The sequence below is a fragment of the Mastigoproctus giganteus genome, chromosome 2 (genome assembly GCF_048544385.1).
Source record: "Mastigoproctus giganteus isolate SK-2022 chromosome 2, ASM4854438v1, whole genome shotgun sequence".
NCBI classification, from domain to species: domain Eukaryota; kingdom Metazoa; phylum Arthropoda; class Arachnida; order Uropygi; family Thelyphonidae; genus Mastigoproctus; species Mastigoproctus giganteus.
In genome coordinates this window covers 219,921,161-219,993,249 of record NC_143576.1, presented here as the reverse complement: position 1 = coordinate 219,993,249, position 72,089 = coordinate 219,921,161, and the positions used below count along the sequence as shown (strand labels likewise).

Below are 72,089 nucleotides of genomic sequence, written 5' to 3'. Positions count from 1 at the left end.
TTGTGGATTTATTGGATGATTGTTTTCTACATCAGCATGTTTGGGAGGCAACTGGAGGGAGTAATACTATTGATTTGATTTTCAGTAGTGATTCTTCATGCATTAAAAATCTGCAGATAAAGGAACCACTAGGTGGCAGTGATCACAGTGTTCTGAAGTGGGATTTACTCAAAGAGGTAACTACCATCATGGGTAAAGGGAAGGGTTATTACTTTCGTAAAGGCGACTACGATGGGCTGAGACAGTATTTAAATTCTATACAGTGGGACCAACTGAAGATGTTACCAACAGCAAATTCAAAATGGGAAGCATTCATAGAACTTATCTTGGAAGCTACTAGGCTTTACATACCAACTAAGAAATATTGTTCAAGGTTTAGGCCTAAATGGATGTCAGATGAACTAATGAGACATATGGCAGAGAAGAAAAATGCATGGAATACATATAAATTAACACGTGACACAGAAGCCTATGATAGATACAAGTTCATCTGTAACCAAGTTACAAAGGAGGTTATAGGCAGGCGAAGGCAGATTACGAGAAATCTTTGGCAAGGGATGCAAAGAAAAACAGCAAAGAGTTCTTTACTTATGTAAACTCTAGAAGGAAGGGGATGAATCAGATTGGTCCACTTGATATCAATGGATCAACTGTTGATGATCCTGCTCAGGTAGCTAACAAACTAAATGAATATTTTGCATCGACATTCACACATGAGGAGTTATTCATTGAGGGGAATGCCAGAAGTGTATTCAACTCTGGCAGTAAGCTAGAGAATCTTGTAATAACTGAGAGTAAATTGGAGGAGAAATTGTTGAAGATAAACACAAGAAAGGCACCTGGGTTGGATGAGATCTATCCAGTTATATTAAAGGAGGTAGCAAAGGAAGTAAACAAACCCTTAGCCATAATTATGAGAGCTTCCTTGGACTCAGGGGAGGTATCCACACAGTGGAGATGTGTAAATGTGACTCCAATTCACAAAGGAGGATCAAATGCCGACACGAGTAATCATAGACCTGTGAGTTTAACTTCTGTTCCAGGAAAATTAATGGAGGCACTGGTTAAAGAAGCACTGCAGGATCATCTAGAGAAGACTTCAGTTATAGCTTGGGCACAGCATAGTTTTGTTAAGGGGAAGTCTTGCTTGACCAATTTGATTGGATACTATGATGCAGTCACAAAGGAACTGGATGCAGGGAATAACTTTGATATTATATACTTGGATCTTAGAAAGGCTTTTTGATACTGTTGCACATGGAAGACTGCTGCACAAATTGGAGCAGTGTGACACTGGAGGCAAATTGCTGCTGTGGATAAAGGGGTGGTTGAGGAGGAGAAGACAGAGAGTGGTAAACAATGGACACTGCTCATCACGGACTAATGTTATTAGTGGGGTCCCTCAGGGTTCAGTGTTGGGTCCATTATTGTTTTCTGTATTTATAAATGATATTGATGATGGTATATCAAGCTTAATGTCCAAGTATGCAGACGATACAAAGGTTGGCAGGGTTGTCAAGGACACTACTGACACTATGCTGCTGCAACAGGATCTGGAAAGGTTGAGCAGAAGGGCTGAGAGAAGGCAAATGAAGTTTAACATTGACAAATGTAAAGTACTACATATGGGAAACAGCAACCCTAGAGCAACGTATCAACTCTGTGGTACTACACTGACAGTGGTAGAGAATGAAAAGGACCTGAGGGTAATTGTGCAGGCAGATATGAATTTCTCTGAGCAGTGCAGATGGGCTGCAAGAGTGGCTTATGGTGTCTTGTCAATGATATACAGGAATTTTTCTAGCAGGGATAAGGAGGTGATTATTCCCTTGTATAAGGCAATGGTCAGGCCACACCTAGAGTACTGTATACAGGTCTGGAGGCCTCATTTCAAGAAGGATGTAGAGCTGCTGGAATGAGGTCAGAGAAGGAAGGGCAACAAGATTAGTGAAAGGAACAAAGGGGTACTCTTACGAAGAAAGGCTTAAGTTCTGCAAATTACAGTGTCTGGAGACTAGGCACCAGCGAGGTGATCTGATAGAGGTGTATAAAGCCTTAAATGGTTTGAGCATGCTCAATGCTGATGGGATTCTTCCTCTTGCTCAGAATAATCATCTGAGAGGGCATAAATTCAAATTGAGGAAGGACAGATGTAGGATATTTGTGTGGAAATTTTCCTTTAGCCAGCGGGTAATTGGTTGGTGGAACAGACTTCCATCCCTTGTCGTGGAAGTTGATAGCCTAAATAAATTTAAGGCTCAACTAGACAGGTATTTCGGACGAACGGAGGGGTGAAGTGGTTTTTTTTTTTTTTTTTTTTTGGCTGATGCTGCGTAAGCTTGCTTTCTTGCATCATATGCCTCTACTAATGCTAATGCTAATGACAACTGTTATGTCTTTAATTCATTAAAGGTAAAGGGAAGGACTTTTGCTTTTGTCAGATGACTTCGGTGGTCACAGACAGTTTTTAAATTCTGTGCAGTGATGATGTTACCAAAAGTAAATTCTAAATGGGAAGCATTCAGGGAAATAATCGTAGAAGCTACTAGGCTTTTCATACTAATGAAGAAATACTGTTCAAAGCTTAGACCTAAATGGATATGAAGAAAAGTGCATGGGATGCATATTAATTATCAGGTGATAATATGGTAATCATAAATTAGTCTGTAATCAAGTCACAAAGGAGGTTAGGCAAGCAAACAAGATCATGAGACATCTCTGACAGAGAATGAAAAGAAAAGTAGTAAGCACTTCTTTACTTATATTAACAGTGAAAGAAGGAGTTGAATCACATTGATCCATTTTGATGATTTAACTGTTGATGATTCAGCTCAAGTTGCTATCAAACTGAATAGGTATTTTACATGAGGAATTCTTTAGGGAAGGAATGCCAGAAGTTTATCAAATTCTAACAGAAAGATAGACGATTTTATGATAACTGAGAGGAAAGTGGAAAAGAAATTGTTGAAGTTAAACATAAAATGGCACCTGGGGTGGATGGAATCTATCTAATTATATTAAGGGTGACAGCAAAGGAAATAAGCAAACCGTTACCATGATCAGAGCATCCTTGGACTCAGGGGAGGTCACCACAGACTGAAGATGTGAAAATGTATCCCCAATTCACAAAGTGGGGGGATCAAAGGGTGACATGAGTAATTACAGAACTGTTAGCTTAACTTCTGTTCCAGGGAAAATGATAGAGTCATTGATTAAAGAAGTAATGTATGACTTTTTTTTTTCCTCACAAAAAAAAAAAAAAAAAAAGAAGTCCATTGGTTGCATGTCCATCTTCATAACACTGATTTCTAGACAAGATCACAGGTCTCTGTGGATCACCCTGACTTATAATCTCTTTTGGTATAAGCACATCCAAATTTAGTTTCCTCTTCATCAAAAAAATTTTTTTTTTAAACAGCGTTAATTTTTCTAAATAGTTGTTCAAATTTATTTTAAAATTATGAAATGTCAGGTTCATTGTGAAACTGAAATTTCACAGAGTGAAATTCACCTCAGAACACATAATTTTACAACATTGTCTCAGTTTTACCTCTCTCAGTACACCCATAAAATAACTATGATAATGAACTTAACAACTATGCTTGATGATATCTCAAATGTAGAGGACCTTCTAAAATAAAACTGTATTAAATTTAGAATGTTTTATTGTCAACAAAATAAATGAAAACAATGAAATGTTAGAACAATCACAAAAGTTGTGTTGTACTTCTCTGGTGTCATGAACAGAGTAAGTTAATCCTATTTAAACAAGTGTCACAGCAAGAGATTTTGTTGTAATTTGAGTGAGATCAGCAGATATATATCCACGACCATTCCGGTATACTTTTCAGACTATACCATTTATATGACACTATCCAACATTTCTTAACACAAGGGGTTGCAACATTTTTTTACTGCTTATTTTTCTGAAAATAAAAATAAAAATCTTATTAAAAAATACAATTTTTATTGCTGTCAATTTCAAGACAATATTTGTTCAATGGATTTGTAAGATTTTCTATGGAAATATGTTTAAATTTCATATTTTAACTTAGACATCATCAGTTAATCACACTATGTTTAATTTATACTTTGAATTAACTTTAACATGGATAGTACACAGTCCCCTCATTATTATTTTGAATTTTTTCATTTCCTCCCTATTCAATTTTTACATTCTTCAATATGGTTATACCATGCTTATTTAGTTTATTAATTTAGTTTTTCTCTGTTTTTAGTATCTTTGGTCATTTAAATAGTGTTATAATTTGTTATTTTAATTTTTGTCTTGCTTTTTATTCTGAATTAATAGAGTTTATTTTGCATTACATTCAGATCCACTGAGTTGTAATCAACAGTAAAATTTACATTTTGTCTTTTAGTTTGTCAAGTTGTTTCCTGGTTACAGGGTGTCAATACAAAGTACATATTTAGGCTTGTGTTTTAGTTAAATTTGCCTTTATCACTCACATCGAGACATCCATGGTTGCTTTGATCATAATAGCACACCATGACAGAAATGCAGGCTTTGGGAATTTTCGCAGTAGCAGATCAAGTTGTTACTGTAGTTCCCTGAAACCCTTTTTTTCCATGCAGCTATTTCTCTTAGTGTCAGTTTGCATATGGGTGTGGGGGAGTTCCTAGTGTTACTTCAGGTAGCAGTTGTACCTTACCTATAAGAACCAATGTTGCTGAGTATCCTTGTTGAGTCAAAGTTCTTGCTTGCTTGTTCATTTGATTTTCACTTTTATTTTATTTTGAAGTTTCATAGTTTGCTTAAATTTTGTTTATTTGATGGTTTGGTAGCATCTTTAGAGTTAGAGTTTAAATATTTATAATCTAACTCTAAAAGGTCCTACCAAACCATCTATAAATAATAAAGTATATTTTCTTACTGAATTCAGCAGCAATTTTAATTTAGATATCATATATTCATATACAGTTGTGTTAATTTAGTTAAAAAAAAAAAAATCAGTAAGAAATATTCAAAAGTGCCCATGCTAGAGTTAGGGAAGCCTTAGTATTAGTAGAGCGGCAATTGATGAAGAAAACAAGCTTAAACAGCATCAACAAGAAAAGACCCACATCACCTGTCCACGCCTCAAATAATTTGTGTAATTCCTCCTAAAATTTATTAAAACTACTCAATTTCACTGCAGCAAGTGGCAGTTTGTTCCCACAGTCACCAATGAACTGCCTGCTGGCTGAATGCAAATTTCTGTATCCTTAAACTTTCCATACTGAATTTAAATTTATGCTTCATGAGTCTCAGCAAGTGAAAGGATGTGATCATAATTTAGCTTACTCAATCTATTCAAAGCTTAAAAACACCTCAATCAGATCGCCTCACAGGTGCCAAGGTTCTAAATCCTGTGATTTGCAGAATTGAAGACTTTCCTGGTAAGAGCACCCTTTTTTTGTTCCCTGCACTAATCTTGTTGACCATTTCAGTATGCATTGCAACAGATCAACATCCTTCCTAAAATGAGACTTTTGGACCTGTACACAGTGTTCAAGGTGTGGCCTAATGATTGCCTTACAGAACAGCATAATCACAGATGGCAAAATTCCTGTATATCACTGACATCTGGTTACAGCATCTGCTATATCGATATCAGTTTCCCACTGATGTGATAAACATCCTACACATAGTAGACTACCTCCTTCATTCATCTGTTCAGAGATATAGTATTAATATTGATACTGGCAAATGATACAAAAAAGCAATCTTATACAGATCACCATAAAAAAAAAAAAAAAACCCTTCCCATTTTGCCTATCCAACCTTCCCACAATAGTTTGTCTAGTTTTTCTTTGAATTTATTCAAGCTATCCATTTACACCGCAATGGATGGAAACTTGTTCCAGCAATCAACACCTGTTGCCTTAAGGCAAACTTCTGCACATCGCTTCTGCAACCATCTTTCTTCGATTTCAAATTATGCCCTTCATGTGCAGAGTCCGAGCAAGAGGAAGAATCCCATGAATACTGAGTTTGCTGAAGCCACTCAAAGTCTTAAATACCTCAATCAGATCACCTCGCAAATACATAGTCTTCAGATGCTGCGATTTGCAGAACTGAGCCTTTCTTGGTAAGAGCACTACTCTGTTACACTAACCAATTTCTCACTGGAGATCTCAGTATCTGCAGATCTCCCATTCCAGGAGCTCTGCATACTTCCTAAAATGAGGTCTTTTGACCTGTATGCAGTACTCAAGATGTGGCCTGACCATTTCCTTATACAACGGGATAATCGCCTCCTTATCAATGCTAACAAAATTCCTGTATATTATTGACAAAACCTCATGAACTGTCCTGGTACCCTATCTGCACTGCTCAGAGAACTTCATATCTGATTGCATAATTATTCCCAGGTCCTTTTCCTTTACCACTTCCCTGAGTGTAGTACCACACAGTTGATACATTACTCTGGGATTACTGCTACCCACATGTAGTACTTTGCATTTTTCATGTTAAACTGTAATTGCCATTCCTCAGCCCATTTGCTTAATTTTTCTAGATCTTGTTGGAGTAGCATACTGTCATTATTGTAATTAACCACCCTTTGTATCATCTGCAGACTTAGATATTAAGTCTGATATAACTTCATCAATATCATTAATAAATACAGAAAACAACAAGAGGCCCAGCACTGAACCCTAGTGGTTGCCTCCACTAATAATAGTTCACAAAGAGTATTGTCCATTGATAATCACTCTCTGTCTTCTCCTACTCAACCATCCTTTTATCCATAGAAGTAACTTGCCATTAATATTACATTACTCTAATTTGTACAGCAGTCATTTATGTGCAACAGTATCAAAAGCTTTCCAGAAATCCAAGTATATGATATCAAAATCATTCTTTGCATCCAGTTCCTTTGTCACTGCATCACATTATCCAATCAAATTGGTCAGAAAAAATTTCCTCTTAACAAACCCATGCTGTGACTGAAGTATAACTGCACTCCTGTCTAGATGGTCCTGAATTACTTACTTAACCAGTGACTCCATTATTTTCCATGGAACAGAAGTTAAAATAACAGGTCTGTAATTACTTATGTCACCCTTTGATCCCCTCCTTTGTAAATTCGGAATACATCACACATCTCCAGTCCACAGGAACCTCCCATGAATTTCAAAGATGCTTCTCATAATTATGACTAAGGATTTGCTTACTTTCTTTGTTGCCTTACGTGATATAACTGGATAGATACCATCCACCCCAGGTGTCTTTTTTTATGCTTAACTTCAACAATTTCTCTTCCACTCTCCTCTCAGTTATCAGAAAATCATTTAACTCCCTGTCAGATTTTGATAAATTTCTGGCATCCCCCTCCCTACAGAACTCCTTGTGTGAATGTAGGTGCAAAATACTTATTCAATCTGAGCAGGATCATCAATAATTAAGCCATCAACATAAAGTGGATAAATGTTATTTAATCCCTTCCTTCTACTGTTAATATAAGTAAAGAAAGAAGTCTTTGCTGCTTTTCTTGGCATTCTTTGCCAGAGACATCTCGTAATCTGCCTTGGCTTGTCTAACCTCCTTTGTGACTTGATTGCAGAATAGTTTATATTTATCATAGGCTTCTGTATCACCTGATAATTTATATGCATCCCATGCCTTTTTCTTCTCAGCCATGTTTCTTATTAGTTCACCTGATATCCATTTAGGATGAAACCTTGAACAGTATTTCTTTTATGTATGAAAAGCCTAGTAGCTTCTATGATTATTTCCCAATATGCTTCTCATTTAGAATGTGTTGTTGGAAATATCATTTGCTGGTCTCATTGTACAGAATTTAAAAACTGTCTGAGACAAGTGTAGTCTCCTTTACAAAAGCAAAAACTCTTCTCTTTACCCTTGATGGTAGTTATATCTTTAAGTAAATCCAACACCAATACACTGTGATCACTCCTACCTAATGGTTCTTTTATCTGTAGATTCTTAATGCATGAATAATCATCGCTGATAACTAGATCAGGAGTACTGTTCTCTCTTATTGCCTCTCTAACATGCTGCTGACTCACTCATCCAATATATCCACAAAAGTCTTGCTGTGTGAGTGACTAACCCACAAGTTCTAGTCAATTATCTGGAAAGTTAATATCCCCTGTTATAAAATATTCTAATTTAATGCCCACTCAATTTCTATGTACAGTTGTACTCATCAGTCATTATGCCTATAGCACACTCCTACTCTCATTTTTGTTTTCCCAGTGCTTATGTTACACAAAACTGACTGAACACTGCACTGGCCACCCATGTCAACTGGATGCACTGCCTTAGATTTTGTGCTTCTTAACTAAGAGCCTAACCCCCCCCCCCAGGTCCTGTCTGTTTTTTTCTATATACATTGCACTCCCCATATTCAAATTTTGCATCCCTTATATTTGAGTGACATCACGTCTCTGATATCCCCATAATGTCTGCATTAATAAATTCATCAAATTTATTTACTATTCTCTTTGCATTGGTGTATTTGCAAGTATACATGCACTGTTCTTACTCTTAGTTACCCTAGCACAGCCCACATATTTCCTAGTTCCATGATGAACTACAGCAGGCCTTGAAATAACCTATACTTTGCCTTCCTGGGGTGTTGCATGTCCAATAAAAGCAATACAAGAATCAGTTTCACTTTAACTTTTGCCTGTGGCTATCTTTAATCTATTATCCTGTGTATTGCACCAAGCTAGAAGTTTTCTGACCCACTTAACACTGCCTTGATAGTATCAGCAAATATGTTTGCACTAATTTTTAAGGATATTATATCTTTAGGATAAGCTCTTATCTTTAAGAGAATAAACTATTCCCTCAAAGAATGCTTCAAAAGTATCTGTTATTTAAATATAGATGTAACCATATGGTAATCATATAGACCAGTATAAACAAAATTCATCAAATCAACTTAAGAAAAATTAATTTAAAACTATTAAACTTACCCTTGATGCACAAAAATCCAAATCAAATATCATACTGGCAAATTAACTCTTCAAGGTTTAACTGATCTGCAAAAGAAAGTTTACTCAAGCATTCTCATGTTGTTCTCAATAAACAAGGGATGATCATTTAATTTGCAGACTGGGTCAAGATGTTAATTTAATTAATTGTCCTCAGCTGAATCTTCAGTGGATTTCTCCTTCTCAAAATACTCTCCCTTGAACTTTATATGCTTTCACCACCATTGTACTGATGCACTAAATGCTTCTTGCAAGCCATTTTTCAAAAGACTGCAAAGAGCTTCTGTTGTGGCTCTGCAAGCAATGTTGTGCCGGATTCGAAATGCTTGCCTTTCCGAGCTTTCTTCAGACATGGAAACAGGAAGAAATCACATGGGGCTAAGTCCGGTCATTAAGGGGTATGTGGCAGAACCTCAGCACCTATGACAGTGATTACTGCCTGCACAATATTAGCCATACTGGGCGTGGCATTGTCTTGATGGGGAAACGACTTCACACTGGAATACGGCCATCCTACCAAGACACTCATTACTATATGCTTCATTCATCTCTTTAACTGTTTCCGATGCATTTAAGCCCCATCTGACACAATAACGAATCACATATTGCTGTTCAATCTGTATGTCTGACATGATACTTACTTCAAAACAATTGTCAGTGACACATGGCTAAAATACTCCCTTCAAGCAAAACTAGCTTGACAAGTACTGGGATGCAGACACAAAGTCTGCTCAGTAGAGATCAGGAAGAGTGCCTCTAGCAGCAGTTAAGAAATGTTTGTGTGGTAAACATAAAATCTTGTACCAGTCCATGAATTAAATGACCACTCCTCATATGAAGTTACTTTTGCTTAAAATTGATGTAATTATTTTTTCAAATTGAGTTCAATAATTAACTTAATCTTCTTGATTTTGATAACAAATTTTATACTAGAACAGTTTTAATTCTTGTAAGTTACAAAAAGAATTATTAATAAACCTGAATTATCAACTTAAAGCCCATATTTTCCTCAGTTTGTTTATCTAACTTTATTGAAAGCAAGCAGCTTTGAATAAGGGAAGTAATATAATGGTAGATAATATTAAAGTAATACAACAATGAATAAGTAAAATAATATAGTATTATGAGAAATAATATTAAAGTAATACAGGGCACACTGCTTATTGTGATCATGGATAATGTTATCATTCAAGTAATGTTATCAATTTTTTCAATTACACATACATGAATGCATAAAAGAAAACACCATTTATTGTAGTCAGCACTTTATTTTATATTATTGCTCTTTTGTTTTATTGCAGTTGATGCTTTGTGCAGTGGAAGCGATTATGTAACATCTCACTTTGTTCGCCTTGTAGTAGTAGTGGCATGTGATGCAAGAAAGCAAGTGTATTATGAGCTTATGCAGCATCAGCCAAAAAAAAAAAAAATCACACCATTCCCTCCAAATGCCTGTCCAGTTCCTCCTTAAATTTATTTAACCTGTAAACTTCCACAAAGACAGACGGAAGTTTGTTCCAGCAATTAACCACCCGCTGGCTAAAGGCAAATTTTCGCACATCTATCTTTTTTAATTTGAATTTATGCCCCCTTAGGTTCGTAATCTGAACAAGTGGAAGGATCCCATCAGAATTCAGAGTGCTCAATCCATTCAAGGCCTTATACACCTCAATCAGATGGCCGCGCAGGTACCTAGTCTCCAGCCACTGCAATTTGCAGAACTTAAGCCTCTCTTGGTAAAAGGATCCCTTCATTCCCCTCACCAATCTTGTTGCCCTTCTCTGTACACGCTCAAGTAAATCTACATCCTTCCTAAAATGAGGCCTCCAGACCTGTACGCAGTACTCAAGGCGTGGCCTGACCATTGCCTTATACAGAGGGACAATCACCTCCTTCTCCCTGCTAGCAAAATTCCTATATATCATTGACAAAACCCCATGATCTGCCCTGGCAGCCTGTCTGCATTGCTCAGGAAATTTCATATCTGACTGCACAATTACTCCCAGGTCTTTTTCATTTTCGACCTCCTTACGTGTAATACCACACAGTTGGTACATTTCTCTGGGGTTACTTCTACCCATATGCAGTACTTTGCATTTGTCAATGTTAAACTTCAGTTGCCACTTCTCAGCCCATCTGCCCAAATTTTCTAGATCCTGTTGCAGTAGCACACTGCCATTACTGTCATTAACAACCCTGCCAACCTTTGTATCATCTGCAAACTTCGACATTAAGCCTGATATACCTTCATCAATATCATTGATAAATATACAAAACAACAGTGGACCTAACACCAAACCCTGTGGGACTCCACTAATAACATTAGTCCACAAAGAGCAGCACCCATTGATTACCACCTTCTGTCTTCTCCCACTTAACCATCCTTTTATCCATTGTAGCAACTTACCCTTAATACCATACTCTCCAATTTGTACAATAGTCTTCCATGCGCAACAGTGTCAAAAGCTTTCCTGAAATCCAAATATATGATATCAAAATTATATTTTGCATCCAGTTCCTTTGTAACCACATCATAATATCCTATCAAATTTGTCAGGCAAGACTTTCCCTTAACAAACCCATGCTGTGTGTGAATTATTGCTGCAGTCTTGTCTAGATGATCCTGCAATGCATCTTTAACCAGTGACTCCATTATTTTCCCCGGAACAGAAATTAAACTAACTGGTCTGTAATTACTCGTGTCACCCTTCGATTCCCCTTTGTGAATTGGGGGATACATTTGCACATCTCCAGTCCATGGGGACCTCCCCTGAATCCATGGATGCTCTCATAATTATGGCTAAGGGTTTGCTTAGTTGCTTTGCCGCCTCCTTTAATATAACTGGATAGATCCCATCCACCCAAGGTGCTTTTCTTATGTTTAACTTCAACAATTTCTCCTCCACTTTGCTCTCAGTTATTACAAAATCATTAAGTATCCTGGTATAATTTGATAACCTTCTGCCATTTTCAAACCTTAATAATTCCTCATGTGTGAATGTAGAGGCAAAATACTCATTCAGTTTGTTTGCTATCTGAGCAGGATCATCAACAGTCGAACCGTCGATGTCAAGTGGACCAATCAGATTGATCCCCTTCCTTTTAGAGTTTATATAAGTAAAGAAATCCTTGCTGTTTTTCTTAGCATCTTTTGCCAAGGATTTCTTGTAATCTGCCTGCGCCTGCCTAATCTCCTTTGTGACCTGATTACAGACTAGCTTATATCTGAGATAGGCTTCTGAGTCGCTTGATAATTTATGTGCATCCCATGCATTTTTCTTCTCTCTTACGAGTCTCATTAGTTCATTAGATAACCATTTAGGCCTAAACCTTGAACAATATTTCTTAATAGGTATGAAACTTTTAGTAGCATCCACGATTAATTCCTTGAATGCTTCCCACTTAGAATTTACTGTTGGTAACATCGTCAGTTGATCCCACTGTACAGAATTTAAAAACTGTCGGAGACCACTGTACTCACCTTTATGGAAGCAAAATCCCTTTCCTTTACCAATGATGGTAATTAAATCTTTAAGTAAATCCCACATCAGTACACTGTGATCACTGCCACCGAGTGGTTCCTTTATCTGCAAATTCTTAATACACGAAAGATCACTTCTGATAACCAGATCAAGAGTATTACTTCCTCTGGTTGCCTCTCGAACATGCTGCTGCTGCAGAAAACAATCATCCAATAAATCCACAAAAGTCTGACTAGTGTGTGATTGACCAACCCACAAGTTACAGTCAATATCTGGGAAGTTAAAATCTCGAATTATAAGACATTCCGATTTAGTAGCCCACTCTATTTCTCTGTACAATTGTTCATTGTACTCATTCGAGTCATTAGGCCTATAACACACTCCTACTCTTATTTTTGCTTTCGCAGTGCTTATGTCACACCAAACTGACTCGACACTGCACAGTCCAGCAATGTCGACTGGCTTCACTTTCTTGGATTTTATGTGTTTCTTAACTAATAGCATAACCCCCTCCTCCCTTTCTATCCTGTCTATCCTTTCTGTACACATTGTCCTCCCCAAATTCCAGTTCAGCATTCCTTATATCTGTGTGACACCACGTCTCTGCTATCCCAACAATATCCGCCTTTGATGTCTTGACCAACACTTCAAATTCATCAAATTTATTTACTATACTTCTAGCATTGGTATACATGCAAGCATACATGCTCCAACTCCTATTCCTAGTTACCCTAACACATCCCATATACCCACCTATTTCAGGATGACTGCCATCCTTCCCTGAAACCCCCAACACCCCACGCTCCAGGTCGCTACTTATTCTAATAGAAGTTGTGCAAGAATCACCTTCAATTCTGTCTTGAGTATACAAATACAGTACTTTATTTTTATATACAGATATAGTACAATAGTATACAGATACAGCACTTTATTTATTACAGTACAAGGCTCAAGGGGTAGAATTTTTTTCACCCTGGTTTGTACTTGTTAACAGGAGAGACTGCTTCTACAGGGATGGGATATACTTAAATAGAAAGGGTGCAAGAATATTTGCTGCTGCTATCGAGGCAGTGTTAGGTGGGTCAAAAAACTGCTAGCTTGGGGAGATACAAGGACTAATAGATTAACAGTAGCCACTGCCAGAGGTGAAAGTGATTCTTGCACTGCTTCTATTGGAATGAGCGGCAGTCTGGAAAACAAGATGCAGGTTATTTCAGAGACTGCTGGGAGTTATTGCGGTACAAGTAAACACATGGGTTGTGTTAGGGTAGTTAAGAATAGGAACAGGTGCATGTTGTTATTGTTGTTGTTATTTGGTTTTTAGGAGCATTAGCAACTAAGGGCATATTGCTCCGGAGATATGCGGTGGTCGTTCCCTGACCTTTCCGCATCCTCCATATTTGGTGGCTCACGGGCTCGAACCCCGGTCTAATCAAGAAGCATGTGCTATGCACTGCTGCTCCTGCCCACCTGGCTACGGAGGCGCCCAGGTGCATGTATACTTGCATGTATAACAATGCTAGGAGTTTGGTAAATAAATTTGAGGTATTGCTCAAAACATCAAAGGCAGATATTGTTGGGATATCAGAGGCATTGTGTCACACAGATATAAGGAATGCAGAACTGGAATTTGGGGAGTACAATGTGTATAGGAAGGATAGACAGGATAGAAAGGGAGGAGGGGTTATGCTATTAGTTAAGAAACACATAAAATCCAAAGAAGTGAAGCCAGTCGCCATCATTGGAGTGCAGTGTCTAGTCAGTTTGGTGTGACATAAGCATTGGGAGATCAAAATTGAGAGCAGGAGTGTGTTATAGGCCTAATGACTCCGATGAATATAATAAGAAACTGTACAGGGAAATAGAGTGGGCCAGTAAATCAGACTCTTATAATGGGGGATTTTAATTTCCCAGATATTAACTGGAATTTGTGGGTTGGTCACTGACACACTAGCAAGGCTTTTGTGAATTTATTGGATGATTGTTTCTATATCAGCATGTTCGGGAGGCAACCAGAGGGAGTAATACTCTTGATCTGATTATCAGTAGTGATTCTTCATGCATTAAGAATCTGAAGATATAGGAAACACTAGGTGGCAGTGATCACAGTGTGCTCAAGTGGGATTTACTCAAAGCAGTAACTACTATCAGAGGTAAAGGGAAGGGTTTTTGCTTTCATAAAGGCGACTACTGTAATCTGAGACAGTATTTAAATTCTAGATGATGTTACCAACAGCAAATTCAAAATGGGAAGCATTCAAAGAATTTATCTTGGAAGCTACTAGGCTTTACATACCAACTAAGAAATATTGTTCAAGGTTTAGGCCTAAATGGATGTAATAGTAGTAGTGGCACATGATGCAAGAAAGCAAGTGTAGGAGCTTATGCAGCATCAGCCAAAAAAAAAAAAAAAAAAATCACACCATTCCCTCCAAATGCCTGTCCAGTTCCTCCTTAAATTTATTTAACCTATCAACTTCCACAACGACAGATGGAAGTTTGTTCCAGCAATTAACCACCCGCTGGCTAAAGGCAAATTTCCACACATCTATTCTACATCTGTCCTTTCTTAATTTGAACTTATGTCCCCGTAGGTTCGTAATCTGAACAAGTGGAAGGATCCCATCAGAATTCAGCGTGCTCAACCCATTCAAGGCCTTATAGACCTCAATCAGATCACCGCGCAGGTGCCTAGTCTCCAGCCACTGCAATTTGCAGAACTTAAGCCTCTCTTGGTAAGAGAATCCCTTCATTCCCCTCACCAATCGTGTTGCTCTTCTCTGTACACGCTCAAGCAAATCTACATCCTTCCTAAAATGAGGCCTCCAGACCTGTACGCAGTACTCAAGGCGTGGCCTGACCATTGCCTTATACAGAGGGACAATCACCTCCTTTTCCCTGCTAGCAAAATTCCTATATATCATTGACAAAACCCCATGACCCGCCCTAGCAGCCTGTCTGCACTGCTCAGAAAACTTCATATCTGACTGCACAATTACTCCCAGGTCTTTTTCATTTTCTACCACCTTAAGTGTAGTACCGCACAGTTGGTACGTTTCTCTGGGGTTACTTCTACCCATATGCAGTACTTTGCATTTGTCAAGGTTGAACTTCAGTTGCCACTTCTTAGCCCATCTGCCCAAATTATCTAGATCCTGTTGCAGTAGCACACTGCCATTACTGTCATTAACAACCATGCCAACCTTTGTGTCATCTGCAAACTTCGACATTAAGCCTGATATACCTTCATCAATATCATTGATAAATACACAAAACAACAGTGGACCCAACACCGAACCCTGTGGGACTCCACTAATAACATTAGTCCACGAAGAGCAGCAAACATTGATTACCACCCTCTGTCTTCTCCCACTTAACCATCCTTTTATCCATTGTAGCAACTTACCCATAATACCATTCTTCTCCAATTTGTACAGTAGTCTTCCATGTGCAACAGTGTCAAAAGCTTTCCTGAAATCCAAGTATATGATATCAAAATTATTTTTTGCATCCAGTTCCTTTGTGACCACATCATAATAACCAATCAAATTTGTCAGACAAGACTTTCCCTTAACAAACCCATGCTGTGTTTGAATTATTGCTGCAGTCTTGTCTAGATGATCCTGCAATGCATCTTTAACCGGTGACTCCATTATTTTACCCGGAACAGAAGTTAAACTAACTGGTCTGTAATTACTCGTGTCACCCTTCGATCCACCTTTGTGAATTGGGGACACATTTGCACATCTCCAGTCCGTGGGAACCTCCCCTGAGTCCAAGGATGCTCTCATAATTATGGCTAAGGGTTTGCTTAGTTGCTTTGCCGCCTCCTTTAAAATAACTGGATAGATCCCATCCACCCCAGGTGCCTTTCTTATGTTTAACTTCAACAATTTCTCCTCCACTTTGCTCTCAGTTATTACAAAATCATTAAGCACACTGCTACAATTTGATAACCTTCTTCCATTTTCAAACTGTAATAATTCCTCACGTGTGAATGTAGATGCAAAATACTCATTCAGTTTGTTTGCTATCTGAGCAGGATCATCAACAGTCGAACCATCGATGTCAAGTGGACCAATCATATTCATCCCCTTCCTTTTAGAGTTTATATAAGTAAAGAAATCCTTGCTGTTTTTCTTAGCATCTTTTGCCAAAGATTTCTCGTAATCCGCCTTCGCCTGCCGAACCTCCTTTGTGACCCGATTACAGACTAGCTTATATCTGCCACAGGCTTCTGCATCACCTGATAATTTATATGCATCCCATGCATTTTTCTTCTCTGTCACGAGTCTCATTAGTTCATTTGATAACCATTTAGGCCTAAACCTTGAACGATATTTCTTAATTGGTATATAAAGTCTAGTAGCTTCCACGATTAATTCCTTGAATGCTTCCTACTTAGAATTTACTGTTTGTAACATCGTCAGTTGATCCCACTGTACAGAATTTAAAAACTGTGTGAGACCACTGTTCTCCCCTTTACGGAAGCAAAAACCCTTTCCTTTACCCCTGACGGTAGTTACCTCTTTGAGTAAATCCCACTTCAGCACACTGTGATCACTGCCACCTAGTGGTTCCTTTATCTGCAAATTCTTAATACACGAATGATCACTGCTGATAACCAGATCAAGAGTGTTACTTTCTCTGGTTGCCTCTCGAACATGCTGCTGCAGAAAACAATCATCCAATAAATCCACAAAAGTCTGACTAGTGTGTGAGTGACCAACCCACAAGTTCCAGTCAATATGTGGGAAGTTAAAATCCCCCATTATAAGACATTCTGATTTACTGGCCCACTCTATTTCTCTGTACAATTGTTCATTGTACTCATTCAAGTCATTAGGCCTATAACACACTCCTACTCTTATTTTTCCTTTCGCAGTGCTTATCTCACACCAAACTGACTGAACAGAGCACTGTTCATCTATATTAACTGGGTGCACTTCCTTTGATTTTATGTTTTTCTTAATTAACAGCATAACACCCCCTCCCTTTCTGTCCTGTCTATCCTTTCTGTACACATTGTACTCCCCAAATTCCAGTTCTGCATTCCTTATATCTTTGTGACACCACGTCTCTGCTATCCCAACAATATCCGCCTTTGATGTCTTGACCAACACTTCAAATTCATCAAATTTATTTACTATACTTCTAGCATTGGTATACATGCAAGCATACATGCTCCTATGCCTATTCCTTGTTACCCTAACACATCCCATATACCCAACTATTCCATGATGACTGCCATCCGTCCCTGAAACCCCCAACACCCCTCGCTCCAGGTCGCTTCTTATTCTAATAGAAGTTGTGCAAGAATCACCTTCACCTCTGCCTGCGGTTACTGTTAAACTATTAGTCTTTGTATCCCCCCAAACTAGCAGTTTTCCAACCCACCTAACACTGCCTCGATAGCATCAGCAAATATTCTTGCACCCTTTCTATTTAAGTGTATCCCATCCCTGTAGTAGCAATCTCTCCTGTTAACAAGTACAGTCCAGGCTGAAAAAAATTCTACCCCTTGAGCCTTGCACAATCTTTCCAGGGCCGAATTGATCGACAAGGCTCTCATCATGTACTCCCTCCTATCGTGTCTGGGCAGAATTGCAGACACTTTCAAATTCAACCCTATTTCACGGCTTTTTTTCAACAGTGACCTGTACTTGTTGAGTAATTCCGCCGGTCTCCTACTCTTAATATCATTAGTGCCAACGTGTACAACTATATCACCTTTTGTGCCCTTGAAAGATGATATCCGCTCTACAACGTCATCAACCTTTGCCCCTGGCAGACATACCCTGGTCCTGTTCCACCTATCCTTTTTACAAAGGATGTTCCCCGTTTCCCTGACAATAGAGTCACCAACAACTACTAGTTCCTGTGGGACCAGTGCATTCTGCCTTAGGGGTTGCCGCTGTGTTGCGTGATTACCAAGTGCAAGCTCTGGCGTTGATGTGGGCAGCTGAGAGCCCGATGGGCCCCTCAATTTAGATCTTTCGAGGGCATCCACCCTGTCCTTCAAACTCTCATATAGGCCCATAACAATGCTGAGTTGTCGCCTGATTTCCTTACACTCCTTACATCGTGCACACACAAAGACATCCCCCATGGCAATATCATGTTCCGTTCCAGAGAGTTCGGCAAACATTTAACAAGTTGCACATTTTTTTAGGCTGTGATGCGTTGGAGAATTGCCCCCCTCAGTTCTCCCCCGAGTCACAGCACTCCTGCCACTTTGTGCCCGTTGCTTTGCTGCTCTAGTTTGGGGCATGGTAGTTTAAACTAATAAAATCAATAAATTAAATGTCAATAGTATTTGAATAGAAACTATTAAATAGAAACAGTGAAGCACATTACTATATAATTATGCGTTAGAGCTACCTAGCTACCTCAATTAAAAAATTTGAATTCCCTACCACTATATCCAAAAACAATGGCTACAAAAATGGAACGAAATAACGGTTTTACCTATCGTAAGTAAAATCCACAAAAACTCTTTATCTAAATTAAAAATAAAAAATAACCAGCGTAACTATAACTATATGACTACGTATTAAGTACAATATAAAATAACAATCATGTAAATAAAAGGCAAACACTTATCGTTTTTGCGGAGCCTGTAACTGACAGCTGTAACTTTTAAAGAGATTCAGAGCCCTCTTCTGATGGCAGATGAACTAATGAGACATATGGCAGAGAAGAAAAATGCATGGGATACATATAAATTAATGGGTGACATGGAAGCCTATGATAGATATAAGCTGGTCTGTAACCAAGTCACAAAGGAGATTAGGCAGGCAAAGGCAGATTATGAGAAATCCTTGGCAAAGGATGCAAAGAAAAACAACCAAGAGTTCTATACCTATGTAAACTCTAGAAGGAAAGGGATGAATCAGATTGGTCCACTGGATATTGATGGTTCAACTGTGGATGATCCTGCTCAGGGAGCTAACAAACTAAATGAGCATTTTGCATCTACATTCACCCATAAGGAGTTGTTCAGGGAGAGGAATGCCAGAGGTGAGTTAAACTCTGGCAGTGAGGTAGATGATTTTGCAATAACTGAGAGGAAAGTGGAGGAGAAATTGTTTAAGTTAAACATAAGAGAGGCACCTCAGGTGGATGGGATCTATCCAGTTATATTAAAGGAGGTGGCAAAGGAAGTAAGCAAACCCTTATCCATAATTATGAGAGCTTCTTTGGACTCAGGGGAGGTACCCATGGACTTGAGATGTGCAAATGTGACCCCAATTCACAAAGGAGGATCAAAGGGCAACACAAGTAATTATAGACCTGTTAGTTTTTCTTTTGTTCCAGGAAAATGAATGGAGCACTGGTTAAAGAAGCGCTGCAGAATCATCTAGACAAGACTTCAGTTATAGCTTGGACACATGGACACATTTGTCTGAGAACGGGGTCAAAAATGTTGTCAATAACCTATAGCTTTTTATACACCATTGGAAACGACATCAACTGCTACCCTACAGGTACTAACAGGCTGCCTCCCCTTGGACCTCGATGTCACTTTTATCGGACTCTCTTGTGCTATTAAGAAGAATAAGGTAGCTGAATTCCTCAATATTCAAATCCGTACTGATACCGATATCAAACAGGAACATAAACGTGTGTGGCTTGAATTGATAAACCTATGGCAAACCCACTGGAATAACTCCAGAACTGGTGCAATAACCTACATCAACAAACAACATTTCACTCTGTTCTTCCCTAACGTCTATGCTTCCTTCCTATTAACCTACATCAACAAACAACATTTCACTCTGTTCTTCCTTAACATCTATGCTTCCTTCCTATTAACTGGCCATGGGTCCTTCAAGAGACACCTTCTAGAGTTCGGCCTAGTCAAGGATGCCTTCTGTACCTGCAGAGAACCTGAAGACTGGGACCACGTGATGCACTCATGCAATGTATACTTAGACCTAAGAATGCAACTACTTCTAGACTTCCACACTACATCACTTCGGCCAGAGACCAAGTTATTGGAATCTAACGATGCCTTCCATGCACTGACCAGTTATGCCAACGAGGTCCTTCGTTGTCGCTGGCATCACCTGCAACTCTCTAACACTACTCCTGAATAACCTCCTCTACACAGCAACTGATACCCAGCACCAAAATCTTCCAGACATGAAACTGCAAATTGTGGCCAGCTCTGTCGAAGCCGCTCCATGATTCTCCATTGTGACGATCCTGGACTCTTTAATTTGAACTATACCTGTTCTCTTCTCCCTACCCACAGTCCTTCTCCAGGACTCACACAACTGCACCTAGCACTCTTCCTGCTCCTTCTCACCTGGGGGGATGCCTATGCTCTGTCATCCCCCAGTGTCTTCCCTGTCTCTTCTCTGCTCTTTCCTTGACCCTCCCCACTCTCGCTCCTGCAGGAGTGTGGACGGCCCGTCAGATGTCTCTTAACTCCCTGGTCCGGCTCCTCGTACCAGTGGATGGATGCTGGGAGGTTCCTTCCAGCTCAGACAGAGAGTAGTAATCAATGAACACTGCTCTTCGTGGACAAAGATTATTAGTGGAGTCCCTCAGGGTTCAGTGTTGAGCCCATTGTTGTTTTCTGTATTTATAAATGATATTGATGATGGTATATCAGGCTTAATGTCCAAGTTTGCAGACGATATGAAGGTTGGCAGGGTTGTTAATGACACTACACTGCTGCAACAGGATATAGAAGAAAGTTGAGCAGATGGGCTGAGAAGTGGCAAATGAAGTTTAACATTGAAAAATGTAAAGTACTACATATGGGAAGCAATAATTCCAGAGTAATGTATCAACTCTTGGTACCACACTGACAGTGGTAGAGAATGAAAAGGACCTGGGGGTAATTGTGCAGGCAGATATGAAGTTTTCTGAGCAATGCAGACAGTCTGCAAGAGTAGCTCATGGTGTCTTGTCAATGATACACAGGAATTTTTCTAGCAGGAATAAGGAGGTGATGATCCCCTTGTATAAGGCAATGGTCAGGCCACACCTTGAGTACTGTATACAGGTCTGGAGGCCTCATTTTAAGAAGAATGTAGAGCTGTTGGAACGAGTACAGAGCAGGACAACAAGATTAGTGAAGAGAACAAAGGGTTGCTCTTACGGAGAAAGGCTTAAGTTTTGAAAATTACAGTGTCTGGAGACTAGGCACCTGTGAGGTGATCTGATTGAGGTGTATAAAGTCTTGAATGGTTTGAGCATGCTCAATGCTGATGAGATTCTTCCTCTTGCTCAGAATAATCACCTGAGAGGACATAAATTCAAATTGAGGAAAGATGGTTGTAGGATAGATGTGTGGAAGTTTGCCTTCAGCCACCAGATGGTTGATTGCTGGAACAAACTTCCATCTGTTGTTGTAGAAGTTGGTAGCTTAAACAGATTCAAGGCAGAACTTGACAAACATTAGGAGCGAGGGGATGGGTGAAATAAGGGGTTTTTTTTTTTTTTTTTTGGCTGATGCTATATAAAGCTTGCTTTCTTGCATCATGTGCCCTTGCTAATGCTAATGTCTCATTAGTTCATCTGACATTCATTTAGGCCTAAACCTTGAACAATATTTCTTAGTTGGTATGTAAAGCCTAGTAGCTTCCAAGATAAATTCTTTGAATGCTTCCCATTTTATACTTGCTGTTGGTAACATCATCAGTTGGTCCCACTCTATAGAAATTTAAATACTGTCTCAGCCCATCATAGTCGCCTTTACGAAAGCAATAACCCTTCCCTTTACCCCTGATGTAGTTACCTCTTTGAGTAAATCCCACTTCAGCACACTGTGATCCCTGCCACCTTGTGGTTCCTTTATCTGCAGATTCTTAATGCATGAAGAATCCCTACTGATAATCAGATCAAGAGTATTACTCCCTCTAGTTGCCTCCCGAACATGCTGATGTAGAAAACAATCATCCAATAAATTCTTGTAAGTGTGTGAGTGACCAACCCACAAATTCCAGTCAATATCTGGGAAATTAAAATCCCCCATTATAAGACTTTCTGGTTTACTGGCCCACTCTATTTCCCTGTACAGTTTCTTATTATACTCAATCAGAGTCATTAGGCCTATAGCACACTCCTACTCTCAATTTTGATCTCCCAATGCATCAAACATCAAACTAACTCAAACATCAAACGGTCACATCAAACTGACTCGACACTGCACTGTCCAGCGATGTCGACTGGCTTTACTTCCTTGGATTTATATCTTTATTAACTAACAGCATAACCCCTCCTCCCTTCCTATCCTTCCTGTACACATTGTACTTCCCAAATTCCAGTTCTGCATTCCTTATATCTGTGTGACACTACGTCTCTGATATCCCAACAATATCTGCCTTTGATGTTTTGAGCAATACCTCAAAATTCATCAAATTTATTTACCAAAACTCCTAGCATTGGTCTACATGCAAATATACATGCACCTGTTCCTATTCTTAGCTACCCTAACACAACCCATGTGTTTACTTGTACTGCAATGACTCCCAGCAGTCTCTGAAATACCCTGCATCTTGTTTTCCAGACTGCTGCTCATTCTAATAGAAGCAGTGCAAGAATCACTTTCACCTCTGGCAGTGGCTACTGTTAATCTATTAGTCCTTATATCCCCCCCCCCGAAGCTAGCAGTTTTCCAACCTACCTAACACTGCCTCGATAGCATCAGCAAATATTCTTGCACCCTTTCTATTTAAGTGTATTCCATTCCTGTAGAAGCAGTCTCTCCTGTTAACAAGTACGATATAGTTATGTATCTATAATTTATGATATGCACAGCCATTGTTTAATGAAAGGAAGATGATTAAGTATACAGAGGAACTATTTCTAGAGTATGCTTAAATTTTCTTAGATGAATAGATCAAACTGAATGGAACTGTTTTTTTTTTTTTTTTTTTTTAATATACTCATGATAAAGATAAGAATAACTAACATACAGCAGTGTTCAAAAGCGAAGTTAGAACTATTTTTCATTTATTTATTTTAACCAGTAGTCAGTATGATATCCGAAATAAAAGTGCCAAGTTTGTAAATAGTGCACCGTTATAAAGATTTTGTTGAATATTGACATGGAACTTTACAAAATTTTTATTACACTTAAAGCTCAGTATGGTAATGAATATATATCACACTCACAAGTATATATATGTAGTGCAAAGGCTTCATGAAAAATATGGAAATGTGGCAAACTGCATGCTTGGTGCCTAAGAATATTGTGGATGAAAATCCTCCAATCATTTTGAATGGTCATTCAAAATGTTTGGAGGATTTTCATTCTTAAGCTGGCAATAATTTTGGATATCAATAATCTTAATATTAAATTATGAATTAAGAATTTACAATTTGCAGAATCTTTCATCTCCAATCACCACAGCAGACTTGATTCATGCTATATAGCAAATGCTCCAATTGATGATGGCTTTACATTTCACTACAGCATGGCTGGTATCCAATTGTTGGAGCATGCAGACTTTTCATTTAAACAGATGCTAGACATAGAAACAAACTTTCCTCCACAGAGCAACTGCCAAGGTTCACCTAAACAACTGCCTAAGCAACTGGCTAAACATGGAAGGTGATAAAGAAGAAGAGAACCGGGTGGGGGGATAATAATACAATTCACATTTTTAATTATAAAAAAAATGTATTATTTGCAGTTGCGTTTATAATAGATGGAAATAAAATTTGAACAATACTGAAGCACCAGGTAATGGATTAAAATGCTTACCATTTATCAATTCCTTATGTTGTAATGTAAAATTCTTGATAAAATTAATGGTAAAGGAATTTGATACTGTCAACTTCAGAACAAAACTAAAATTATTTCAAAACTTAGCTAAATTCAATAACTGGATAGAATTCTGCAAGGTTACAAATGTTGTCAGATGTATTTTAAATTTGTAAGATAATAAAATAAATTAAAAGCTTTAATTGGCGAGTTAAAACTAAGAAGTTTTATAATCCCTGTTAACCAAATTTTTAATTATATCTGTAATTTTTTTTATTAAAATACTACGTCTCTAGGGTCATGGCACAGAAATTTGTCACCCGAAGAAAGAAAATTAAATGCCAATTAACATTACTAAAATGCTGGATTCACTGAAATGTCATCTGAGATAAGTGATTCCCAGAATCACTCCATACTATTGCTGTGTATCTGCATGTTTCAGATAATTATTTTGTTGTGAATTAACATTTGCAACCCTGCTAGCTTTGCCATTAAGAGATATTGAACTAATCATGTATCTTTAGTTCAATAAAAATTTATCTGTTTAAATTGACTACTGTACTGTTCTTATGACTTTAAAATGTCATATTGAAAAAGTTACAGTACAATCTATACTATACCATAACATTATCAAAAAACATATTATCAAAACAACTCACCTTGATCTGAACAAGAAAAACAGCTCTCTTCTTCTTTTATGTGAAATTCTAAATTTTCAGACTGAAAGTCAAGCGTCTCTGGCTGAAATTAAAATATTGTTGCTTTGATATGATTTCTAATTTCAAAGAAAAAAAAATATAAAAAAGTCAAATATTTTTATGTCAAGATGAAATCTTGGCCAGTAAAAAACTAACCATAAAAATATTTCAAGCCTAAAAAGAACTTATTTTGTCTTTTTTTTTAATTAGTATGAATCATAATGCACCAAATCATATAGTATATTTCAGTCTCTGGATGTATGCTTACTCGTGGTAAAAATTGTTCAGCCAATTAGTAGTTTCTTGAAGATAGCAGAGGCGATATTGTTCACTAATTTTTTCATAAAAGAAGGAATCCTTAGTCAGGGATTCCTTTCAGCGGTTAGCCATTAGTGCCGAAATTTTTGAGCAGCGAAGATAAGTAATTTTTTTTTTTTTTTTTTTTTTAATTCTACAGAATTATAAATAGTATAATAACATACAAGGTGTATTACTGGGTAGAAATTCTGCAGAATCATTAATATTTTCATAACGATGCTCATAAATATATAGAAATCACACCGGATAGGCAACAGACTATGTGAAATAAACTCAATTCCAAAGAAATATGAAAATGTTTGTTGCCAATATCAAGATACACCTGGAAGTGATAATCAAAATTCTGTAAAATCTATAGCATGATCTGCAACCTTGTAGCTGCCTAGGTCACAGATTTCAACTTCATACTTTTCTTGTGGGGTCTACTAATAAGCTGTTCAAAACAAGCCTCATGACTGTGAGCCTGATGGACAACATTTTCAAGGATACTATAACAATTAATACAGTCATGCTGCAAGTTTTCTGGGATTCAAAATGGCAAGTCCGGGTATATCTGAATGATGACAAAAAAACATTCTCAGCATTTCTTACAAATTGGATCTATTCCACAGAGTCAAGTGTGTTCAATTCATAGTGTTTGCTATATATTTCCAAGCATCTGTATAGATATTAACAAATTGGTGGATTCTTTACAAAGTAGTACACTGTATTTTTATAAAAAATTTTTGATAATTCAGGAAACAGCAGCCAACCATAAATAAGTGGTTGCCTCCTCTTGCCTTATATGGCAGTTCCCAAGTAAAAAACAAAATGATTTTATAATATATGGTAAACAGTATTATATTTTATTATAAGTAGTATAATTTCTTATAAATAATACGTCCAAAAGTTGGAAAACAAACTTTGTATCTGACAAGTAAAACATAGAATAATTTGTGAAAATTTTTCATTTTCATGAATTATTCTGTTTTAAACTTGTTTAAAACTTCCACTTCCACAACAAATACATGAACTCATGTATTTGTTGTGGAAGTGTATGTTCAAGGGGTGTTTTGTATGTTGTTTACAATAAAATAAAAACACAAAATAACTCATAAGAAAAATACCCTACTCCTCATCTGAGATTAATTTCTCAAAATGGAAGATGCAATATGAGCTGACTTTGCTGGCATGTTATATGGCATTGGGGATTTTCTCAACTGTTCATTCATCACAATTGTATTGTTACCAAACAGAAGCGCAGACAACCTTCATCATCATAGTAAATAAATTTGATGAATTTGAGGTATTGCTCAAAACATCAAAGGCAGATATTGTTGGGATATCAGAGATGTGGTGTCACACAGATATAAGGAATGCTGAACTGGAATTTGGGGAGTACAACATCTACAGAAAGGATAGACTGGATAGAAAGGGAGGAGGGGTTATGCTATTAGTTAAGAAATACATAAAATCCAAGGAAGTGAAGCCAGTTGACATTGCTAGACAGTGCAGTGTCGAGTCAGTTTGGTGTAACATAAGCATAGGTAAATCAAAATTGAGAGTAGGAGTGTGCTATAGGCCTAATGACTCTGATGAGTATAATAAGAAACTGTATAGGGAAATAGAGTGGGCCAGTAAATCAGAGAGTCTTATAATGGGAGATTTTAATTTCCCAGATATTGACTGGAATTTGGGGGCTGGTCACTCACACACTAGCAAGGCTTTTGTGGATTTATTGGATGATTGTTTTCTACATCGGCATGTTCGGGAGGCAACTAGAGGAAGGAATACACTTGATTTGATTATCAGCAGTGATTCTTCATGCATTAAGAATCTGCAGATAAATGAACCACTAGGTGGCAGTGATCACAGTGTGCTGAAGTGGGATTTACTCAAAGAGGTAACTACCATTAGGGGTAAAGGGAAGGGTTATTGCTTTCGTAAAGGCGACTACGATGGACTGAGACAGTATTTAAATTCTATACAGTGGGACCACCTGATGATGTTACCAACAGCAAATGCAAAATGGGAAGCATTCAAAGAACTTATCTTGGAAGCTACTAGGCTTTACATACCAACCAAGAAATATTGTTCAAGGTTTAGGCCTAAATGGATGTCAAATGAACTGATCAGGCATATGGCAGAGAAGAAACATGCATGGGATACATACAAATTAATACACGACACAGAAGCCTATGATAGATACAAGTTGATCTGTAACCAAGTTACAAAGGAGGTTAAGGCAGGCGAAGGCAGATTACGAGAAATCTTTGGCAAGGGATGCAAAGAAAAACAGCAAAGAGTTCTTTACTTATGTAAACTCTAGAAGGAAGGGGATGAATCAGATTGGACCACTTGATATCGATGGGTCAACTGTTGATGATCCTGCTCAGGTAGCTAACAAACTAAAAATATTTTGCATCGACATTCACACATGAGGAGTTATTCAGCGAGGGGAAAGCCAGAGGTGTATTCAACTCTAGCAGTAAGCTAGAGAATCTTGTAATAACTGAGAGTAAAGTGGAGGAGAAATTGTTGAAGATAAACACAAGAAAGGCACCCGGGGTGGATGGGATCTATCCAGTTATATTAAAGGAGGCAGCAGAGGAAGTATGCAAACCCTTAGCCATAATTATGAGAGCTTCCTTGGACTCAGGGGAGGTACCCACAGACTGGAGATGTGCAAATGTGACCCCAATTCACAAAGGAGGATCAAAGGCTGACACAAGTAATTATAGACCTATGAGTTTAACTTCTGTTCCAGGAAAATTAATGAAGGCACTAGTTAAAGAAGCACTGCAGGATCATTTAGACAAGACTTCAGTTATAGCTCGGACACAGCATGGTTTTGTTAAGGGGAAGTCTTGCCTGACCAATTTGATTGGATACTAATGATGCAGTCACAAAGGAACTGGATGCAGGGAATAACTTTGATATTATATACTTGGATCTTAGAAAGGCTTTTGATACTGTTGCACATGGAAGACTGCTGCACAAATTGGAGCAGTGTGACACTGGAGGCAAATTGCTGCTGTGGATAAAGGGGTGGCTGAGGGGGAGAAGACAGAGAGTGGTAATCAATGGACACTGCTCGTCGTGGACTAATGTTATTAGTGGAGTCCTTCAGGGATCAGTGTTGGGTCCATTATTGTTTTCTGCATTCATAAATGATATTGATGATGGTATATCAAGCTTAATGTCAAAGTTTGCAGACGATACAAAGGTAGGCAGGGTTGTCAAGGACACTACTGACACTATGCTGCTGCAACAGGATCTGGAAAGGTTGAGCAGATGGGCTGAGAGGTGACAAATGAAGTTTAACATTGACAAATGTAAAGTACTACACATGGGAAACAGCAACCCCAGAGCAACGTATCAACTCTGTGGTACTACACTGACAGTGGTAGAGAATGAAAGGGACCTGGGGGTGGTTGTGCAGGCAGATATGAAGTTCTCTGAGCAGTGCAGACGGGCTGCAAGAGTAGCTCATGGTGTATTGTCAATGATATATAGGAATTTTTCTAGCAGGGATAAGGAGGTGATTATTCCCTTGTATAAGGCAATGGTCAGGCCACACCTAGAGTACTGTATACAGGTCTGGAGGCCTCATTTCAAGAAGGATGTGGAGCTGCTGGAACGAGTACAGAGAAGGGTAACAAGAGTAGTGAATGGTAATAAGGGGTGCTCTTACGAAGAAAGGCTTAAGTTTTATGCAAATTACAGTGTCTGGAGACTAGGCCCCAGCGAGGTGATCTGATAGAGGTGTATAAAGCCTTGAATGGTTTGAGCATGCTCAATGCTGATGGGATTCTTCCTCTTGCTCAGAATAATCACCTGAGAGGGCATAAATTCAAATTGAGGAAAGACAGATGTAGGATAGATGTGCGGAAATTTGCCTTTAGCCAGAGGGTGGTTGGTAGGTGGAACAGACTTCCATCCCTTGTCGTGGAAGTTGATAGCCTAAATAAGTTTAAGGCTCAGTTGGACAGGTATTTCGAACGAACAGAGGGGTGAAGTGGAAGTGGTTATTTTTTATTTATTTATGTTACTTTTTTTTTTTTTTTTTTTTTGGCTGATGCTGCATAAGCTTGCTTTCTTGCATCAAATGCCTCTACTAATGCTAATGCTAATGCTAAAGTTAAATTTAGCCCAAGTATAGTTTCCAATAGCTATTACTGAACAGATGGTACTGTCAAGACTAAAAGCACACACACAAGTGAATGTTCATGAAAAAAAAAAATTATTTAGCTCAACAAATATCTTTCTCGAATACAGATATTTGCTGAGATGAATAATATTCAATGATATTATCAAAACTATTCAGTGGGTCAAAAAACGTCTACAGTGGGTCAAGATGGTTTACTGAAGATGGTTCGGTTTCTTCCTTTAACTGTCTTTTTCATAGTCTTTTCATAATCAGTTTAGCATATCTAAATTCCTAAGTAAATTTATGACAGATTAATGTGTACTTTGTTACAGTGTTTAAACATATATATATATATATAAGTACTTTAAACATATATATATATTTAAACACTTCAAATATACATGCAGTATTTAAATAATCTATATAGTTCAGACCATCAGTCTCTTTGATAACTGATTATTTATCCCATGCAATTTTCTTTCTTGTTGTTAATTTCATTAGCTCAGTTTAAGTAAGCAAGTAAATCCACTGGTTTAAGTCATAAACAATAACTCTGTAATGACATATAAAAAGAGAAGTACTTTCTAATATTACTTCATTATATAGTTTCCATTTGTCATTTATATTATCGCAGAAAGCTTAGATTTACTAATTTACCAACTGTTCATTAATACCACATAGATAAAAACAGTATAACTGAAGTATTTAAAGGTGTGTGTGTGTGTGTGTGTGTGTGTGTGTGTGTGTGTGTGTGTGTGTGTGTGTGTGTGTGTGTGTGTGTGTGTGTGTGGTTAAACAACATACAAATTTTAACTGACAATAAATAAATCAAAAATAAAATTACCTCTTCACTTCTTACTGTGTCACTCAAAAATGGGTCTTGTACCATTATTGAGTTGGCATCTGAATTACAATTGTATATTTCAGTACTTTCATTATCAAAATATATCTTTTTCAAATCCAAGTTCACAAAGGTCTGATTACAAAAGAAACTGTTATTATTATTATTACTGAAGTTTTGTTCATTTACTGGAAAATCACTATAGTCCAGACTATCAGAAAGACATGAATAAGAAAATTCATCCAATTCAAAACTGTTTTGTATAACTTGAGGGGTACTGATATTGGCTATATCAGAACATGTATAGCCTGATGGTAAAGCTTGTAAATGAGATGCACAGGGAGTTAAATCTGTTAACTCATGTGATTGCTGAGATGGCACAGACATACTTGTATTACAGCTATTTAAACCACCTGCCAACCACAGCTCAGCACTTATATCATTTATATGTTCTTTAGCTGGCACTTGGTTCCGTCTTCTTTTTGATTTTTTTCCTTGTGCTTTTTTATTTAATGATGAGGATCGGCTTTCTAAAAGGAAAAAAAATAAAACTTTAGATATAGATTAGTCAAGCCTTCCAAAAATATTTAGTGTTTTGCAAAATATATGAGAATAAACAACAATCAGTTTTCAAAATTAAACAATGTTATTACTACCTGAAGTGTTCATATTTCAAACAGTAATATACAAGCAACCCCCATATAACACAATACTTCTACAACACTGTTTCGCTCTAACACAGAGAATTTTGGTAAGCCTTGCATAATGGTATTTTTGAGCTTTTGTGCGGGGAAAACCATGCTATTATTTTTGATGCAATTTTTCAACATTTCCACTCTTTTTGAATCCTCGCTAGTCAAAAAAAATTACTGAGAATCCCTCAACTTGTGGAAAAATCTAGATTTCAAAGTTTTATTACTATTGAATAACACACCAGGCCATCCAAAAGATTTAAGTAATTCACACATTGAAGTTATGTTCCTACTACCACCACAGTTAGCATTAGTACAGGCATACAATGCAAGAAAGCAAGCTTATGCAGCATCAGCCAAAAAAAAAACAAAAAAACCCCTCCCATTTCACCCCTCCATTCATTCCAAATGCCTGTCCAGCTTATCCTTAAATTTATTTAGGCTATCAACTTCTACAACAAAAGATGGAAGTCTGTTCCACCAATCAACTACCCACTGGCTAAAAGCAAATTTTGGCACATCTATTCTAAAACTCTTTCCTCAATTTAAAACTGTGCCCCCTCAAGTTCTTAATCTGAGCAAGAGGAAGAATCCCATCAGCATTCAGCTTGCTCAACCCATTCAAGGCCTTATACACCTCAAGCAGATCACCTCGCAGGTGCCTACTCTCTAGGCACTGCAATTTGCAGAACTTAAGCCTTTCTTGGTAAGAGCACCCCTTTATTCCCCTCACCAATTTTGTTGCCCTTCTTTGTACTCACGAGGCGCCTCCGTAGCCAGGTGGGCAGGAGCAGCAGTGCGTGCACACGCTTCTTAATTAGACCGGGGTTCGAGCCTGTAACCACCAAATACAGAGGATATGGAAAGGTCAGGGAATGACCACCGCATATCCCCGGAGCGATATGGCCTTAGTTGCTAATGCTCCTAAAAAAAAAAAAGACATGCAAAGGCAGATTATGAAAAATCCTTGACAAAGGATGCAAAGAAAAACAGCAAAGACTTCTATACTTATATAAACTCTAAAAGGAAGGGGATGAATCAGATTGGTCCACTTGATATCAATGGTTTGACTGTAGATGATCATTCTCAGATAGCTGCCAAACTAAATGAGTTTGGCAGCTATCTGAGTATCTAATTTTGCACCTACATTCACACATGAGGAGTTATTCAAGGAGGAGAGGGCCAGATGTTTATAAAACTATAACAGGGAGTTAAATGATTTTGTAATAACTGAGAGCAAACCAGAGGAGAAATTGTTGAGGTTAAACATAAGAAAGTCACCTGGGGTAGATGAGATCTATTCAGTTATATTAAAGGAGGTGGCAAAGGAAGTAAGCAAACCCTTAGCCATAATTATGAGAACATCCTTGGACTCAGGGGAAGTGCCTACGGCCTGGAGATGTGCAAATGTATCTCCAGTTCACAAAGGGGGATCAAAGGGTGACAGAAGTAATTACAGGCCTGTTAGTTTGACTTGTGTTCCAGGGAAAATAATGGAGTCACTGGTTAAAGAAGCCTTGTTGTGGAAGTTGATAACCTAAATAAATTTAAGGCTCAGCTGGACAGGTATTTCGAACGAACGGAGGGGTGAAGTGGAAGGGTTTTTTTTTTTTTTTTTTTTTTTTTTTGGCTGATGCTGCATAAGCTTGCTTTCTTGCATCATATGCCTCTACTAATGCTAATGCTAATTGCACGATCATCTAGACAAGACAGCAGTAATAATTCAGATACAGCATGGGTTTGTCAAGGGGAAGTCTTGTCTGACCAATTTGATTGGATATTATGATGTGGTCACAATGGAACTGGATGCAAAAAATAATTTTGATATCATATACTTGGATTTCAAGAAAACTTTTGATACTGTTGCACATGGAAGACTACTGTACAAATTGGAGCAGTATGGCATTAAGGGCAAGTTGCTACAATGGATAAAAGGACGGTTGAATGGGAGAAGACAGAGAGTGGTAATCAATGGGTAATGCTCTATGTAGACTAATATTATTTGTGGTGTCCCTCAGGGTTCAGCATTGGGCCTATTGTTGTTTTGTATATTTATCAATGATATTGAAGACTGTATATCAAGCTTAATGTCAAAGTTTGCAGATGATGCAAAGTTTGGTGGGATTGTTAATAACAGTAATGACAGTATGCTGCTGCAAAAGGATCTGGAAAAGTTGGGTAGATGGGCTGAGTAGTGGCAACTGATGTTTAACATTGACAAATGCAAAGTATTGCATATAGGTGGCAGTAACCCCAGAGAAATGTACCAACTATGTGGTATTACACTCAGGGTAGTGGGGAATGAAGGAGACCTGGGGGTATTTGTGCAGTCAGATATGAAGTGTTCTGAGCAGTGCAGACAGGCTGCCAAGGCAGGTCATGGAGTCTTCTTCTCTGCCAGACGTCTCATTAGTTCATCTGATATCCATTTGAGCCTAAACCTAGAGCAGTATTTCTTAGTTGGAACAAAAAGCCTAGTAGCTTCCAAAATTACTTCCTTGAATGCATTCTAGCAACTCTACATCCTTCCTAAAATGAGGTCTCCAGACCTATACTCTAGGTGTGGCCTGACTTTTGCCTTGTATAATGGGATAATTACCTCCCAATCCCTGCTAGCAAAATTCCTATATATCATTGACAAGACTCCATGACCTGCTGTGGCAGCCTGTCTGCACTGCTCAGAACACTTCATATCTGACTGCACAAATACCCCCAGGTCTCCTTCATTCCCCACTACCCTGAGTGTAATACCACATAGTTGGTACATTTCTCTGGGGTTACTGCCACCTATATGCAATACTTTGCATTTGTCAATGTTAAACATCAGTTGCCACTACTCAGCCCATCTACCCAACTTTTCCAGATCCTTTTGCAGCAGCATACTGTCATTACTGTTATTAACAATCCCACCAAACTTTGCATCATCTGCAAACTTTGACATTAAGCTTGATATACAGTCTTCAATATCATTGATAAATATACAAAACAACAATAGGCCCAATGCTGAACCCTGAGGGACACCACAAATAATATTAGTCTACATAGAGCAGTACCCATTGATTACCACTCTCTGTCTTCTCCCATTCAACCGTCCTTTTATCCATTGTAGCAACTTGCCCTTAATGACATACTGCTCCAATTTGTACAGTAGTCTTCCATGTGCAACAGTATCAAAAGTTTTCTTGAAATCCAAATATATGATATCAAAATTATTTTTTGCATCCAGTTCCATTGTGACCACATCATAATATCCAATCAAATTGGTCAGACAAGACTTCCCCTTGACAAACCCATGCTGTATCTGAATTATTATTGCTGTCTTGTCTAGATGATCGTGCAATTAGCATTAGTAGAGGCATATGATGCAAGAAAGCAAGCTTATGCAGCATCAGCCAAAAAAAAACCCTTCCACTTCACCCCTCCGTTCGTTCGAAATACCTGTCCAGCTGAGCCTTAAATTTATTTAGGTTATCAACTTCCACAACAAGGCTTCTTTAACCAGTGACTCCATTATTTTCCCTGGAACACAAGTCAAACTAACAGGTCTGTAATTACTTCTGTCACCCTTTGATCCCCCTTTGTGAACTGGAGATACATTTGCACATCTCCAGTCCGTAGGCACTTCCCCTGAGTCCAAGGATGTTCTCATAATTATGGCTAAGGGTTTGCTTACTTCCTTTGCCACCTCCTTTAATATAACTGAACAGATCTCATCTACCCCAGGTGACTTTCTTATGTTTAACCTCAACAATTTCTCCTCTGGTTTGCTCTCAGTTATTACAAAATCATTTAACTCCCTGTTATAGTTTTATAAACATCTGGCCCTCTCCTCCTTGAATAACTCCTCATGTGTGAATGTAGGTGCAAAATACTCATTTAGTTTGGCAGCTATCTGAGAATGATCATCTACAGTCAAACCATTGATATCAAGTGGACCAATCTGATTCATCCCCTTCCTTTTAGAGTTTATATAAGTATAGAAGTCTTTGCTGTTTTTCTTTGCATCCTTTGTCAAGGATTTTTCATAATCTGCCTTTGCATGTCTAACCTCCTTTGTGAGTTGATTAGACTACTTGTATCTACCATAGGCTTCTGTGTGGTCTGACAATTTATGTGCATCTCATGCATTTTTCGTCTCTGCCAGACGTCTCATTAGTTCATCTGATATCCATTTGAGCCTAAACCTAAAGCAGTATTTCTTAGTTGGAACAAAAAGCCTAGTAGCTTCCAAAATTACTTCCTTGAATGCTTCCCATTTAGAATTTGCTGTTGATATCATCATCAATTAGTCCCACTGTAGAGAACCTAAAAAATCGCTGAGACCAATGTAGTCACCTTTACGAAAGCAAAAACCCTTCCCTTTACCTCTGATGATGCACAATTATGATGCACTGTGCATTGGCAGGTCAACAGTGTACACTGTGTGCAGCAATGTTTGCTTTATGTACTGCAGCTATTCCAAAAAGTCCCACACTATGTAGCTCTCTACATACTGTCCTTGTACTTTTTACTAATATCAGTTCCTATGGCCTCCCTGAACTCTTGATTGACAGTATTTGACGAGCACTGAAGAGACTGATGTACAACTCTTCTGTGTTCCCCCACACCAAGTCTCTCTTCATTAATTTCAACAGCCTACATGAAAATTTCCTGGCTAGTAGTAACACCTTGACATTTCCATTTGGTGATTACATCAAAGGCCTTGATCTAGGGTGTTGTAGCTTTATGGCAATGGCATAACATTAGTTGTTAATATGGTTTCCTATGATGACTCCCCATGAAAATCAGTAAGCTTAATGCCTGAAACCTCTATGTATTTTGTTGATTTCCTTACTTCTAATGTGATTACAGCCACTTGTATATCTCGACTTGAGGATGAGTATGATTCCTCTTTCCCAAATCCCAGGGATATCCAGATATTTTTGGCAATATAGTGTATATATATGTGTAAATGAAAAAATATGTTTTCAGGCCTATAACCTTTCATCTACAAACCAGAATTGCACTAACTAGTTGACGGTAAAAATATGATGTTTGATATACAATAGTAATATCAAACGTTGAAATGTAAGACAACAATGCAACACAGAAATCTATGTATACTAAACATGACAATATTTATAAACTATAGCTAATTATCTGCTTTGCAATTGATAGGCACCTAGTCTGGGGCTAATACCTATAAATATGTTAATTTCATTTAAGTATTGATAGGCATTGATAGATGCCAAAGCTTTAATGGCCTGCCCAGAGCCTGACCTTGATCCCAGTGAACACCTTTGGAATGAAGTGGAACACTGACTTTAGGCAAAGCTAATATTCCTGCAATCAATACTATTATACTATCATACTAGCTGGTACTATTCTGGTTTGAAAATAAATATATGCTTGAAAACATATATTTTACATTAAATTATTTACACTACTCATATAAAGTTTAATTGTATTATAATACAATTGAAAAGGGCATTGGTTGCAGCATACTGGTTGGAAACCACTGTCATATTGAACACATGCACATATAAAAGACATTAATTACTGTACCAGCAAGGAAAGCACTGTTTACTTTATTATCTATCGGTAGTATGTTATCCTTCAGAGTGACAAAGCAACTAAGGCAGTGAGGTATCAGTATATTTTGTCTTTAAATTGCATCTATTCTAAGGTCAGTTTGCAGCACAAGAAACCTGAGTTTCTGGGGGAAGGGAACCATGACCATTGCCTGAGACGAACTCAGCAGCTTTGTGAAAAAAAGCTCACAAAAACTCCTTATGTTATTGACAGGATTCGAACTCAGGATTTTTTTCACTTGGTGTGAAGTTGGTAACCAACTGCAAGGTCACCATCCTGTGTTTTTGAATGATATTATATTTTGCAATCAAACAGGAAATGATTCCTCCTGTTTGCTTGAAATTACTTATACACTCAGTGGTAAGTTTACTGGGTACACCCTATCATCCATGGAAGCAAATGAATCATCAGGAACAATGTGACATGTCAGTATCAAGCTATATAAACCAGACTATCAGATACTGAAGGGAAGAGGGGAAGAGAGAGAGGGGAGGAGCAGTGTGTAATTCACTCAGAGAATGGGTCAATAACCATATCCGGCCACTGGCAGTTTTATAGCCAGAGACAGCATGTTGATACAAGAGGCCAGTGGAGAGTGAAAAGAATGTGTAGTCTAACAGATGGACCACAACTGGCCAAATGACAGTGAAGTATAACACTAGTATGTAAAGGAGTATATTGGAACACTATTGGGTTGCACCTAGTCATGGATGGGATATATCAACAGAGAGGGTCCCACTAGTCATCTAAAAACAAGCAGTTAATGGATACAGTGGGCATAAAATACTGACACTGAACAATGTTGAATTTAAAAAACCAAGGAGAGCATCAAGATGCAATGATGAATAGCTAGAAACTGAGTTGTAAAGAGCACACTGTCTGCCTTAAAAAGTGCAAATTAAATATAAAATAAATATCACCAGCACCAAGAACAATTCCATGAAGTAAACAAAACTGCACAAATGATGATTCCTAGAATTTAGTCTTTATCATTCCTTTCCTCAAAGCCAGAAGGGGAGTTATACCCACTTTTCTTCTGGTTTTGTAGTCAGTCCTGTGAAGTGCCATGCAATTTTTTAATGGCTGTGGGGCTCCTGTAGTAAACACTTTCCTGCTTCTATCACTTTTTTAAAGTCCCAAGATATAATAAATCTGTGTATAACTCCCCTTCTGGCTTTGAGGAAAGGAATGATAAAGACTAAATTCTAAGAATCATCATTTGTGCAGTTTTGGGCAAAGGTAAAGAAAGCCTGCACGAGAACGACGAGAAACGTCGGATAACTTACGCGGAAAATTAGTTTTCCGATACGGCACTTTAGCACTGCTCACTTGGTAAACAGACGGTAGGTGTTATCAGTCTGGAGCAAAGTCAAGAACGATATACTGATTGACAGGTAGGCATGGCAAACGACGTGCTGATTGGTACGCGAACACAACACACATTAACATCAGTTTAGTATCACTGTAGCAGCATTATTGGTAACTTGTCCTAATCGCACATGCCCTAACATTTACTGTAATGGTGAAAAAAGGTCAGGTTACCTCGACTTGAATCCCATGGGAGCTTGACCCCCCCTCCCAAAGTGGAGGGGGTAACCTAACCTTTTTTTCTTTAGAATCAGTCATATTTAGAAATACATTCATAAAAAAATAAATTTTTTATGACTGTATTTTTATTTTCTTGTTTAATAATATGCCCTAATGGTGAAAAAAGGTCAGGTTACCTCCACTTGAATCCCATGGGAGCTTAAACCTCTTCCAAAATGGAGGGGGTAATCTAACCTTTTTTCTTTAGAATCATGAGCGGACTAGCACAAATTGTTTATTAATAAAATATTAATTTTTTTATTACTGTACTTTTATTTTTAAAGACACTTATGTGGATACACACGTATCATAACGTCAATCAGCACCTTAATAGCTATTCAGTATATATATATATATATACAAAGAACCTTTCTTTCTTTTTCTATTATTTCCCAACCTAACGTTCAAGTTTAGGTTGCAAAATACAAGGAAACCTTTTCTTTTATTTCCTAACCTACCATTTAAGCTCAGGTTATGAAATACAACAAAAAACAAAGAAACCTTTTCCTTTTTTCGTAACCAAACCTAAATCAATAATACAGTAAAAGCACTCATCAACTCCAAAAATCTGCTTTTAATAATGAGAGAAAAAAAAAACACAATGAAGAACATAAAAATGAACAAAACGAAACTTTCTTAGAAAAAAAATTCATGAGTACAAATCACACAGTTGGACCTGAATAGCTATTCGCAATTTGAGTAACAATATTGTGAAAAGTATCTTCATAATTTTTCCCATAAATTTGATGCCACATATAGTCATTAATGTGACCCATCAACATATGTTTACAGCTGCCATTTACTCCTTTAGTTACACTTTTTTAGTTTCTTCCACTGGGCTTCGATATTATTTGTATGTGCTCCTGTATGTGGATCTACAAAATGTTCCTTGTGTTTCACCATTAAATGTTTGTACTTCTTTTTTTCTAAGGCCATAATACGGCTATATGCACACCATTCATCTGTTATGATGGTAGTATTTTTCTTCACTACTTTTCTAATAATGCGCAAGAGTTTTTGCTTTCCGATTTTTTATCAATTTCATGAAGACAAATTTAGATTCTCTTTCGAACACACTAAACACCCATTTCTTCTTAGCAGTTAAATTTCGTCCTCTGTGATGTTTTGGTTTTACCAATACAGTTTCGTCTGCTTCTACAATTTTCCCTGATCCACCCAACTTAGTGGGTTTTTTTATTAACTGCAATTGGCAAATCTCTCTTAGTTTCTTATAAAACTTAATTGCTGTCACTTTCGAAATTTCCAGATGGAATGCTGTCTTAGTTACTGGCGTGCACATTGACCAAAAGTATATAATGTAAATTATCTTTTTCAATGAAACTTTTGTATTTTCCATAAAACTATTTTTCAAAAAAAAAACTCGTGAAGAACATTTTTTGCAACACCACAACTTACCACATCACTCTGTTCGTGATTCAATTACTTGAAAATAATCATTGCACTTAAAACAGTACAATTTCGGTGTTATCAATTCAGTTTTCATCAAAAAATCAAGCAACATTTTATTTTCCTTACAAATTTCTTCCATCTTTAAAAGATTCATCGCTACTATTACCTGTTCACCGTTCATTACAAAACTATTATGCACCGTTCTTTACTGGTAAATACACATCATAATGCCAACCAATGACTACACAGTATCTTGTCGTCTGTCGCACCCACCACCAATCATTTCATCATTTGCCACACCTACCTGTCAATCAATATATCCTTCTCAATTTCTGCTCCAGACCAAGCAGTGCTAGAGTGCCGTATTGGGAAGCTAATTTTCCGCGTAAGTTATCCGACGTTTCTCGTCGTTCTCGTGCAGGCTTTCTTTACCCAAGCTGAAAAGTGCATTAATGCTATAAGCAGGATGTGCTATAGGTAGGGGGTGTTATAATGGGAGTTGTGTGTGTGTTGTTACTTTTTAATGTTGAAATTAGTTAGTCAACATGCATTTTGAATTATTTCATTACTTATTTATCCGTTGTTATGATTTATGCTTATTTATAGAGGAAAAAAATTTTTGCATTATTTAGTTATGGCTCTGAATGCATGGCAGCAGTTTTCAAAGTGTGAGTCCCCCCTCCCCTTGGAAGAGAGGGAGATTATTTAACTAAGAGGTTTTAAATTTTTTGGTAAAATTTCATTGATTACAGTTTAATCACAGTTGATAACAGAAAATGAACTAAAGTCATTTCATCAGTGAAAACCATAAGCAAGCACACACACACACACACACACACACACACACACACACACACACACACACACACACACACACACACACACACACACACACACAAAGTAATATAGAGGCAATATAGTAAAAGTGTTTACTTTTTCTATATTGCCTCTATATTACTTTGTGTGTATTACTTTTCTCTATATTACTTTTCTATATTACTGGAAAAGAGAGAAGAAACAAATAAATAAATGAGGACAGAAGTACAGAAGGAAGGAGAGAAGAAGGAATACGTATCTAAAAAATTTTGAAAATATGAAATAAGGAAAATATAGCCAAAGTTATAATCCAATAAATAATAAATTTAGACTGGTACTACTTGACTGCAACAATGCCAAATAAGTATGAAATATCACAAAAGAAAAATAGATATAGGACAAACAAAGCATGAAACAAATAACAGACGACCCTCATATCTAACCTCATCATGAGACCATGCCAAGGCCAAAAAAAGTGTGAAATATCGCAAGTTGCTTTGCATTGCTCATACTGTCCTCTATTTTCACTTTATTTTCTGTTATCTACTTTATTTTTCTCTTTGGTGGCAGTCAGTTTTCTTCAGCAGTTGAGTGCTTAAGCTTTCCTGTTTCTCTAGTTACTGCATTAGAGCCTCCGTGGTGTGATAATATTGCTTCAGCTGGCTAGCATTTGAGCAAATACCTGTTGTTGTCTGTTGCGGTAATTTGCATTACGTTTGAAATGCAGTAATATCCATGACTGTTGTGTCCAGGGCCCCTCTGATGAGATGGGATTCAATGGTCATCCATTATTTGTTTCTTGCTTTGTTTGTCCTATATCTATTTTTCTTTTGTGGTTGGTTTATTATATTATTTTTGTGATATTTCACACTTTTTTGGCCTCAGTGAGGTCACGTGGCACTAGTCTAAATTTATTATTTATTGGCTTATAACTTTGGCTATATTTACCTTATATTTAATATTTAAAAAAAGTTTTAGATACATATTATTTCCACTCTCCTTGTTTTTTCTATTTGTGTCCTCATTTATATATTAGTTTCTTCACATTTTTTTGCATTTTTTCCATATTGCCTCTGTATTACTTATTGTTTATTAGCATTAGTATTAGTTGAGGCATACGATGCAAGAAAGCAAGCTAGCAAGCTTAGACGGCACCAACTAAAAAAAAAAAAAAAAACTTTCCCATTTCACCCATCTGGTCACTCCAAATATTTGTCTAGTTCAGCCTTAAATTTATTTAATCTATCAACTTCCACAACAACAGATGGAAGTTTATTCCAGCAATCAACTACCCGCTGGCTAAAGGTAACCTTCCGCACATCTATTCTGCAACTGTCTTTCCTCAATTTGAATCTATGCCCCCTCAGGTTCTTAATCTCAGCAAACGAAAGTATCCTGTCAGCATTGATCCTGCTCAAACAATTCAAGGCTTTATACACCTCGATCAGATCACCTCGCAGGTGCCTAGTCTCCAGATGCTGAAACTTGCAGAACTTAAGCTTTTCTTCGTAAGTGCACTCCTTTGTTCCTCTCACCAATCTTGTTGCCCTTCTCTGTACTCATTCTAGAAACTCTACATCATTCCTAAAATGAGGCCATCAGACCTGTATACAGTACTCAAGGTGTGGCCTGGCCACTGCCTTATACAAAGGGATAATCATCTCCTTGTCTCTGCTAGCAAAATTACTATATATCATTGAAAAAACTACATGAGCTGCTCTGGCAGCCCATCTGCATTGCTCAGAGAACTTCATATCTGACTGAACAATTACCCCGAGGTCTTTTTCATTGGTTGCCGCTACCCATATGGAGTATTTTGCATTTGTCAATGTTAAACTTCAGTTGCCACTTCTCAGTCAATCTGCTTAACTTTTCTAGATCTTTCATGATGAGAGCCTTGTCAATCAATTCGGCCCTGGAAAGATTGTGCAAGGTTCAGGGGGGTAGAATTTTTTTCACCCTGGTCTGTACTTGTTAACAGAAGAGACTGCTTCTACAGGGATGGGATACACTTAAATAGAAAGGGTGCAAGAATATTTGCTGATGCTATCAAGGCAGTGTTAGGTGGGTCGGAAAACTGCTAGCTTGGGGAGATACAAGGACTAATAGATTAACAGTAGCTACTGGCAGAGGTTAAAGCGATTCTTGCACTGCTTCTATTGGAATGAACAGAAGCCTAGAAAACAAGATGCAGGATATTTCAGAGATTGCTGGGAGTCATTGCAGTACAAGTAAACACATGGGTTGTGTTAGGTTAGCTAAGAATAGGAACAGGTGCATGTATACTTGCGTGTACACTAATGCTAGGAGTTTGGTAAATAAATTTGATGAATTTGAGGTATTGCTCAAAGCATCAAAGGCGGATAATTGTTGGGATATCAAAGACATGGTGTCACACAGATATAGGGAATGCAGAACTGAAATTTGGGGAGTACAATGTGTACAGAAAGGATAGACAGAATAGGAAGGGAGGAGGGTTTGGTTTGATTTGATTTCAATTTTATTGGCGCATTAGCAGCTAGGGGAGGAGGGGTTATGCGATTAGTTAAGAAACACAAAATCCAAGGAAGTGAAGCCAGTTGACATTGCTAGACAGTGCAGTGTCGAGTCAGTTTTGTGTGACATAAGCATTGGGAGATCAAAATTGAGAGTAGGAGTGTGCTATATGCCTAATGACTCTGATGAGTATAATAAGAAACTGTACAGGGAAATAGAGTGGGCTAGTAAATCAGAGAGTCTTATAATGGGGGATTTTAATTTCCCAGATATTGACTGGAATTTGTGGGTTGGTCACTCACACACTAGCAAGGCTTTTGTGGATTTATAGGATGATTGTTTTCTACATCAGCATGTTCGAGAGGCAACTAGAGGGAGTAATACTCTTGATTTGATTATCAATAGTGATTCTTCATGCATTAAGAATCTGCAGATAAAGGAACCACTAGGTAGCAGTGATCACAGTGTGCTGAAGTGGGATTTACACAAAGAGGTAACTACCATCAGGGGTAAAGGGAAGGGTTTTTGCTTTCGTAAAGGCGACTATGATGGTCTGAGACAGTATTTAAATTCTATACAGTGGGAAGAACTGATGATGTTGCCAACAGCAAATTCAAAAGGAGAAGCATTCAAAAAACTTATCTTGCAAGCTACTAGGCTTCACATACCAACTAAGAAATATTGTTCAAGTTTTAGGCCTAAATGGCTGTCAGATGAACTAATGAGACATATGGCAGAGAAGAAAAATGCATGGGATACATATAAATTAACAAGTGACACTGAAGCCTATGATAGATATAAGTTGATCTGTAACCAAGTTACAAAGGAGGTTAGGCTGGTGAAGGCAGATTACGAGAAATCTTTGGCAAAGGATGCAAAGATAAACAGCAAAGAGTTCTTTACTTATGTAAACTCTAGAAGGAAGGGGATGAATCAGATTGGTCCACTTGATATCGATGGTTCAACTGTTGATGATCTCACCGTGACCACCAAATACGGAGGATGCGGAAAGGTCAGGGAATGACCACCGTATATTCCCGGAGCAATATGGCCTTAGTTGCTAATGCTCCTAAAAACCAAATAACAAACAAATCTTAAATCTGCCATAGGCTTCTGTGTCGCCTGATAATTTACAGTGGGGCCTCGACTTATGATAACATCAACAGCCGATATTCTCAGGAACCGATATACCTCCATACGATCTTTTGATTTAAGAAATGGTGATATTCTAGATCGTATGTATAGCTTAGCTTAATTTTCAGCACTCACCTCATAGTAATCCGCTTAGCTGGTGGAGAGTTTTACCACATACATAGTGGTTATAGGATTCTAAGGACTTACACGGATTATGGGTTTAAAACTAAGTTATGGGCTACAAAAAAATTTTTAAGAAAGGAAAGTGCACCTTCCATTCTATGGTTGCCTAATTAAATTAAATTAAATGAAGTTAGATGAAGAAGAATAATAGATTAGATGAAGAAGATTAAATTAGATGAAGAAGAATAATCTATTATTCTTCTTCATCTAATTTAATTTAATTTAATTTAATTTAATTAGGCAACCATAGAATGGAAGGTGCACTTTCCTTTCTTAAAAATTTTTTTATAGCCCATAACTTAGTTTTAAACCCATAATCCGTGTAAGTCCTTAGAATCCTATAACCACTATGTATGTGGTACAACTCTCCACCAGCTAAGCGGATTACTATGAGGTGAGTGCTGAAAATTAAGCTAAGCTATACATACGATCTAGTTATTACATTACAGCACATAAGGACTCCTTAAAAAATCAAGAGAAATGGTGATATTTGCAGGGTGGAAATTTTCAGACGTGTAGCGTGTGGAACGTCACTTGTATGATTGTTCTCAACCAATTAGCATATTTGTTACTGCTCAATAAATATTCCCACGTGTTACAGTTTGGAGAGTTTCTTTATGTTCTGTTTGATGCGCTTATTCAGTTACAGTAATTTAATTGTGGTCATTTTTGAATTTATTAATTAAATAAATTGATATTAAATAACAATGGCTCCTAAAGCACAAGTTAAGAATAAAATTTCTATTAAAGTGAAGCCAGAGATGATAAAAAACATGAAAAATTAGTGCATTAATACGTGGAGTATGGTTTTCCTCAATTAACTATTTCTACAATACTTAAACAAAAGGATATTCTGAAGAGTGTTAAAGTTAGTGATGATTCCACATCAGTATATAAGGGAAGATACTTTATTGTGGAAATGGAAAGGCTTTTGTTGATATGGATTAGGGAAAATCAGATGAATGGTGACAGTGCCTAGACAATTTATCTGCAAATGTGCTAAGCAGATCTCTGACGATCTGAAACTTAAAGCTCCATCAACCAGTGGCAGCGCTGTGCACTTTGACGACTTTAAAGCTAACAGAGGCTGGTTCAAGCACTTCAAAAAAAGGGCGAATATCAAAAGTGTTGAAAGGCATGGAGAGGTATCCAGTGCTGATAAAAAAACAGCTGAGGCCTTTAACACAGAATTCCAAGAGTTTGTTGATCAGGAGGATTATCTTCCCCAGCAGGTTTTTAACATTGATGAAACCGGCCTCTTCTGAAAGCAAATGCCCAGGTGAACATATGTCACTAAGGATGAGGTCAGTTTACCTAGGCATAAGCCTATGAAAGATAGGCTCACCTCCTATTGGGTGCCAATGCCTCTGGAGATTTCAAGCTAAAGCCTTTGCTTGTTTATCACTCTAACACCCCCAGAGTATTTAAACAATAAAAGGTCGACAAAAGCATGCTGGGAGTATTTTGGCACAGTAACAAGAAGGCCTGGGTTACAAGATATGTCTTCAATGAATGGGCGCTTGAAGTTCTCTCCTTCAGTGAAGAGTTATCTTGAGAAAAATAAGCTTCCTGTGAAGGCACTGCTCCTGCTGGATAATGCTCCAGGTCAATGATCCCAACCTCGTTCAATCTCTTGAGGCATATTTTGACTTTGTTCAAGTCAAATTTTTGCTACCCAACACCACTCCTCTTTTTCAACCAATAGACCAGCCAGTGATAGCAAACTTCAAGAAAATGTTTGCAAGTTGCTCTGCAGCGACCTCTGGTGAAAATGCTGTCACCCTCAATGATTTTTGGAAGTCAAAGTTCAACATCCTGGACTGTGTGAGGCTGACTGTAAGTTCTTAGAATGATGTTTCCACCAGGCGCTTAAATTCAGCCTGGAAAAATATCTGGCCTTTAATTATCCATAATGTTAAAAAAAAAGACTGATTTGAAGATGGTGCTTTGACAAATGATATTGTCACTCTTGGTAAATCAATGGATCTGGAGGTTGATGAAGAGAATATGGAGGACCTTATTGATGCTCATGGGCATGAGCTAACAACAAAGGAGCAAAAAGAGTAAGAGAAAATTATGGAGAGTGACACTGGAGAGGAAGAAGAAGAAGAAGAAGACACCCAAAAAAGTGTGAGTGAAGACTGTCATTTCTTATTCGGAGTGTTTAAGAGAAGTGGTAAAAAAATACCCCAACATTGAAAACACCGAACTCACAATGTGCAAAATGGAAGATGAAGTCCTTTCTCTCTTTAGGAAGTTACAAAAAAGTTTTCAAAAACAGTCCACTTTGGACAGTTTCTTTGCCAGTAAAAGACACCTGATGCCTGATATAGTCCCACCACCAGTACGCTGCCATTGATTTCATAGCTCTGCAATTCAATAAATACTAATTTATCATTTGTTTTTCATTTTAAGATGTTTTATGACTATTTATTAAATAATCTTTATAAAACACTCATTTTTAATGTAAAATAAGAAACACCTATTTTATGTGTTGTTGAGGTCGCCTGTCAAGAGTCTGGAATGAATTAAAGGAAATCAATGTATTATTGGTTTCAACTTTCAATATTTTCAACATACAATGGGTTTTGTGGAACGAATTACCATCTGATGTTGGGGCCCCACTGTGTATGCATCCCATGGATTTTTCTTCTCTGCCACGAGCCTCATTAATTTATCCAACATCCATTTAGGCTTGACCTTGAACAGTATTTCTTAGTTGGCATGAAAAGCCAGATCCAAGATTAAGTCCCTGATTAAGTTGCTGAAGGCTTCCCATTTCTAAATTAACCACATTTAGAATTCACCGTTGGTGACATCATAAGCTGATCCCACTGTACAGAATTTAAAAACTGTCTGAGACCCCAAGTTCCAGTCACCTTTACGAAAGCAAAAGCCCTTCCCTTTAGCCTTGATGGTAGTTACATCTTTAAGTAATTCCCACATCAGTACATTGTGATCACTGTCACCCACTGGTTCCTTTTTCTGCAAATTCTTAATGCATGAATAATCACTGCTGATAATCAGATTAAGAGTATTACTCCCTCTGTTTCCCTATCGAACTTGTTGCTGTAGAAAACAGTCATCCAATAAATCCATAAAAGTCTTGCTAGTATGCGAGTGACCAACTCACAATTTCCAGTCAATATCAGGAAAGTTAAAATTCCCCATTATAAGACTTTCTGATTTACTGGCCCACTCTATTTCTCTGCACAATTGCTCATTATACTCATCAGATTCATTAGGCCTATAACACACACCTACTCTCATTTTTCCTTTCCCAGTGCTTATCAATAATTTTTTCCAACACATCACAAAATGTTTCTGCAGCTGCAGAATTGGCACTGGCAACTTCACCGCATACTTTAATGTTGTGGAAACCAGCACAATGCTTGAACCTATTAAACCACTCTTTGCTTGCCATGAACTTGGGTTGGGGTTCACCGTACTTATCCTTAATATCTTTATAAATACTTGTTGCTTTTGCTTGAATGGTCATTAGACTCAGGGGCACTTGCTTCTGAATCTGATTTTTCATCCATATTATTAACAGCTGTTCCATCTTCGATATAGCACCTGAACGCTGTTTTATGATCACTGTTGATCTTAAGTGCATTGATCCTTTGACATGTTCTTTTATACGTCACTCTCCATTAAAATAGTATTCACTGTTGAAACAGCAAGACCTAATTCCTTGCAACAGATGACAAACTTTGTCCTGCTTCGTACTTCTTAATCATTTTCATCTTCATTTCTAAATCAATTTTGTTTTGTTTCCTGGCACTGCCAGCACATGCACTTTCCATTTATCCGTTTTCCTTCATCATTGTAATACGTAAACAGGAATAAAGAGAAATTTCTGAAAATTTGTTTTTTATATGATTGAAGATTTCAGTGAATTGTTGTTGTTGTTGTTATTTGGTTTTTAGGAGCATTAGCAACTAAGGCCACATTGCTCCGGGATATGCGGTGGTCATTCCCTGACCTTTCCGCATCTTCCGTATTTGGTGGTGACGGGCTGGAACCCCTGTCTAATCAAGAAGCGTATGCTGCGCACTGCTGCTCCTTCCCACCTGGCTACGGAGGCGGCGATTTCAGTGAAGGGTAACACATTTCACAATAATAGCGTAAAAACCCACACAATTGCAGTTATCAGTATTATGGCAAATGCAATAAGATCGAGTTTACTACCAATTTATAATTGGTAGTAAACAGAAAGCACAAACAGAAACATTGGTAGTAAGCACAAACAGAAAAGCCCAATAAACTGGAAAGTTCAAATTGCTTTTATTGTTTTTTGGTTGTGACCTCCAGAAACATGCTAGAAAAATATCACAAAGGCGTTCAAAACTGATTCTTATAACGGGAACATATGACAATGATGAAAGAGTAGCGCAATTTCCATTATAAATATGATCTTTTAGAGAGAGATAAATAGCTTAGTAATATAGCAAAATTTTCAACTTCCAAGGACTTGGAATGAATTACAAAAAAAAAAAAGAAAAAAAAGTGTAATTAGGTTCACATTGCGATATTTTCATGTAATTTATTCCTATGTGATGCAGAATACGTTTACAGGAATTTTTCAATTTTGCATCGGCCGACAAAAACTTATGTAAAGTTGAATTTCCGTAAGTAGAATTACTTAAGTCTATGAGTTCTTGTTTATATATATATAAAATATATAACACACACACACACACACACACATATATAGGCTTATTTACATCAAGAATCGAATACAGTATAAACACACACAGTAGTTTCTCTTTGGCACTGGTAGTCTACAGAGAATAGGAATATATATCAACACTGAGATGCTGAATAAGTTTAAACAAAGAAAGACCCTATCAAAAGAAAAGATTCAGTTAGAAAGAGGAATTAGTGATAGTTTTGGTGTAGTACTCCTAGAGGAGGAGAAATGTGCCAGCAGCCTATTAATACAGCTAGGCCTCGCATAACGCGAGTTCGATTAATGCTATTTGAAAAATGATACCACTTTTCACTTTACACGGTGCAAATTTCCAGTTAACGCGATCTTTTTTTTTTTTTTTATGCGATAGTTGAAAAAGATTTGAATCGTGCGTTAAGCTTACCGCAAATCGTACGGTCAATAAACAAACGTTTGCCTGCTACCCGCCTCGGTGTGTTCCATCAACCATCGGAAGAAGACGTGTTTGTCTCCTGCTAATAAAGTCAATGCAGACTTGCATTTAAAAATTCAAATTTTTAAATGAGCCAGATGAAAATGTTACCATGAAGGAGATAATGGTAAAAGAATTGGATGAAATCTTTCCTATCGCATAGAACCTCAAACAAAAGGTTCGATGTTCTCCGCGATATTTATTTCGCCAGGGCCCAGAGAAGATTGATGTCGGCTATTGGAAATTGATTGATGAAAAGAGAAAGTCAACACTGTTCAAATATTTCCACAACAGTAATTTCTTCATTGTGTATTTTATGTCAGAGGTTCCCAAAGTTTCTCGGTTCACGACGCCTTTAATGTCTCATTAATTTTTTCAAGGTGCACCCAGACCAAAAGAAATACCTAACAGTTTCGTTTAGTAGTTAGGTGCAAACAACTTAATAAGAAATGCTGAAACTGTGAACTATCTCGAGTTAGTAGTTTGCGCAGTGTCCGACAGATGTCGAGTATCGCTGTGTTTCCCTCGAAAATTTAAAATATTCCGTGGTGCACAGTTTAAGAACCGCTGTTTTATGCAATAAACATTTAATTCCATAATTATTTTCATTATCTTTTACATTATATACAGTTAAAAAGTTATTTAAAAGGTATTTTTAAAATTCTTTATGGACATTCCAGAAGGTCAAGGACCAATTATAATTTTTCCTATTGGTTATTATATTCGATTAACGCGTTTCCGTTTTGCGTGATGCGCTCACGGGACGAATTAATCGCGTTAATCGAGGCCCACCTGTATAAGAATTAATAACAAACATTAGCCTTACTGGTTAGTAAAGAGAATGAAATCTTCAGATGATATACTGAGAGAGTTAGCAATTCCTTCTGAAAAGATTTTTTATTAAATTTTAAATTTTATTTGATTTCATTACAAAAAACAAAGAACAAAAATAGCATAACTTCATTAAAATACAAGACATACAGATGGTATCTGACTTTCTGTATATTTGCCATGCTGATTGACTGCATCTAATTGCTGACATCTCTTTATTAATATAACACATACAATATACTGTAATTTTAATTTCAACTTGGATTTTTGAATTTGAAGTGGTAAATAATGTATAATGCAAGTTTTGAAAACAATATTTCCTCTGATGAAATATTTCCTTCCTTCATTCAATTCCAATATTTGAATGCTGTTCTGTTTCAGTTTTAACCTATACTGAATAGTGATTGTCAGCAATTTATGTAATTTATTCCCTTGATAAAAATGTCAACTACTTCAAAGTACTGGATCTCGATCCTTTCTTTATAATTTGAATAAAATTTGAAGTAAAATACCTTTCAGTTGTTATCAAATACAGTTTCACCTTATCTGGAAGTTTGCATGAAATGTTTTATGATTTCAAGGTTTACAACAACACACGTAAATATAAAAATCACGTTATTATTTCTAGGAGAATTGTTATATACCTGGAAGATGAACAAACTGATATCTTTTAGCACACTTGTAGATTTCCGGTAACTTCTTTAAAAAATGACTGTTATTTAATGTCACGAAAAAACGTCCTTTAGATGTCGTAAGGTAATCTTTTTTATCAGATGTGGGCCGACTGTTTTTTTTATCCCAGTCCTGTAATAAAAATTAAATTATGATGCATTATTTTTACATAGCTTAGAGAAAACTGATTTAATATCACTACTAGCATTAGCACTGTCAAATGATGCAAGAAATCAAGCTTATGCAGCCTCAGACAAAAAAAAAACACCTCCTATTTCACCTATTGATTTTGCACAATAGATTGTCTAGTTCTGCCTTGAATTTATTAAAGTTATCAACCTCCACAACAACAGACAGACGCTTGTTCTAGCAATCAACCACCCGCTGCCTAAAGGCAAACTTTCACACATCTATTCTGAACGGTCCTTCCTCAATTTGAATTTCTCAGACACTACAATTTGCAGAACTGAAGCCTTTCTTGTAAAGAGCACCCCCTTTGTTCCCTTCATCAATCTCATTGCCCTTCTCTGTACTCATCCAGTAGCTATACATCCTTTCTAAAATGAGGTCCCCAGACCTATTTGCAGTACTCAAGATGTGGCCTGACCATTGCCTTATACAATGGGATAATCACCTCCTTATCCCTGCTAGCAAAATTCCTGTACATCATTGACAGAACCCCATGAGCTGTCTTAGCAGCCTGTCTGCCTTGCTCAGAGAACTTCATATCTGACTGCACAATTACCCTAGGTCTCTTTCATTTTCCACTACCTTGAATGTAGTACCACACACTTGGCACATTTCTCTGGGGTTACTGGTACTCATATACAGTATTTTGCACTGGTCAATATTAAATTTCAATTGCCATTTCCCAGATCATCTGTCTAACTTTTCCAGAATCTGTTGTAGTAGCATACCATCATTCCTGTCATTTACCACCCTGCCAACCTGTGTATCATCGACAAACTTGTACATTAAGCTTAATATACCTTAATATAATATAGGAATTTTTCTAGCAGGGATAAGGAGGTGATTATCACCTTGTACAAGGCAATGGTCAGGCTACACCTTGAGTACTGGATACAGGTATGGAGATCTCATTTTAAGAAGGATATAGAGCTGTTGGAACGAGTATAGAGAAGGGCAACAAGATTAGTAAATGGAACAAAGAGTTGTTCTTACGAAGAAAGGCTTACATTTTGCAAATTACAGTGTCTGGAGACTAGGCACCTGTGAGGTGATCTGACTGAGGTGTATAAAGCCTTGAACGCTTTGAGCATGCTCAATGCTGATGAGATTCTTCCTCTTGCTCAGAATAATCACCTTAGAGGGCATAAATTCAAATTGAGGAAAGACAGGTGTAGGATATATGTGTGGAAGTTTGCCTTTAGCCAGCGGGTATTTGGTTGGTGGAACAGACTTACATCCTTTGTTGTGGAAGTTGGTAGCCTAAATAAATTAAAGACTGAGCTGGACAGGTATTTGGAACAAACGGAGGGGTGAAATGGGGGGGCGGTTTTTTTTTTTTTTTTGGCTGATGCCACATAAGCTTGCTTTCTTGCATCATATGCCTCTACTAATGCTAATGCTCAATATTTTATATATACTGAATTGCCATAAATTTTGCAAGGAATAGAAATAAAGAAATCATTTGATTATAGAGTTTACTGGATACAGTCAGTCCTCATATAGCACGATAGTTGTGTTCCTAAAAACCCTCATGCAATGCAAAATCGTGCAATATAAACAACAGGCCCCATGGGAAAAATAGGGTTAGGTGCTGACCACCCAAGATGGAACACACATTTGTAACCAAAACATTACCAAACACAATAAATAATCGTAATAAAATATGTATTTTATTACGACTATTACATAATAAAATATTGCTAATGCTTTTGCTTCTATTGTAAGCAAACTTATTCTTTGTTTGATTTTCTATCCAAACAGATGACAGCCGTTCCATCTTTTCCAATTCTTTGTGCCTTGGTCTAATGGATTTTATTACACTTTTAGTTGTTCCTGCTAAGAAAGTTGATTTTATTTTCTCTGCATTATTTTTAATTCTCGCATTGCCTCATTTAGGCCTGTAGCACGTGCAATATCACAGGGTCTTTTATTTTGCTCAAAGTATTTCACAATTTCATATTTTTTCTCTATCGACAGAAGCAGACTGGCCATAAGCCTTATGGGGGAAATCCTGGTGGACTGGAGGCCAGAAGACGATGGAGGCCGGTGTGATTTTGGCCATAAATGCTAGTATGAGGCCGCTACAATTTTACCTGGTAAGAATTTTTGACCCAGTCCGCCTCTGTCTATCCATAAAATAATAAAAACAATTTCCGGTTGCATTTTTGCTAGTGGAATCTGTTACAAACGAGTAGTAAACTCAATCTAATTGCATTTGAGATAATACCAATAGCTGGTTTTTACGTCTTTTACATTATTTTGATGAAATGTGTTTCCCCTTCACTGATATAAAAAACAAATACATTTTCAAAATCTTCTCGTGTTGTGTTCAGTTGGGGCGATTCCATGTTCGACTGTCATTTCTTCAAATTCGATCTTTATAATCAAATTTGTGTAATGTAAACACGATGTTATACGAGGGATGACTGTATTTATAATGGTATCTTTTTATTTTAATGAATTTCTAATGTATTTTTTTTTTTTTAAATCAGTATTATTTTTTAAATAGTAAGGCTATAAATTTTATCTATGGGACAATGCATTTATTATTTTATATTGTCATTTAAAATATTGTAATTCAACAAGCAGGGTTTTAAATTTTCATTTATGACATGGCATGATCATCTAATTTTAGTAAGGAAATCTAATCTAATATTAGAAAGGAAATCTAATCTAATATTAGGAAGGAAACTTTCTGGTGGTATGTGCACTTTATAAATAAAATATGAATAAAGACATTGTCTGTGCTGTAAAGAAGCAATAATGAAATTTATACACAGAAAAATAATTATCCTATAAAAAATTACATATATTCTTCTATGGTAATTTTCATGAATATTATGTCTTAGCATATTATGTTCATGATGTGAAAACAGTTGAAGGCAGACTAAATGTCTGCAAGCATATAGACTTCAGTTTCATCTTTAGAAGCTTCACTTTCAGCAGTTTCTACTGCTATATTCTCCAATATAAGTGGAGGGCATGGAATCAGCAGATTATCTCCATGTGTGACTGGTCTAATGGCAGATGGAATATTAGGAAACACAATGCCCTTCTTACTCTTTGCATTTTATCCTCTCTACATTAGATAAGCAAAAGTAACAGTCATTAGAGTGGTTTGTTGACTCCTACCAAATAATGGGAATTGCAATGCTTCAACAGAGGTTTGCTTTCAATGTGGAGCCCACTGTTTATCTTAGTCACTGAGTTTCATTCCAAAATAAGCACAATACACATTTTTTACATATTCTGTAATATCATGTCTTTGCTTGAGGACTACATGACTTCCACAAATATAACAAAATAAGTTTGAATTGTTTAAACATTTTACTCACTTTTCAGCACAATTTTGCAACAGTAACCTCAAAAATAAATTGAGCTCGCACTGATAAACACTGCTGCATGGAACTCTCAAGGTTAAGAAACAAATGACTAAGGGCAGTGTTGCCAACATGTGAAGATTTAGTTTATAAATTCCCATCATTTACTCCTAACTTAATACATTCAATAATACAACTCCTGACATCAACTTAAGTTATTTGTGAAAAAATGGTACATAATAAAAAAAATAATAATAATAACATTTTGAAATCAGTGTAAAAAAACAGCTATTAGTTTACAAACATCAAAAACCACACAGAGTTGTATTATTGGAAGAGATGGGAAGGTGATGTGGGGAACCTTTTTTTTTTTTTTTTTTGGTAAACTGAAATAATACAAAACTGAAAATATATTGGAATTCATCAAAACAGTATTCATTTTAATGAATACTACAGTCCATCTCAATGTAACACTGCATATGTACTTAAAATACTGGTTTCAATCACCACAATTAACAATATCACAGAAGATGCAAGCTAATCTATTATCCTAGGAATAACATTAGCATTAGTAGAGGCATATGATGCAAGAAAGCAAGCTTATGCAGCATCAGCCAAAAAAAAAAAAAAAAAAACACGCTCCCATTTCACCCCTCCGTTCATTCCAAGAATCTGTCCAGCTCAGCCTTAAATTTATTTAGGCTATCAACTTCCACAACAAAGGATGGAAGTCTGTTCCACAAACAAACCACCCGCTGGCTAAAGGCAAACTTCCACACATTTATCCCACATCTGTCTTTCCTCAATTTGAATTTATCCCCTCTCAAATGATTATTTTGAGCAAGAGGAAGAATTCCATCAGCATTGAGCATGCTCAAATCACTCAAGGCTTTATACACCTCAATCAGATAACCTCACAGGTGCCTAGTCTCCAGACACTGTAATTTGCAAAATTTAAGCCTTTCTTCATAAGAGCAACCCTTTGTTCCATTCACTAATCTTCTTGCCCTTCTCTGTACTCATTCCAACAGCTCTACATCCTTCTTAAAATGAGGCCTCCAGACCTGTATACAATACTCAAGGTGTGACCTGACCATTCCCTTATATAAGGGGATAATCACCTCCTTATCCCTGCTAGAAAAATTCCTGTATATCATTGACAAGACACTATGAGCTACTCTTGCAGACCTTCTGCACTGTTCGGAAAACTTCATATCTGCCAGCACAATTACCCCCAGGTCCTTTTCGTTCTCTACCACTGTCAGTGTAGTACCACAGAGTTGATAAGTCACTGTGGGGTTGCTGTTTCCCATATGTAGTACTTTACATTTGTCAATGTTAAACTTCATTTGCCACCTCTCAGTCAATCTGCTCAACTTTTCTAGATCCTGTTGCAGCAGTGTACTGTCATTAGTGTCCTTAACAACCCTGCCAACCTTTGTATCGTCGGCAAACTGGGACATTAAGCTTGATATACCATCATCAATATTATTTATAAATACAGAAAACAACAATGGATCCAACACTGAACCCTGAGGGACTCCACTAATAACATTAGTCCACGATGAGCAGTGTCCATTGATTACCACTGTCTGTCTTCTCCCACTCAACCATCCCTTTATCCATAGCAGCAATTTGCTTCCAATGCCACACTGCTCCAATTTGTGCAGCAGTAATCCATGTGCAACAGTATCAAAATCCATTCTAAGTTCCAAATATATGATATCAAAGTTATACCCTGCAGCCAGTTCCTTTGTGACCACATCATAGTATCCAATCAAATTTTTTCAAGCAAGATTTTCCCTTAAAAAAACCATGCTGTGTCCGAGCTATAAATGAAGTCTTGTCTAGATGATCCTGCAGTAATTCTTTAACCAGTGCCTCCATTAATTTTCTTGGAACAGAAGTTAAACTAACAGGTCTATAATTACTTGTGTCAGTCTTTGATTCTCCTTTGTGAATTGGGGTGACATCTGCACATCTCCAGTCCATGGGTGCTTCCTTTGAGTTCAAAGAAGCTCTCATAATTATGGCTAAGGGTTTGTTTACTTCCTTTGCTGCTTCCTTTAATATAACTGGATAGATCCCGTCCACACCGGTTGCCTTTTTTATGGTTATCTTCAACAATTTCTCTTCAGTTATTACAAAATCATCCACTCACTGCCAGAGTTTAACACACCTCAGGCATTCCCCTCCCTGAATAACTCCTCATGGGTGAATTTAGATGGAAAATACTCATTTAGTTTGTTAGCCACCTGAGCAGGATCATCAACAGTTGAACTATCAATATCCAGTGGACCAATCTGATTCAGCCCTTTCCTTCTAGAGTTTACATAGGTAAAGAACTCATTGTTGTTTTTCTTTGAATCCTTTGCCAAGGATTTCTCATAATCTGCCTTTGCCTGCCTAATCTTCTTTGTAACTTGGTAACAGACCAGCTTATATCTATCATAGGCTTCCATGTCACCAATTAATTTATATATATATATATCCCATGCATTTTTCTTCTCTGCCACATGTCCATTAATTCATCTGACATCCATTTAGGCGTAAACCTTGAACAATATTTCTTAGTTGGTATGTAAAGCCTAGTAGCTTCCAAGATAAATTCTTTGAATGCTTCCCATTTTGAATTTGCTGTTGGAAACATCATCAGTTAGTCCTGCCGTATGGAATTTAAATACTGTCTCAGACCACCATAGTCACCTTTACGAAAACAAAATCCTTCCATTTAACCCTAATAGTAGTTACCTCTTTGAGTAAATCCCACTTCAGCACAGTGTGATCACTGCCACCTAGTGGTTCCTTTATCTGCAGATTCCTAATGCATGAAGAATCACTACTGATAATCAGATTAGCATTAGCATTAGTAGAGGCATATGATGCAAGAAAGCAAGCCTATGCAGCATCAGCCAGAAAAAAAAAAAAAAAAAAAGAAAGAAAGAAAAACACGCTCCAATTTCACCCCTCCGTCCGTTCGAAATACCTGTCCAGCTGAGCCTCAAATTTATTTAGGCTATTAACTTCCACAACAAGGGATGGAAGTATGTTCCACCAACAAACTACCTGCTGGCTCAAGGCAAATTTCTGCACATCTATCCTACATCTGTCTTTCCTCAATTTGAATTTATGCCCTCTCAGGTGATTATTCTGAGTAAGAGGCAGAATCCAATCAGCATTGAGCATGCTCAAACCATTCAAGGCTTTATACACCTTATCAGATCACCTCGCCGGTGCCTAGTCTCCAGACAATATAATTTGCAAAACTTAAGCCTTTCTTCGTAAGAGCAACCCTTTGTTCCATTCACTAATCTTGTTGCCCTTCTCTGTACTCGTTCCAGCAGCTCTATAACCTTCTTGAAATGAGGCCTCCAGACCTGTATACAGTACTCAAGGTGTGGCCTGAATATTGCCTTATACAAGGGAATAATCACCTCCTTATGCTTGTTAGAAAAATTCCTGTATATCTGACAAGACACCATGAGCTACTCTTGCAGCCTGTCTGCACTGCCCAGAAAACTTCATATCTGTCTGCACAATTAACCCCAGGTCCTTTTCATTCTCTACCACTGTCAGTGTAGTACCACAGAGTTGATACGTTGCTCTGGGGTTGCTGTTTCCCATATGTAGTACTTTACATTTGTCAATGTTAAACTTCATTTGCCACCACTCGGCATATCTGCTCAACCTTTCCAGATCCTGTTGCAGCAGAATAGTGTCAGTAGTGTCCTTGACAACCCTGCCTACCTTTGTATGTATCGTCTGCAAACTTGGACATTAAGTTTGATAAACCATCATCAATATTAGTTATAAATACAGAAAACAATAATGGACCCAATACTGAACCCTGAGGGACTCCACTAATAACATTAGTCCACAATGAGCAGTGTCCATTGATTACCACTCTCTGTCTTCTCCCCCTCAACCACCCCTTTATCCATAGCAGCAATTTGCTCCAATGCCACACTGCTCAAATTTGTGCAGCAGTCTTCCATGTAATCAAAGTAATTCCCTTCATCCAGTTCTTTTGTGACTGCATCATAGTATCCAATCAAATTGGTCAGGAAAGACTTTCCCTTAACAAAACCATGCTGTGTCTGATCTATAACTGAAGTCTTGTCTAGATGATCCTGCAGTTCTTTTTTAATCAGTGCCTTCATTAATTTTCCTGGAACAGAGGTTAAACTCACAGGTCTATAATTACTTGTGTCAGCCTTTGATCCTCCTTTGTGAATTGGGTCACATTTGCACATCTCCAGTCTATGGGTACCTCCCCTAAGTCCAAGGAAGCTCTCATAATTAGGGCTAAGGGTTTGCTTACTTCCTTTAATATAACTGGATAGATCTCATCCACCCCAGGTGCCTTTCTTTTGTTTATCTTAAACAATTTCTCCTCCACTTTACTCTCAGTTATTACAAGATTATCTAGCTTACTGCCAGAGTTGAATACACCTCTGGCATTCCCCTCGCTGAAAAACTCCTCATGTGTGAATGTCGATGCAAAATATTCATTTAGTTTGTTAGCTACCTGAGCAGGATCATCAACAGTTGAACCATCGATATCAAGTGGACTAATCTGATTCATCCCCTTCCTTCTAGAGTTTACATAAGTAAAGAACTCTTTGCTGTTTGCCTTTGCATCCCTTGCCAAAGATTTCTCATAATCTGTCTTAACCTGCCTAACCTCTTTTGTAACTTGGTTACAGATCAACTTATATCTATCATAGGCTTCTGTGTTACGTGTTAATTTATATGTATTCCATGCATTTTTCTTCTCTGCCATATGTCTCATTAGTTCATCCATTTAGGCCTAAATCTTGAACAATATTTCTTAGTTGGTATGTAAAGCCTAGTAGCTTGCAAGATAAGTTCTTTGAATGATTCCCATTTTGAATTTGCTGTTGGTAACATCATCAGTTGGTCCCACTGTATAGAATTTAAATACTGTCTCAGACCACCGTAGTTGCCTTTACAAAAGCAAAAACCCATCCCTTTACCCCTGATTAATTACTTCTTTAAGTAAATCCCACTTCAGCACACTGTGATCACTGCCACCTAGCGGTTCCTTTATCTGCAGATTCTTAATGCATGAAGAATCACTACTGATAATCAAATCAAGAGTATTACTCCCCTCTAGTTGCCTCCCAAACATGCTGATGTAGAAAACAATCATCCAATAAATCCACAAAAGACTTGCTAGTGTGTGAGTGACCAACCCACAAATCCCAGTCAATATCTGGGAAATTAAAATCCCCCATTATAAGACTCTCTGATTTACTGGCCCACTCTATTTCCCTGTACAGTTTCTTATTATACTCATCAGAGTCATTAGGCCTATAGCACGTTCCTACTCTCAATTTTGATCTCCCAATGCTTATGTCACACCAAACTGACTCGACACTGCACTGTCCAGCGATATCGACTGGCTTCACTTCCTTGGATTTTGTGTGTTTCTTAACTAATAGCATAACCCCTCCTCCCTTCCTATCCTTTCTGTAGACGTTGTACTCCCCAAATTCCAGTTCTGCATTCCTTACATCTGTGTGACACCATGTCTCTCATATCCCAACAATATCTGTCTTTGATGCTTTGAGCAATACCTCAAATTCATCAAATTTATTTACGAAACACCTAGCACTGGTGTACACGCAAGTATATTATTATTAGCCATAAGGTGCAAGGAAGCCTGAGGCTTATGCTGCACCAGGCAAAAAAAAATCCTGTGTTACCCTGAGAGAGAGAGAGAGAGAGAGAGAGAGAGAGAGAGAGAGAGAGAAGTAGAAGGGAATCACCAAGAAAGCAAGAAAGAGAAGAATGATGATATCCAGCTCAGGACCCTGGGTTGGTATACATGCACCTGTTCCTATTCTTAGCTAGTCTAACACAACCCATGTGTTTATTTGTACCATAATGACTCCCAACAGTCTTTGAAATATTCTGCATCTTGTTTTCCAGGCTTCTGCTCATTCCAATTGAAGAAGTGCAAGAATCACTTTCACCTCTGCCAGTGGCTACTGTTAATCTATTAGTCTTTGAATCCCACCAAGCTAGCAGTTTTTTGACCCACCTAACACTGCCTCGATAGCATCAGGAAATATTCTTGCACCCTTTCTATTTAAGTGTATCCAATCCCTGTAGAAGCAGTCTCTCCTGTAACAAGTACAGACCATGCTGAAAAAATTTCTACCCCTTGAGCCTTGCACAATCTTTCCAGGGCTTAATTGATCGACAAGGTTCTCATCATATGCTCCCTCCTATCGTGTCTGGGCAGAATTGCAGACACTTTCAAATTCAACCCTAATTCACGGCTTTTTTTCAACAGTGACCTGTACTTGTTAAGTAATTCCGCCGGTCTCCTACTCTTAATATCATTAGTGCCAACATGTACAACTATATCACATTTTGTGCCCTTAACAGATGATATTCACACAACGTCATCAACCTTTGCCCCTGGCAGACATACCCTGGTCCTGTTCCACCTATCCTTTTTACAAAGCATGTTTCCCGTTTCCCTGACAACAGAGTCACCAACAACTACTAGTTCCTGTGGGACCAGTGCATTATGGCTTGTGGGGTTGCTGCTGTGTTGCGTGATGACCAAGTGCAAGCTCTGGCATTGTGGGCAGCTGAGAGCTTGATGGGCCCCTCAATTTAGATCCTTTGAGCTCTCATATAGACCCATAACAAGGCTGAGTTGTCGCCTGATTTCGTTACACTTCTTGCATCGCGCACACACAAAGACATCCTCCATGGCAATATCATGTCCGGTACCCGATTGCTCCACAAACACCATGCAAGCAGTGCATTTTAAAAGGCTGTGATTCAGAGGGAAACTTTCCCCCTCAGTTCTCCTCTGAGCCACAGCACTCCCATTAGCTTGAGAATTTTGCTTTGCTGCTCTGAGTCATGATTTCGATTTAATTTCAATAAAATTTCAATTTCAGTACAAAACTATAACCCTAAACTTGTATCTCAACACAGTTATAACGCTCTATATATTTTTCAGTATCAAGTATTATCTACGAGTTCCGTTTATATAACTTCCGTATCAAGTTATGTATTAATTAATTAGGTTACATTTGTAATCTAAGTCGTTATATGTATTTAGTTAAAAGTACAATTTAATTGATAACGAAGTTTAACAAAATTAATAGATTTTACTGATTAATTGACAATATTATATTATATACTATACTAACGCTATCTAGTTTGGGATATAACATTGTATCGTATAACAATGGCGGTAAGGTCAAGGGTATTATTCCTTCTAGTTGCCTCCCGAACATGCTGATGTAGAAAACAATCATCCAATAAATCCACAAAAGCCTTGCTAATGTGTGAGTGACCAACCCACAAATTCCAGTCAATATCTGGGAAATTAAAATCCCCCATTATAAGACTCTCTGATTTACTGGCCCACTTTATTTCCCTGTACAGTTCCTTATTATACTCATCAGAGTCATTAGGCCTATAACACACTCCTACTCTCAAATTTGATCTCCCAATGCTTATGTCACACCAAACTGACTCGACACTGCACTGTCCATCGATGTCGGCTGGCTTCACTTCCTTGGATTTTATGTGTTTCTTAACTAATAGTATAACCCCTCCTCCCTTCCTATCTTGTCTATCCTTCCTGTATACATTGTACTTTCCAAATTACAGTTCTGCATTCCTTATATCTGCCTGACACTATGTCTCTGATATCCTAACAATATCTGCCTTTGATGTTCTGAGCAATACCTCAAATTCATGAAATTTATTTACCAAACTCCTAGCATTGGTGTACATGCAAGTATACATGCACCTGTTCCTATTCTTAGCTACCCTAACACAACCCATGTGTTTACTTGTACCGCAATGACTCCCAGCAGTCTCTGAAATACCCTGCATCTTGTTTTCCAGGCTGCTGCTTATTCCAATGGAAGCAGTGCAAGAATCACTGTCACCTCTGCCAGTGGCTACTGTTAGGCTATTAGTCCTTGTATCCCCCCAAGCTAGCAGTTTTCTGACCCACCTAACACTGCCTCGATAGCATCAGCAAATATTCAGGAGGTGATTATTCCCTTGTATAAGGCAATGGTCAGGCCACACCTAGAGTACTGTATACAGGCCTGGAGGCCTCATTTCAAGAAGGATGTAGAGCTGCTGGAACGAGTACAGAGAAGGGCAACTAGATTGGTGAACGGGACAAAGGGGTGCTCTTACGAAGAAAGGCTTAAGTTTTGCGAATTAGTGTCCGGAAACTAGGCACCAGCGAGGTGATCTGATAGAGGTGTACAAAGCCTTGAATGGTTTGAGCATGCTCAATGCTGATGGGATTCTTCCTCTTGCTCAGAATAATCACCTGAGAGGGCATAAATTCAAACTGAGGAAAGACAGATGTAGGATAGATGTGCGGAAATTTGCCTTTAGCCAGCGGGTGGTTGGTAGGTGGAACAGACTTCCACCCCTTGTCGTGGAAGTTGATAGCCTAAATAAGTTTAAGGCTCAGCTGGACAGGTATTTCGAACGAACAGAGGGGTGAAGTGGAAGTGGTTATTTTTATTTATTTATGTTACTTTTTTTTTTTGGCTGATGCTGCATAAGCTTGCTTTCTTGCATCAAATGCCTCTACTAATGCTAAAATAAATATAAATATTCTTGCATCCTTTCTATTTAGGTGTATCCCATCCCTGTAGAAGTAGTCTCTCCTGTTAACTAGTACAGACCAGGCTGAATAAGAGTATTTAATTACAACACTTACAGTGAATATTCTGCAAACTTCAGGATCCCACTGAGAATTTCTTTTGTTAATAGATATAATTTGGAAAATCATTTTAGTTTTGTCTTCAAAACATAAATTAACATATTTGCTGTTGAATAGTGCATCCAACAAGAATTCCACCAGTCGACTATATTTCCTGGGCATCTGAAATAGAAAATACAGCAATAAAATATACAAAGATCATTTTCAAATTAACAGATTATGCATTTAGGGTGCAATTATAATATGTTTTCATCTATGAAAATACAAGTATCATTATAATATAGTGATTTGTTCTTTTAACCAAATATTTATACATATTCTGGAAAGGCAAACTATCAAATAATATGAGAGGGATTAGTATTAATCCAGTATTATTAAAGCTGTATGACTGAAGCACACAGGCTTTTTCTGCATCAGCAAAAAATAAAACAAATTTATAATATTCCTGTTCTACGGGTAATCATCCACTTCTACTTTGAATTTAGCTAGACTACGGTTTATGCCACATTGGGAGACAATTTATTCCAGAGTTTGACGGCACACTGCCCATAGGTGAAGTTCATGAAATCCAGTTGTCTATTAATCTCTGATATTTTATAATTTTATCCCCTGGTTTTTGTCTGACTGATGAGAGAAAAGAAACCTTCCTCATTCATTTTACTGAAGCTCTTCAACACTCTATATACACCTCAAGCAAATCTCCTCTCAGATGGCTAACTGTCAAACTTTGTAGTGCATACCTTCTAAGACATTTTTCATGTGCATCAATTTGCACTCATCAGTAATCTGATAACCCTTCTTTGAGCTCTACAGAACTGTCTTTTAGATGCAGTCTCAAAACTGAATACAACATTTCAAATGCAGTATAACCATTGTCCTTCTCCCTATTAGCACAGTCTTATATGCATGTTTTTTGTCATCATAAATCATGCATTTTAAATAATTCCTGTTTGAATCTGATCACTTGTCTATGGCTTTGAGGATAAACTTCTTGAACATTTCCCATAGCATACTTATATTTATTCAAATGTTTGTATATACAGGGTGTCTCAAAAATATTGTTACAAACGTTTAGGGGAGGTAGGTAACACCTAAAGGAATGTGAATCGCATAGGAACCCATAACCGAAAACGTCACCATAAGTCGGTACACGGCGCTGTTCATCAGTTTGCGAGAGGGAAAATTTCTGGTTTACTCAATCAAGCAGTAGTTGCGCACGAAAAGCATGCATCGATATACGAACTGTGAGCTGGCAGACATGCACTTAATGTATGGATTAGCAGAGGGCCCACACGGTGTGCACCCCCATGTGGCACAACATTGCTTTGCAATAAATGTGTGGGCAGGTATGATCGGTGACTGCTTAGTCGGCCCATACCTGTTACCATCCTGCCTGAACTCCGCTAAATATTGGATCTTTCTTGAATAAGTTCTACCAGGGTTACTTGACAATGTACCAGCAAATGTGAAACACATTTGGTTTAAACATGACAGGGCGCCTGCCCATTATGGAAGGTGTGTTCGTGACCATTTGAACAGGTGTTTTGGGCATTGATAGACCCGTTGTCTGGCCCCCACACTCACCTGATTTATCGAGCCTTGATTTCTTTCTGTGGGGGGGCCCCTCAAATCTATTGTGTATGAATCGCCTGTGGAGACGGAAATGGATCTCGTGGCAAGACTCGTCTACACTGCTGCTACTGTCAAAAAAACTCCAGGTGTGTTCGACCGTGTCCGCCAATCCATGCTGCGTCGGTGTCCAGCGTGCATTGCGTCTCATGGTGGAACCTTTGAGCATCTGTCATAACATCATGAAATGCATCCATCTCGTACTCCACTGTTAATATTATGTCAAATAAATGTTTGCCACTAATTACTGTCTTGTGTCATTTCTGCTTCTTGTGCCTCTGCTACTTTCCCGTGACGTTTCCGGTTATGGGTTCCTATGCGATTCACATTCCTTTAGATGTTACCTACCTCCCCTAAACATTTGTACCAATATTTTTGAGACACCCTGTATTGGTATTAATTTGTATTTATGGTACTGTGGCCATTGCCTGCTGTTCATTTCCCTATCAAGTTTTTAATATAGTTTAATATAGTTAGTGGGAACCAAATCTTGGATATTAGAACACCATGTACTCTCTCAGACATGCTGGGATAAGTAGTAATCATCCAGTTCGTTCATAAATACACTATATGGTTTGTTACTATATGGTGTATTTCCAATCCACATATTCCAGTCAACAAGAGGGTGGTTCTACCAAGACCATTGTACTTACTAATATATTCAAATCTGCCTAAAGAGATTTTTTGTAATACTCCACATTGTCATTTAGCCTGTAACATACCTCAACTATCAACTGCCTTTTATTGAAAATCATTCTACACCATACTGACCCAATGGCTGTATTACCAAGGTCTGACCCAGGATTTTTTTTTTTTTTTTTTTTTAGGAGCATTAGCAACTAAGGCCATATTGCTCCGGGATATGCGGTGGTCATTCCCTGACCTTTCCTCATTCTCCATATTTGGTGGTGACGGGCTCGAACCCCGGTCTAATCAAGAAGCGTGTGCTACGCACTGCTGCTCCTTCCCACCTGGCTACAGAGGCGCCTGTCTGACCCAGGAAATGTTCTTTGACACCTTGAGGATAGAAAGGGGTCCCTCTGTCTCATATCTCTCTTGAACACACAATATTCACAAAATGAAATTCTTCATCTTGTATCTCAGAGTGGCACCATGTCTAAGTAAGTGCAACTACATCAGTATTAGCAGACTTGATAAAAAGGTCAAATTCATTTAATTTGTTTACAATATTCCTTGTATTATGTATAGACAAGTTTTGAACTTTATGGCATTTGACTTCCTTGATACACCCCTACCTAAGGGTTGCTCTTACCAAGAGAGGTTTCAATTCTGCAAATTGCAGAGTCTGGAGACTAGGATCACTTGCAAAGTGATCTGATTGAGGTGTTTAAGGCTTTAAATGGTTTGAGCAAGCTCAATGCAAATAGGATTTTCCCTCTTATGCATTTTTTCTCAGATTATGCACTTGAGGAGGCACAAATTCAAATTTAGGAAAGACATTACAGAACAGATGTGGGGAAATTTGCCTTTAGCCAGCAAGTCAAGTAATTGATTGGTGGAACAAACTTCCATCTGTTGTGGAAGTTGATAGCTTAAATAAATTCAAGGCAGAACTATACAAACTTTCTTGCATCATATTATTATTATTATTAGCCATATGTGCACAGAAGCCTGAGGCTTATGCTGCATCAGACAAAAAAAAAAAAAAAAAATTCTGAATTACCCCGAGAGATAGAGAGAGTCAGAAGTAGAAGGGAATCACCAAGAAAGAGAAGAATGATGATATCTAGCTCAAGACCCTGGGTGTGCCAAGCCCATACTCACAAGATGTAAGCCCCTGGAGTTAAAAAAAAAAAAAAAAATCTTGTACCTGCCAGGGCTCAAACCTGCACTCATCAGTGTTATATCACATCTGCCTAACATGCAGAACCTTCCGCATGTTAGGCGGATGTGATAACCACTACACTAATATGCCACTACTAATGCTAATAGTGTTTTTTCATATTGTCCTAGATTACTGGTGGATTTTATTTCTATTATAGTTTCCCTTTCAGAGCTTAGGGTAATTAAGGGTTGCACACAAGCACTCTCAGAAAGAATGCAAGTGTAATTTTGTCCCATATCATTAACTTGAAATGGAAGTGAGTTTTTCTTTTAATTTCCAAAGCTATTCTCTCAGCCATCTATCATAAACTCTGTCTAAATGTCCTTGAAATGTACACTATACTACATTGAAAACATATTCATATATGTATTCCGTACCTTTCTTGTTTTTAACCAGATCTTTTTCACTTAGCAAATCAGTACATATTAAGGATTGTGCATATGCTGTATAATCCTGTATAGCAGTTGATTATATAAGTTTATTCAGCTCACAATTGTGAGCTGAATAAACTTATTAAAAAAATATATTTAACCTTCTGCCACTCATGTACTCAATTGAACAAAGACACGTGTGGCATCTAAGTTATCCCTTATTTGTGTATAACTTGTGTCCTTTGCAATATGTATACAAAACTTTCTTTTACTGCTGATCCCCCAAACAAGTACCCAATGTTTGTTACAAGAGTTCTAAATCATCCCACAAATAAATGCAGTGCAAACTCTTCAATAAACATTAGCATTAGTAGAGGCATATGATGCAAGAAAGCAAGCTTATACAGCATCAGCCAAAAAAAAAAAAACTTTCCCATTTCACCCATCCATTTGCTCCAAAAGTTTGTCTAGTTCTGCCTTGAATTTATTTAAGATGTCAACTTCTACAACAGATGGAAGTTTGTTCCAGCAATCATAACATGCCAGTGAAAATAATAACGGTAACATAACATGCTAGTGAAAATAATAACCGTAACATAACATGCTAGTGCAAATAATGGTCCAAAAAATAAAAAGAATAATAAATACTGAATTTTTATCCTTTTTTGGTAATGGAAAAATAACTGTTTACTTTTACTACTATAAAAAAATGGAAGCAATTAATATAAATGAGTTTATACAGTATATAGAAACCATTAAAATCTAGATTAAAATGGATCTACAGTAAGATATTTACCTCTGAGGAGAGATTACATGGGAATGCACTTTTCCAATTATTGAGCAGCTCTCCATAAGTAATAGATATACTGGAGCATTACGGTTATAAGAACAGATGCAGGTGAGGGATCTGACTTAAGAAATTTTCCAATTTCATTATAACTAAAAACAGTCCTCTCCATCAGAAATAATGACAAAGTTTTCAACAAGTGCAGTAGTCAGTCATCTCTGAAGCATTATATCCTTCTAACTAGCAAGAGAAATAATTGTGCAGCACTAGGCCATCACAAGTGTTGACTCAAGATAAAATTACTGGAACAGTAAATCAACCTTTGAGATATTTACAAAGGTATATCAGGAAAAGAGAAAAAGTTTATCTTTGATTTGCTTGTGAACTCCCTTGCTCTTTTAATATGACTTAAAAATTCATAATAAAATGCCATTTACTCCTTGTTTGTTACATAATGTTGTATAATTATAATCATTTAAATAGAAAGAAACTGCTTTACTGCTATCATTAGTCAGTAGAATGCCATTAAAAATTAAGAATATTAAATTTAGCAATAAAGATCTGAGATAACTAATAATATGGCTGACTAATTACGTAATATAACAAATTTAAATATATTCAAATTCATCCCAAAACTCACTGATAGGGCCAGTGATACCCACAGGCAAACTAGATTGATTGTGTAGGATGTCAACAGCTGAAGCGGGAGTGGACAAAGATAAAATTTGAAGGGAGGAATTGCTTGGTGCAATGACAGTTATATTTACGGCAAAAAAAAAAAAACCTTTCTTGGTAAAGAATAATTTATTAAAAACAACATTTCACTCTACAAGGTTTGTTGGTTCTTGTAGAGTTTAAAGTGCATCAACAACTTTGGCCATATTGCACTGTATACGACACGTGTTCTGATCGATTTGCTGTTCGCTGGATGAAAAACCACGCTACACTCGGCTGAGACCAACTAACTCAGCCACATTGTGAAAAATACCCATAAAAATTCCTTATGTCACCACAGAAATTCGAACTCGGGTCTCTTCCGCCTTGTGTTGGGAGAAAAGTGGTTATATCAACTGTGCTATCCACGAGAGCTATCCTTACATGAGTATATTAAAACTTACTAAGAGTGCACGCGCGCCTGGGGCGCGCGTGCACGCGCGCCTGGGGTGGAGAATATTCTTGCGCCAGCCCTGACCACTTGAATTAGGAGTTAGGTATTTATGGGTACCCTTCCCGTTACGAACTGCATAATTTCCTAAGTTGTTCATTACTGGATAAACAACGAATACGAGACGAACAAACACCAAACCATGCATCGATGCTCCTATTAAGGCCATATATGGTAGCATACGAGGACAATTGGTATGCATATATATATATATATATATATATATATAAACAAAAAAAACTACGCCCGATATTCCAGAGTAGTTGCGAACTACTCTGGCTCTGGCCATAACACATTCGAATTGAAATTTATTTATTTTACATGGAAATCATTACGTGCAAAAAAGCGTATTCAAAACTGACCAAATACCATCGCGAGGGTAACGGCAGTACAGAATATATATATACACTATTATATAACGAATTATATTAATAATAAGTAAGAAATTGCTCAACATTTCCACCGAGCTCATGACAACACCTACGTATGTGTACACCCGCACTAAGTAAATTAAACCTGTCTTTCTGATGAGCAACCCATGTGGAAACAAAGGTGGAAAATAAAATGTCATACGCAATAGTAATGCCGTTCTCGAGCCTTGCCAGCAAATAATGGACGGTGGTAACCGATATTTGTGAGCAACTCACTTTCGATTAGGTAACTAACCAGAAAGCAACATAACAAATTTAAATGATTAAACCATGGCCGTCACCATCGTTAACGCCTTCTCGTCGCTAGGGATGTCATCAAAGTCCCACATGTTGCTTGCTCGAATCTGCACGACAACAAAATAAATAATGTGTGACTCCGTTAGCGTACCCATAGTTCTATTGATCGATGGCACATTGCAAAGTTGCTGTGAAGTTGTAAATGCTTCACAAAACCAGACAAACCAGAACGCAGTCGTTCTTGAGGCCCACAAAGTCACAGGTTGAGGGGGGGGGGGTTAACTCCGGACAAGATAAATTATTGTAACTTTTTTAACTCATTTACTAAATGTACCTCATTTACTGCAGGGACATCCAAACTTTCCTGGCTAGCAGCCAAAACAGATAAAAAAAGATCGCAGGCCACATGAGAACTCGTAGATTTCGGGTAACGGGCCACAAGAGTTGTTGTTGTTGTGTTGAGAGTTTTAGGGGTATAGGCGGAAATGCCATATTGCTCCGTGTATATTGTGTGTAAATTCGTGTGTTCTGAGGTAGATTTTCTGTTTTGCTGGTCGAAAAACTGGAGTATATGGGAGAAAAAAACACATGCTACCCTGGCATGAGACCGACTAACTGAGTGGGAGAAGACAGAGTGTGGTAATCAATGGACGCTGCTCTTCGTGGACTAATGTTATCAGTTGACTCCAACAGGGTTCGATGTTGGGCCCACTGTTGTTCTGTATATTTATCAATGATATTGATGAAGGATATCATCATTCTTCTCTTTCTTGGTGATTCCTTTCTACTTCTGACCTCTCTCTCTCACTCTCACAGGGTAACTCGGGAGTTTTTTTTTGCTGGTGCAGCATAAGCCTTAGGCTTCCTTACACCATATGGCTAATAATAATAATAATAATAATAATAATAATAATAATAATAATAATAATAATAATAATAATAATAAGGTATATCAGGCTGTGTCGAAGTTTGCAGATGATACGAGGGTTGGCAGGGTTGTTAATGACAATAATGGCAGTGTGCTACTGCAACAGGATCTAGATAAGTTAAGCAAATGGGCTGTGAAGTGGCAACAGAAGTTTAACATCAACAAATGCAAAGTACTGCATATGGGTAGAAGTAATCCCAGAGGAACGTGCCAACTGTGTGGTACTAAACTTAGGGTGGTAGAATATAGAATATGAAAAAGACCTGGGAGTAATTGTGCAGTGAAATATGAAGTTTGCTGAGCAGTGCAGTTGGGCTGCCAGGACAGGTCATGGAGTCTTGTCAATGATATATAGGAATTTTGCTAGCAGAGGCAGGGAGGTGATTATCCCATTGTACAAGTCAATGGTCAGGCCACACCTAGTGTTGGCCTGACCATTCTTCCTAAAATGAGGCCCCCCAGACCTGTGTACAGGTCTGGGAGCCTCATTTTAGGAAGAATGTAGAGTTGCTAGAACGAATACAAAGAAGGGCAACAATATTGGTGAGGGGAACAAAGGGGTGCACTTACCAAGAAAGGCTTAAGTTCTGCAAATTGCAGCGTCTGGAGACTAGGCACTTGCGAGATGATCTGATTGAGGTGTATAGGGCCTTTAATGGGTTGAGCACGCTGAATTCTGATAGGATTTTTCCACTTGCTCAGATTAAAAACCTAAGGGGGCATAAATTCAAATTGAGGAAAGACAGTTGTAGAATAGATGTATGGAAATTTGCCTTTAGCCAGCGGATGGTTAATTGTTGGAACAAACTTTCATCTGTCATTGTGGAAGTTGATAGCTTAAATAGATTCAATGAGGAACTGGACAAACTTTTAGAGGGAATGGTTATGTGATTTTTTTTTTTTTTTTGGATGATGCTACATTATTTATTTATTTTTTTTTTTTTGGATGATGCTCATATGCTTGCTTTCTTGCATCACATGCCTCTATTACTATTACTAACTCAGCCATGCTGTGAAAGAGGCCCATAAAACTTCCTCCTACCATATTATTATTATTATTATTAGCCATATGGTACAAGGAAGCCTGAGGCTTATGCTGCACCAGCCAAAAAACAAAATTCCCCAGTTATCCTGAGAGAGAGAGAGAGAGAGAGAGAGAGAGAGAGAGAGAGAGAGAGAGAGAGAGAGAGAGAGAGAGAGAGAGAAGTAGAAAGGAATCACCAAGAAAGAGAAGAATGATGACATCCAGCTCAGGACCCTGGGTTTGCCGAGCCCATACTCACCAGATGTGAGCCCCCAGGGTTGAGACTAGAACTCGTGTCTTTTCCACCCAGTGTGAGAGGCCGGCGATCCTACTAACTGGGCAAAAGCGGACTCAGGTCTATCAGCCCCCTGTACGAAATTTTTTGGTGCGCCCTCTCCGACTTGAAATTTACAGCAAATCAGTGAATTTTCGGGGCACCCTGTTCGGGATAACCGCTCGATAGTGCCCTAAGGAGGCCCTGTCGCTTCCACAGCCACAGGAGTCTTACCACTAATTATGCATATTATAAAATAAGATTTAATTTCGATTGAGCGAAGTTTATATTTACAGTTCATTTATTTACATTTACTAAGCAAATACAAAAATCCAGCACTATCATTACGTGATACTAAATAATATCCTAATAATTTCTTTCCTTTCAAAAGATCTTTTTGATACTGTTGTACATTAAAGACAATACAGATTGGCACAATGTGGCCT

The 72,089-nt window shown here is 37.7% G+C and overlaps 1 protein-coding gene across 1 annotated transcript; it reads right to left on the bottom strand.

The window, feature by feature from the left end:
- Nucleotides 1–30,356: 30,356 nt before the first annotated feature.
- LOC150090146 (uncharacterized) lies at nt 30,357–65,335 on the bottom strand. Its single transcript, XM_090390175.1, has 5 exons — nt 65,303–65,335; nt 62,949–63,113; nt 50,666–50,825; nt 30,425–30,687; nt 30,357–30,368 (listed from the first exon to the last, which is right to left on the bottom strand). The coding sequence occupies exons 1-5, from the start codon at nt 65,333–65,335 to the stop codon at nt 30,357–30,359; spliced, it is 633 nt and encodes a 210-aa protein (XP_090246301.1).
- Nucleotides 65,336–72,089: the final 6,754 nt, after the last annotated feature.

What these genes read in the sequence shown, in the direction of transcription:
- LOC150090146 (XM_090390175.1), bottom strand. Translation starts at nt 65,335, where the DNA reads ATGATTTTCAATAAAAGGCAGTTGATAGTTGAG. An exon ending in AAGTTTGCAGAATATTCACT is followed by an intron (nt 50,826 to 62,948) that starts GTAAGTGTTGTA and finishes TTTTTATTACAG; the next exon opens with GACTGGGATAAAAAAAACAG. An exon ending in TCAGTTTGTTCATCTTCCAG is followed by an intron (nt 30,688 to 50,665) that starts GTATATAACAAT and finishes TTTTCCTTTTAG; the next exon opens with AAAGCCGATCCTCATCATTA.